Source organism: Lathyrus oleraceus, chromosome 3 (assembly GCF_024323335.1).
Source record: "Lathyrus oleraceus cultivar Zhongwan6 chromosome 3, CAAS_Psat_ZW6_1.0, whole genome shotgun sequence".
NCBI lineage: Eukaryota > Viridiplantae > Streptophyta > Magnoliopsida > Fabales > Fabaceae > Lathyrus > Lathyrus oleraceus.
The window spans coordinates 245,829,540-245,901,628 of NC_066581.1; the positions used below are offsets into that span (position 1 = coordinate 245,829,540).

Below are 72,089 nucleotides of genomic sequence, written 5' to 3' on the forward strand. Positions count from 1 at the left end.
CCTTTTCTTTCTTTTGTTGATTGAGCCTGCAAAGCCATATCACTCTTCGACTTTCCTGCAGCTCTTTCATCCATTCTTTGTTCATGAGATTCAAGCATCCCTTGAAGCTCTTCCTTTGTCAATTTTGACAAATCTTTCGACTCTTCTATGGCCACTACCACGTGGTCGAACTTTGGAGCCAAAGACCTCAAGATCTTTCCAACAACAGATCTTGATGCCAACACTTCTCCATATACCTTGATTTGATTCACCAGTTTCGTAACACTGGTGAAGAAATCAGTTATGCTTTCATTGTCTTCCATCTGAAGCAATTCATACGTTCTTTTGTAAGTTTGTAACCTCACCTCTTTCACCTTCTCTGCGCCTTCAAACGATTTCTTCAGAATTTCCCATGCTTCTTTTGTTGACTCTGCATCGCTAACCTTTTCAAAGTTATCAGCATCAACACATTGATGGATTATAAAGAGAGATTTATAATCTTTCTTCTTCAATTCTTTATGTGCAGTCTTTTCTTGATCCGTCGCGGCTTCTCCAAGCGTTGCTACTCCTTCCTTCATAAGATCCCAAAGATCTTGATAACAGAACACAACCTTTATCTGCTTGCACCAATTCTCATAATTGTTGTTCTTGAGAATCGCAAGATTTGCTGGAAAATGCCTGTTTGGGTGATTCGTTGCCATGGTGATTTTCTTCCCACGAATCGATTAATCGGAGCTCTTGATACTAGATGTTGGAAATCCCCCAAAACCTATGGAGAATTTAAATCAATCTTGATGAAAAAGATTGTAACTACCCACACAATAACAACGAAAAGAGAAGAACAATGGAGAAAGAAAGAAAGTAAAGAACGATGAAGGAGAAGAGTAACAAAATTCTGCAGAGTTTCTCTCTGCCCACAAACTGTGGAAAACATGTTATTCACTTTACAACTGCAAAATACTGTGAATACAATGTATTGTGAATACTCTATTCACCTCTGTTACAAAATAAGGGTTACTCCCTCTATTTATAGATTTAGGTTAACTTGGACCTCAAGTCAAAACCCAAAACTATAAAAGCCCAAAATTGTAAAAGCCCAAAATAGCTAACACTACTCAACACACTAGGTGGTTGGACACTTCCTTGCTCTGTCGAGCAACCTGCTTTGACACAAGGAATTACAATTCAACAATGATAAGAACTTGAATTTCACCTCATGAAAGAGTAAATACATGTGCATTTATATCCTCAAAAGTAAAAGAGAACATGCGCACTAACTATGCATCAATCAAAAACACCCTTTTAAAGTTAATTTGATTATTGTCTTAAAAAGAGATTATGTTTTTTCTGTTTGCACCAAAAAAAATTAGGCTACGATATGTTTAGTTAGTTGTAGTCTTTAAGAATAATAATGAATTTATTTTTTGGAATTTCTTATTCCACTTTATGAGGTATAAAAATACTCTATAAAAAATTTAAAATACTCTTCAAATTTTGGAGATGCATATTCAGACGCATTTTGTCTTAATCAAAAGGTTAACTAATTTGAATATGTCTTTTCGAAATATTTTAAACAAAAAGGCCCACTTTATCCCTCTCTAAAAGGTCCACTTTACACGTTTATTATTCTCGAGATGCATTTCTGTTTAGGGTTTATGGAGATGCATCTTTGTACCCTATCAGAACAATGCTTGTTATATTTGGTTTGTGGTTATTTAGATGAAAATGATGATTTATAAATGTTAAAATCCTATTATGTGATGAACATCAAACCATTTAATTGATACATAAAATATGACATATATAAATTAGATGGTCAAAATATGACATATATAAATGAATTCGAAATACACAATAAAGTAGAATGAAGTCAAAATAAAATACAATTGATAATAAATCTAAAGTACAAATACTATATACTATTGCGTATGCCGGACTACAACTCCACGAGCTCCCCAACCTCTTCTACCCTCTGTCCCCTGACGCTGTCTCCGGTACATTAGTGTCTCTCGTGCCTTCGTCATAATGGCATCTAAGATCTACCTTACCTCACACCCATGTCACTGCCTGCATGCGCAATCTCCACAATGCAACGACATCTAGGTAAGACACCATAAGCATAATCTAACTGTGACTGCTCCTCCTCTAGTATCTCCTACTGAGTTGGCCTTAGTGGATCTCCTGGAGCATCCTTCACCATATACGGATGTGATACCCTAAAGAACTACCTGATGTATCCGTCGACATAGTTCTAGTAACTCTCAGTTATGGTACTTCGTGCCTACTCTGGTACTAGATGACTAAGATAATCATCAAACATGACATTCATATTTCTATGTGTCATAGCAGGAGGAACAAAGACAACATGGTGTTTGAGAATACTATAAGTGTAGCCAAATTGCCACATGATGCGCTCAGGCAGATGAGGAAATATCATACGTGAACTACAGGTCAATCATCCCGAGTATAATAGTATGTCGTCAAATGGATGCGTTTTACGGTGATCGACATAGCTGTTAAATTGTATATCTTTGGCAACCAAGTGGTCAAGATACACTCTGAACGAATTTATCGCCTAGTTCCCTTTGAGAGGGGCAAATGCATAAGCACACAACATATCCTCAGTATAAGTTGGTACACATGACCAGTCAGAGATGCGCGGGAAATGTTGGAGGATCCAAGCCTAAAATGTGTTGGAGCACACAAATCATCAGTAATGGCGTTGCAAAGATGTAATAAAAATGACACACAAACATTAAAATACTAATTACATTATCGTCAATAGTGTGATGTGCATGTGACCTTCTTCGCCTTCCACCTACAACCCTTTGATAACTTGGAGTACAAGTAAACCAAACAAGCGGCCCCCTAGTTGTACTCAAGGATCGCTCGAGTCCTCGAAGTACTGTAGATAGACGACATCAACATAAGTGACACTCTTGTCCATAATAATTGCAATTCCAACTAAATATAATGGGTAATGCTTTCATATCATACGTTATATGGATACCTACCTGCTCGTCATCGCCTCTGGCATGTTCTGCTCTAAGGAGCTTATATGTATATACCTTTTTAAGGAATTCAAACCTAGCATGTGTTCTTATGATTTTTTTTCAAATTCCCACATGGAATTTGTAACAACCCATATAATATATATCTATAATAATATCATACAAGTGTTAATAATTGGTACTGATACAACATAAGTTCCTAATGGCATCAATATATATACATGTCCAAACTAAACACATCAATGGAACATGTTATACAATAATGCCTAAACAATAAAAATCTAAGAACTATGTGCAATATCTTCATTGCACACAACTCCACAGTGGAAGATCCGAATAACTATGTCCCTTGAAACATCTACAAACAGCTTCTACAGAATTCAACCTGTAAGGAATACCTGAAAAATAATAACAATAATGGGATGAGATAATAATCTCAGTGAGTTCTCCTATCCTATGGGCCCACTCGGCTCTACAGGGTTTTCTAATCAATATTCAACTCATATCCAACTCAAGTCAGCAAGGGAACGAAGACTTGAGCGATGGGGAAACTATCTCGCAATTGTATGACAACATGCATCTGAGTTCTCATAACTCAACCACGATCATTATCTAGGTCACAATGCATCAATTCCCGAACGGACTTACGTCTAAGCCAGGCCCGGTTCATGCATGCTCGTATGATTCGACTTTCGCGGTGGATATCGGGTCCTCTATGAGGCTTAATCCCCAGTTCAAGCGACTGTCACTCGTATGGGACTCTAACCCACCTAGGGTATCTTTCACCGTATGGAACTCTAACCCACCTAGGTGTCCACCTTTCCCCCATGTCCGCCATGGTTGGGGATCAAACCCAATTGAGGCTCGAATCATTGGTCCCACATCCCAATGCTTACACGTCTAGGCATACCAATAGAGATGTGTACCATCACAAAAACACACATTCTGATAACATGATCGGTTCTACAATTGTTGGTTCCACAAACCATAACAAAATTCATCAATCGTAGGTGACTTCATTCACCATAATACACAACAATAACATGGCATGTTCCATACAATGCGTCCCGTTCTCAATCATGGCAACAATTCGTACACGACCTCCATATAAGCGTCGTACGAATGATTACCGTCATTCAATGTTATCTAAGTCATGAACCTCACTCAAGACCTAATACCAATCCTAGGTTAAATTACTATATTCATCATGTAATTCTCACTATAAACATGTATTCAACTTAAGCATGGCATCATAATTGATTAATAGTTGGAAGAATGCATTTAAAAGCACTTAAGAAATGGATTTTGAAGTTTTTAACTTGAGTCAATCGATTGGTTAGGGAAGCCCAATTGATGGTTCCTCTCACATTTCTGTTTTTCAAAATTTGCTGAGTGTCAATCGATTGATCCTGAGTGTCAATCGATTGGTCCAGTTAAAAATTTCCATTGTTCATATACAACAAGTCTGTGCAATCGATTGACATGCAGTGTCAATCGATTGGTCCTGTGAAAAATCCATTTTTCTACTAAACCAAAGGCTGTCAATCGATTGGTTGACAGAGGCCAATCGATTGATCCACTCACATTTTCTCATTTCACCTCACAGACACCATTTTCCTCTGTTCTACCATTTCTAACACACCATCCATTTCTTCTTCCAACAAAACTCATCATATTACATCTTCATATGTACATGTATAACAAGGATTTCAACATCATAAACGCAACCATAACAAATCATGCAATCACCACAATCATGAAGAGCATATCAAGCACATGTTCATAAAAACAACAACATCAAAAGAAATATTCATCACATAGCATGGATTATTCATGATTTATCTATGATTCTACAACCCTAATCTTCTAGAACCTAGGGTTTCTAACTAGAACTCACCTTGGAGATGAAGATGGTGAAATAAATGTGAAGTTGGTGATAAAGATGAGATGATGGTGGTGAATGTTTCCATGGCTTTCTCTTCTTCTTCCTTCCTTCATTTTCTTCTTTTCTTCCTCTTTCTCTTTCCTCTTTCTCTTTTCCTCTCTCTTTCTTTTTCCTTTTTGATAACTCTCTCTTTCATTCTTACCTCTTCCTACTACTTCTTATCCTTTTCTTCTTTTCTTTTCCACCACACAAAATACTATATAATATATATAAATAATATATAATATTAAGTAGTAATATAAAATATCTCAATTGATATTTTATCTTCCAGTACTAATTGACCAATTATCAATGTTACCAAAAATGTCCTCTCTTGTACTTATTAATATTGGTCTGTCTCTTTTATTAATAATTAATCTCTTCAGAGTTCACTGGTTACTCTATTGGTCCCAATTGACAACATTTAGAGCACATAGGAGTTCCAATTGTTACAACTAACAAAAGATAGAGTACACTGGAACTTAATTGATCCCAACTCACAACTAATTGAGCATTTAAGGGAATATGGGGTATTACATTCCCCCCCCCCCCCCTTAAATTGAAATTCGCCCCCCAATTTCCTTCACTCAACGAACAAACAATTCTTGCCTTAACGTCTTAGACTAGCACTTAACTTCTCTTCGATTCCAAGCCTCTGACATACTCATTCTTCTAACCTCTCCCCCTTGGAAAACTTCTCTCGTGTGGGAACTCTCAATACTTCATGGTCTTAACCATATCCTTAATGTAATATTGGATTAACGTTTAACTTTACTCCCACTTAATTTATTTGATATACCGCTCAACATCAGTTGGTCACTTTCCTCCCGGAAACCACGACTCCCCTTCCTTGCACCAAGTTACACAAAACATAATTACGACATCTTATCTTGACCTGGTTAATCAATACTCATTAATTCTTCAGAAGAAAGTTTATTGATTCCTTGACCACGCACAATATTGACTACTTTTTTTATTTATTAATTATTATTCAACAAGTGTGACAAACTTTGTAATTCATCTATTGATAATCTCATAAACTTCACTTGATCTGATACTGTATGCTGCAAGTCTCTACTCCTATTAATTCACTTCTATCGTGCTACTCGAATGAGATAGAACCATTAGCACAAGATTGTCTTACTCTTATCCTTACCTCCATTCTTACGATTAACTATCTCCCTGATCCCCATAGACTTGACTAAGATCTTTCTTCCATCACCTTCCATTGTGATACTCTGATTCCAATAGTGGAGCACCTGGGATTCCTAGGCACTACTGTTTAGCAAACAATCTACAAAGAAACACACTTACCCTCCAGAATGCCTACTGTCCAAAATGGTACTAGAACCTTGCTGACTCCCATTAGTAGAATAACTTCCTTGATGACTCACAAAAGTTTAGAATAAGACCAACACTCTTCAGAAGATAGGTATCCAGTATTTACATTACTACAACCATAAAAACGTAGAACATCCAAATTCATCAGGTGTTCGATGCAGTTAAACCAAATTAGTTTGACAATATCCGGTTCTGGTTACTATATTCCATATCAAATCCTCTTGTAGGGCTTTGATTCATTCAAGATTTCTATCGACATATGATCTCGACCAAAAACAACATAACACCATCAAGGAACTTTAAATCATCAACAAGACACCACTTTTAAGGGACTTAAGCAATCTAGAGCGTAACTATGAGTGTCCATACACCTTATAGAGTCACACACAATATTTCACACACATCTAGAGATAACATTTCACCTCGTATCCAAAATCATTCATCTCAATTGTCATGTCCCATCTTCCATAATCTTGGCTCATGCTCTTACTAATATACAGTCTGAGTTACATGTTTAACTTCAGGAATATCTTATCCTCGTTCCTTCTTGGAAGTATAATTCATGAATCCTTCCAATAGGGTAGAGTATCATGGTACACATCCATTACCACTCTCAGGGAGTCTACATCTAAGGCTATGAATCTGAATGAATTAATCAATTTCATACCCTGACCAATCACTTCACACCTTATCAATATATACCATATACCTAACTAATCTCTTCCAGATCACCACTTAGTAGGTCTCTTCCAGATCTGTTCCGTATAGTTATTCATAATCATAATAGTGGTACTTCCCAGACTTACTTAAGCTGAGCATGGTTCACTAGGTTGGTTTTCCCACAGGTCTGACTTCCATGATATCTCCACAGATGACCAACTACGCACTATACCTTCAAAAATCCCAATTTCAAAACTACCAATCTGACTTGTGGTGACTTGTAACTCCATCCTCAATTTGTACACCCACAACGGTACACTTATGACATTTAAGACACCCTTATCTCCAACACGGTGTGAATGTTTATACTCCGTGACCAACCAACCAAACACTTGTCAAGAAGATAAATAACAACCAGATTTTCAATAAGCCACTATTACTCTTGCAATTCAATAAAATACACTTAAGATAAATCTTATCATTGCCACACACTTATGACTAGGATTTTTCTTCTAAACCAATACCTACTACACCTTTCATCATACTGGGGTTACTTGTCTAGATGACTTGCTACAGACAATCCTCATTGTCTCCCAATAAGCTCTTGCAACATAACATATTCAACATCCTACACTTAGTTCATATGCTCCAGCTTAGCTTATCTTTTGTTGTCTATCATCAACTCAACTTCTTAGAATACAAGACTCACTACTCAATGAAATGTGTGTTACTTTGCATCCATCTCAAGACAAGGAATCCCTTACACATACTTGTGACCATAATGTTGTTATCACATACTTCTCTTGATACCAAGGTATACTTCCTCCACTCCACTACATACTCTAGAAGTCCTCGATGTGAACAATCATCCACTACAAACCCATAACTTCGTCTTAATGAATCTTAATGGTCCCATTCTACCTTTATCTAAAATGTACCCCATTACAACGATTGTATTGTAACATCCACACTACTTCCACACTCAGTGTTCACTTGTCTTCCTATGGTAATTCCCTCAGTTCCAATTACAGAACCATTCTACTAGAATTCCTTAAATCCAACTTACTTCCTTTTCTCCTCAACCAAATCTCCTACAACCAAAACTCACCAGAGCTTCCATTACTATATAATGTATGTTCTCTCTCTTTCCACACGAACTCTTATAATTGATCCTTAGGTAACTTAACATTCCATAATGGTCTCTTACTAACACTAAACCTCTGACTAGCTATCTTGAATTCGATCTCCCTTCTAAGACTGGATATACTTGATCTATCTTCTAGCCTCCATTTGGCCCATACCTATTTCTCTTGAAATAGGTAGTCATGTCCTCGAGTCTCTTCTTAGAATTCACCACTACCTTAGGCTCCCAACAAAACTGAACGTCCTTATCCCTCAAGTCCTTAACCACTTGCAAGGTACCCTTCCAAATATATATTCCATGAAGTACTCTCGTTCTTCCAAAATATTTTAGTGGCCTTAGAAACTGAAACACTGATACACTACCTCACTTCCAGACCTTATGACATATGTGTAACATAATCCTTTCTCCTTCACCATATGGAATTACTCACAATATTTATTCCATATCAATGAGTGTATCTCATTCCACTAGCAAATTCACTTATTCCTCAAAATTCTGACAAGCTCATCTGCTAGAATTCCTTAACTTCTCAACTCTGTTAACGCCGCAGAATCGCTTGAATGATACACTACTCTTCAATTCCATAATACCCAAATCATAACTCCTCTGAAACTTCATCTGGGCTACCTGGTTATCCTTACTTTCTAACTATTGGCTTGAGCCTACTCTCAAAGCACAAGTTCCACCCACACTTCGGAGTCCTCGTGGTCGCTCAACCATGATCCTACCTACCATGTACATATCATTAGGTTGATCAGGCCCAATACTACATATAGTGATATTAATAATCATGTTGGCTAAACACACATATGAGGCAGGAATAGATTTACTTATGATGTTTCAAGACTAGGTCGAGAATCGACCTGCTCTGATACCAAATGTAACAACCCGTATAATATATATCTAGAATAATATCATACAAGTGTTAATAATTGGTACTGATCCAACATAAGTTCATAATGGCATCAATATATATACATGTCCAAACTAAAAACATCAATGGAACATGTTATACAATAATGCCTGAACAATAAAAATTTAAGAACTATGTGCAATATCTTCATTGCACACAACTCCACAGCGGAAGATCCGAATAACTGTGTCCCTTGAAACATCCATAAACAGCTTCTACAGAATTCGACCTATAAGGAATACCTGAAAAATAACAACAATAATGGGATGAGATAATAATCTCAGCGAGTTCTCATATCCTATGGGTTCACTCGGCTCTACAGGGTTTTCTAATCAATATTCAACTCATATCCAACTCAAGTCAGCAAGGGAATGAAGACTTGAGCGATGGGGAAACTATCTCGCAATTGTATGGCAACATGCATCTGAGTTCTCATAACTCAACCACGATCATTATTCAGATCACGACGCATCAATTCCCGAACGGACTTACGTCTAAGCCAGGCCCGGTTCATGCATGCTCGTATGATTCGACTTTCGTGGTGGATATCGGGTCCTCTATAAGGCTTAATCCCCAGTTCAAGCGACCGTCACCCGTATGGGACTCTAACCCACCTTGGGTATCTTTCACCGTATGGGACTCTAAGCCACCTAGATGTCTATCTTTCCCCCATGTCCGCCATGGTTGGGGCTCAGACCCAATTGAGGCTCGAATCATTGGTCCCACATCTCAATGCTTACACGTCTAAGATACCAATAGAGATGTGTACCATCACAAAAACACACATTATGAATACATGACCGGTTCTACAATCATTGGTTCCACGAACCATAACAAAATTCATCAATCGTGGGTGACTTCATTCACCACAATACACAACAATAACATGGCATGTTCCACACAATGCGTCTCGTTCTCAATCATGGTAACAATTTGTACACGACCTCCATATAAGCGTTGTACGAATGATTACCGTCATTCAATGTTATCTAAGTCATGAACCTCACTCAAGACCTAATACCAATCCTAGGTTAAATTACTATATTCATCATGTAATTCTAACTATTAACATGTATTCAACTTAAGCATGGCATCATAATTGATTAATGGTTGGAAGAATGCATTTAAAAGCACTTAAGAAATTGATTTTGAAGTTTTAAACTTGAGTTAATCGATTGGTTGGGGAAGCCCAATCGATTGGTTCCTTTCACATTTCTGTTTTTCAAAAAAATTTGAGTGTCAATCGATTGATCCTGACTGTCAATCGATTGGTCCTGTTAAAAATTTCCAATGTTCATATATAGCAAGTTTGTGCAATCGATTGACATACAGTGTCAATCGATTGGTCCTGTGAAAATTCCATTTTTCTGCTAAACCAAAGGCTGTCAATCGATTGGTTGACAGAGGCCAATCGATTGATCCACTCACATTTTCTCATTTCACCTCACAGACACCATTTTCCTCTGTTCTACCATTTCTAACACACCATCCATTTCTTCTTCCAACAAAACTCATCATATTACATGTTCATATGTACATGTATAACAAGGATTTCAACATCATAAACACAACCATAACAAATCATGCAATCACCATAATCATGAAGAGCATATCAAGCACATGTTCATAAAAACAACAACATCAAGAGAAATATTCATCACATAGCATGGATTATTCATGATTTATCTATGATTCTACAACCCTAATCTTCTAGAACCTAGGGTTTCTAACTAGAACTCACCTTGGAGATGAAGATGGTGAAATAAATGTGGAAGTTGGTGATGAAGATGAGATGATGGTGGTGAATGTTTCCATGGCTTTCTCTTCTTCTTCCTTCCTTCATTTTCTTCTCTTCTTCCTCTTTCTCTTTCCTCTTTCTCTTTTCCCCTCTCTTTCTTTTTCCTTTATGATAACTCTCTCTTTCATTCTTACCTCTTCCTACTACTTCTTATCCTTTTCTTCTTTTCTTTTCCACCATACAAAATACTATATAATATATATAAATAATATATAATATTAAGTAGTAATATAAAATATCTCAATTGATATTTTGTCTTCCAGTACCAATTGACCAATTATCAATGTTACCAAAAATGTCATCTCTTGTACTTATTAATATTGGTCTGTATCTTTTATTAATAATTAATCTCTTCAGAGTTCACTGGTTACTCTATTGGTCCCAATTGACAACATTTAGAGCACATAGGAGTTCCAATTGTTACAACTAACAAAAGATAGAGTACACAGGAACTCAATTGATCCCAACTGACAACTAATTGAGCATTTAAGGAAATGAGTATAAGTAAACCAAACAAGCGGCCCCCTAGTTGTACTCAAGGATCGCTCGAGTCCTCGAAGTACTGTAGATAGACGACATCAACATAAGTGACACTCTTGTCCATAATAATCGCAATTCCAACTAAATATAATGGGTAATGCTTTCATATCATACGTTATATGGATACCTACCTGCTCGTCATCGCCTCTGGCCTGTTCTGCTCTAAGGAGCTTATATGTATATACCTTTTTAAGGAATTCAAACCTAGCATGTGTCCTTATGATTTTTTTTCAAAGTCCCTCATGGAATCCTCTAGGTCAACTCCCAGATAGTCTACCATCAACTCGAGTGCCTCGTATTTGCTAATCCTCCCATGATCTAGAAGTTTCCTTCTAATCAGAAGATGCAACAAACACGACACATTGTCGAATGTGATAGACATCTCACTAAACGGTAGATGAAATAACGAGGTCTTGGTATGCATATCTCCACGAATGCATTAAACATCTCGTGGTTGACTGTAACATAATCGACCTTGAAGAAGTCCTTCATCCCAGATAAGGACAAAACAGCCTGAAACTACTCGTCATTAGGTTGAGGAGAGCTAGTAATCTTTCGTCCATGGTTAATAAACTTTAGGGGATCAAGGTCATGCAGAAAAATAAATCTATGTCATAAACTTGTAATATAATAATAAACGTAATTTAAAAAGAATGAATCCAACTAATTTTACCTCTCCGTCCAAGATATGTTTGACAATATGGTCCGAGTACAGAGGCAACAATGACAACTTTATAGGGCATCATCTAAATGTATGAGGTGGCACTGGCTCGTCAGCCTCAACAACTTTAGATGGTTCTGGCTCAGCAGTCTCATTTGAGGTGGCACAAGCTCAGCATGAGGTATCTCCAGTGCTTGGGGTGGCACTGGTGCCTCAGGTACCTCCGGTGACTCGGGTACCTCTGGCGTCTGAATAGGTGAAACTTATCGCCTATGGGAAGATGAAGGCAGTGATGCGTTAGTAGCTGACACATGTCTTCTACAAGAAGAAGAAGGCGGAGAAGCATAAGCCCCAAAAGTCAATGTCTCCGCATGAATCGGGCTAGAGTGAAAATGAGCCTCATAAACCTGACTTTTCTCCCTATGGGTTGATGCATGGTGTGCAATCCTTATGTGCCTCAGTCGGTCGTCTCTATCAGCCATAATGACTGTAAGATAACCAATAGAAATGAGGAGGATAAGGGTTCTGATGTGTTTTAGAATTAATACCGTCCGAAGATGCATCTCCGGAATATTTACGAAGATACATTTCTAGAGTTTTTTAACATTAAATCAAAATTCTATTTACTAAGGGTGCATTTAGAGTGATAGAATTAAATTTTTGGCCTAACTCATCCCTACAAAACCGATTTGTAAGGTGAGGGGTGTCACTCTATATAAACTCTTTATGGGTTCTATCTTTAACCAATGTGAAATTTGGATTTTTTCCAATACGGAGATACATCTCCGAAATTTAAAAATATTTTTGTATTTTCACATGATACATTAGTAATACATATGGTGCATTAAAAAATTCTCTTATTTTTTCTATTTGCTTTTTCTCAAGTGTCTTATCAAGGTTTCATGTAAACACTACGCACTATATATTTTACTAATTTGTATAATTTCATATAACTTGTGTGATGATAATGTGTTATCGCCATTCTATATTTATTTGTGTCTGCATGTGAAAATGCATGTTATAATGCTTGTTAGAATAATATTATGTATGTTGTTTATCTATTAATGTCAAAACAACTCATATGTATAATGCACTTTTTAACCCTATGATAATAGAGTTCCTCTCTTTTTGACTTTTTATTTCTGCATCTAGGCTTGACTAGAGTCTCTTTATATGTATTATGTTACCTAGATAAGTTAAGTATTTTGGTGAAATATATGCCTTCATGTGGAATACATTTTTTCATTTAACTTTGTCTTGTGTGAAGGAAAAGGAGTGTCCACTATCTCTCGGGGCTTAGATGCATGAATAATCTATAGATTACGATACTATGTAGCACTGACACCTTTTAAGATAGGTGTGTTTGTGTCGGTGTTGATGTTTGAAATTTAAACTGATATCTGTAATTATGTTTAATTTATTTATTTTTATATTATTATCGATATCAACGTATCGTATTTTTGATGTATGTGCTACATAGTTATGACACTCTAAGTTTTACGCTAATAAGTTCAAATGTTAACCTTCTAATTGTACTCTAGGTTTTCAATCTATTCAACTTAACCATATTCACCCTTGTTTTAGATGCTACCAAATACTCGCTCAGTTCTTTAGTTTCACACTAATTATAAAATGTATTTTTTATTGCATCTTTCTCATATCACGTAAAACATATCATGGAATCATCACTTATAGACCAAGTTGAAGAGTATGTCATGTGATACGCAATCCTATATATTTTCGGATAGAACCATTTATTTTTCAGATATTTTCTAACTACAAAATATCCTTTTAGTAGTTAATTATTTGTGATAATCATAATTTAATGGATTGATATGATGATCAACTTGTATTCAAAAAGGGCGGGACAATATATAGAAGAGGATGCGGATCTAAACTTTGACTTGACTAATAGAAAATTGCAGTAAAAAGGGGCAAGTTTGGAAGACTGGACCATTTTACCATCTCTAAAGACTTGAACTCATTAATAATTAAATTAGTGGTGAAGTGTTCTGCTATTAAGTATCATATTGTCAGAAAAAAAATCATCCTCCATCTTATTACGCAATCTTATCTTGATTATCTTCATTGCTAAGAATGATCTTTCTGTAGTAGATGTAGAAACTGGAAGAGTTAAGATAAGACGAATAAGTTGATCAATCAAATAATATGTATATGTCTTCCTTGTCATTTTTAGAGCTTCACACAATTCAAACATAGTTGACAAGTTATTTAAATTTGGATGACCAACAACATCAAGATGAAAGTGTTGAAGTTGATATCTCAAATTAATTTTTTTATACTCACTAAAATGTGTAGGATAGAATTTATTTACAAGAGCACATATGTTATTCATATCAAATGCTTTGTAAATATCCTTAGGAATCAAACTATTGCTTAGCTTAAAAGCTTCATTGTTTGCTCACAAAATTTATGATTCAATTCTTACACGTATTGATCAATCAAATAATATGTATATGTATATGTCTTCCCTGTCTTTTTTAGAGCTTCACACAATTCAAACATAGTTGACAAGTTATTTAAATCTGGATGACCAACAACATCAAGATGAAAGTGTTGAAGTTGATATCTCAAATTAATTTTCTCATACTCACTAAAATTTGTAGGATAGAATTTATTTACAAGAGAACATATGTTATTCATATCAAATGCTTTGTAAATATCCTTAGGAATCAAACTATTGCTTAGCTTAAAAGCTTAATTGTTTGCTCACAAAATTTATGATTCAATTCTTACATGTATTGATCAATTGTAACACAAAAGAGATTTATTCTTAAATGTTGACCCACAGTGATGTGATTCATTTAATGACGCGCATGACCTCATGCTTTATATAAATTGCATTACAATCAGGAGAATCAATATCATATTTTTGACAAAATAATATTACATCGCTCATTTTTACCATTTTACCATCTCTAAATTTGAATTATCAATCTCGTGCAAAATTAATGTGAACTCAAATGATTTCATAAACTTATAAGCAACATTAGCATCCCCACATGTAGCACAACTTCTCTCATTTTTTCTAATATCTGCAAGAACCACACAAGTTGGATTATGCAAATTTATCATACTATAAACAGAATAAAAATGTGAGCTCAAACGTGTATCTACGTCTCATTTCAAAGTACCAATCTAATTTTTTTCCTTTACCGCTATCAAGCTCGCCAATCTCTAGAAAATGTGAAATCTCCTCAAAAATGACATTTTGAAACTCATCATGACGCTTACTAGATGAACATACAACATTGGCGATATGAGTCAAGTGTGAAAAGAAATCATGAACAAGAAAAACTTCTCTTGAAGCAGCAACCAAAGCAGGTTGTAATTTATGTGCAAAACAATGTATGTAATAAGCATAAGGATAATCCTTGATAAATAATGCTTGCAATCCATTCCACTCCCCTTTCATATTATTAGCACCATCATACCCCTGCCCACGAATATCTGAAACATTTAGACCATGTCGGGAAAAAACATCACAAGTAGAATATTTAAGAGTGATAACCATAGTGTCGTTAACATGCGCAAGCTTAAAAAATCATTCTTGAATACACTCTTTTTTATCCAAAAACCTCAAGATAATATCTATTTTCTCCCTTAAATATTCATCACAGGATTCATCAACAATTATGCAAAATTTAGAATCCCCAATCACTTCTCGAATATAATTTTTCACTTTCCTATACATGAAATGCAAAATTTCCTTTTGAATTGAATGATAGGTATACTTTGAATAATATAGAGAATTCTCTAGTACTATTTTGCAAGTTCATCATTGTATGATGCTAAGAGTTTTACCATTTCAAGAAAGTTACATATATTTTTTTATGCAAGTGATTCATCATGGCCTCTAAAAGAAAAAGCTTGAAATGCAAGCTAACAAATGGAATCAATAGAGCTCTTGAGACGAAGTCTATTTTGGATTACTTGATCGGCACACTGCTTGTTAAGAACATTTCAGATGTGGATTGATTGATTGAACAAGTATTGAGAAGATTTCAAAGCATTATTGTGAGGTGAAGAAGGGCTTCCTCCAATATGATTAAGAAAAACATATTTCTTTCTGGCACTGACCTTTCTCCATGTCTTAAATCATTTTATAGTAAACACATTAGCTTCGGGATGTCCACTGGGTTTTTTACTGAATAAGTAACAAAGTAAACAATAAGCAACATCATTAGTTGGAGAATATTCTAGCCATGAAGGAAACATTTTAAACCAAGATGCTTGAAATCGTCTTGGATATTTATATCCATTAACAGGATACTTTTCAACTTGGCATTGATATGGACCAATTAAGATAAACTTTTCGAACTTCATCTCTTTGATTTATTGGATATTCCCAAAATTGGAGATGTTTGTCGGGATCACATTCTAAACAATTGAAATTAAATTCTTCCAAGATGACTTTTTGAATCATGCGGGGTTGCTCATTTGGTTGAACTTGAATTATTTGATCACCAAAAACTTGCTCCTCAAGTGTCGATGTTGAAGTTATACAATTTTCATCTTTATCGGAAACTTTTCTTTTAAAAAATAATTCAATTGTGTTATGTTCAACCATTATATAGCTCCTAAAAATACACAAATAATCAATTACAATTTTCAAACAATCGTGTTAGAGAGTCTGGGGGAGTCGGGAGCACCAATGGGACTAGGGGTGTGCCAAAAAACTGGTTCACAAGAACCACTTTTAAAAATATGGTGCACCTATTTTAAAAGCCCATATTATTTGATTTAAAAACTAGCTCATATCCATTTTATTAAAACCATAAAAAACCAATATCCACTTTTTAAAACCAATATACGACTGGTTAAGAACATTTCAGATGTGGATTGATTGATTGAACAAGTATTGAGAAGATTTCAAAGCATTATTGTGAGGTGAAGAAGGGCTTCCTCCAATATGATTAAGAAAAACATATTTCTTTCTGGCACTGACCTTTCTCCATGTCTTAAATCATTTTATAGTAAACACATTAGCTTCGGGATGTCCACTGGGTTTTTTACTGAATAAGTAACAAAGTAAACAATAAGCAACATCATTAGTTGGAGAATATTCTAGCCATGAAGGAAACATTTTAAACCAAGATGCTTGAAATCGTCTTGGATATTTATATCCATTAACAGGATACTTTTCAACTTGGCATTGATATGGACCAATTAAGATAAACTTTTCGAACTTCATCTCTTTGATTTATTGGATATTCCCAAAATTGGAGATGTTTGTCGGGATCACATTCTAAACAATTGAAATTAAATTCTTCCAAGATGACTTTTTGAATCATGCGGGGTTGCTCATTTGGTTGAACTTGAATTATTTGATCACCAAAAACTTGCTCCTCAAGTGTCGATGTTGAAGTTATACAATTTTCATCTTTATCGGAAACTTTTCTTTTAAAAAATAATTCAATTGTGTTATTGATCGGTCACCATTTCCATTGAATTCCCGCCGTTAATCCGACGTATTTTCATCACTCTGGTAAGATTTATGTTTGTTTTTAGTTGCATTTGAGTCAAGTATCAAGTTTTGTTGGTTTGGTATTACATTACATTCGATTACGAGTTTAAGTCAAAAAGACCTCGTTTATGCTTCGTTTGGGTAGTGTCATTGTTCCAGGTTCAAAAGCAAGAATGGTGAAGTTCGGGACACTCTGAAGGACGAAAATATGACAGAACAGCAGGTCAACACGGCCACCCGTGTGCCACCACACGGCCGTGTTGTTGGTCAAGCAGAGAAAAAGACGAAGCAGAAAACAGGGATCAACACGGGCACCCGTGTGTACACACACGGCCGTGTTGATTAAAACAGTGCATCTACACGGGCACCCGTGTGTAGGGACACGGCCCGTGTTGTTGCTACTGTAACAAATGCTGAAATAAATTAATGCAGGAGAAAAAACACGGGCGCCCGTGTGTACACACACGGCCGTGTTGATTGCACGCAGCCTGGAAAACCTAATTTTGCATTGTGAACCGATTCTTCTCATTAAGGGAAGTATGGACCTTTTGCTTGGAGAGGAGGCATCTGAAACTATAAGAAGGCTTGGAAGAGAAAGAAAAAAGGACCTTTTGACAGACGAACGAAAGCATTACAGTGGAGAAGAGAGCGAATACAACGGATTCGAAGACGGCGAGATTCAACGGTAGCCACCATTGAAGATCAAATTCTCCTAATTCTTTGTAATGTCAAATCTTTACTTTATGAGTTCTTTAAGTACTATGAGAGGCTAAACCCCCTGATGCTAGGGGGGTGGTCCTGATGTTATCGTATGTATGAATCTGAACCGATAATTTCCTGATTTCTATGTTAAGTATTTCAATTTAATTGTGTGATGTTATTATGCTTTTGTATCGGACAAATACAAATTAATCTATGACTTCCAATAACAGGACTGTGATTGGTAGGGTTTTCACACAATTAGGTTTATGAATGCATCATCTAGGACTAGTAACTTTCGTAAATCACCGTAAACCTTGATATTTTGTATGATTAAAACCAACGATTAATTAAATGGACATTTAAGTAATAATTGGTAGTTTAATAGTTTCTTCCTTAAGGACTTAAGTAAGAGCATTCTGAGGTTAGGTGATTGAAGGCTTCATAGGCAGTAAGGAAATTGGAACGGAATTCATAACCGGGTAACTCAACCACTCACCCTAGCATCCTTTATCTTAATCTATTCTTGTTATCAATTTTGTGTTTACTATTCTAAATTCCAAAACAAACCAACCATTATCTTTTTGTTTGAATAGAATCGAATTGAAATAAGTAATTCCTACGCAATCCTCGAGATTGATACTGGGAAATAAACTCCCTATTACTACATCGGTGAAAAGAGTACACTTGCTATTTTTCCGATCAAGTTTTTGGCGCCGTTGCCGGGGATTGCCAAACTACATATTTTAATTTTCATTCTATCGAAATTTTGTTGCTCGCCAACCAAAATTTTATCTGTGACAATTTTGTTATTCAATTTTAATCTTTGTCTAACTTGTTTATGCGAGGTAAGTCCTCAGCTGATTTTCATTTTGACGCAGAACCAGAGAGAACATTGCGGGCAAAGCTCAGAGAAGCTAGAAGAAAGAAACTGGCAAACTCTGACAGCGAAGAACCGGACACACCGAGAACACCAGCTTCTGTTCACTCCGAAAAATCTGAGTCAAACACAGATTCCCATCCAGACACTGTTAATATGGCTGCAGACCCACCTCCACCAGAAAGACTTTTAGGTGACTATGGCAGACAGAATAATCCAGCAGTGCGGTTGACCATTGTGAATCAACCTGTTAATGTTGCTCACTTCCAGTTGCACCCGTCTACTATCCGCCAGTTAGAAAGCAAACCTTTTGCAGGAAAGATCAATGAGGATGCAAACAAGCATCTGCAGAGGTTTCTGACTATGACTACATCATTGAAAATTGATGGGCATTCTGAGGAAGCAAAGAGATTGGTCATGTTTCCATTCACGTTATCTGAGGACGCTGAGGAATGGTTTTATTCCCTACCTGCAGGAAGCATTACTACATGGCAACAAATGGAAACAGCATTCTTGAATGAGTATTTTCCTGCTTCTGTGTATATCCGTAAGAGGTATGACATTGTGAATTTTAAACAGAAAGAAGGAGAGACACTTGGAGATGCCTACAAAAGATTCAAAAGATGTTTAGTTGCATGTCCTACACATAATCTGGATGAAACTGAACAAATGCAGAATTTTGTGAATGGGCTGAAGATGAGAACTAAGCAACTCATTGATACAGCTGCTGGTGGCTCGTCTAATTTTTCTACAGCAACCGGTATCAAAAAAATCATCGAAGCTATTGCAGCAAATGAGCATTTGGAATTGTATGACCGTACTGTAAATCAGCCGGAGGGAAAAATTGACTTGAAATTAGCAAATCAGGTAGTGAAAATGGAAGACCAGATTGCTGCTGAGGTTGAAAGGAGATTGAAAGCTATGAATTTAGGTACCCAGACTGTTGCTCAAGTTCATCCGGTTCCGACCATGATTTGTGAAATTTGTAGTGGACCACACTTTGCCATGCATTGTGTTGCAACCGCAGAACAAGTGCAAGCTATAAATTACCTGAGGCAGAATAATCCCTATTCAAATACATATAATCCGGGGTGGAAAAATCATCCTAATTTCTCTTGGAAAGATCAGCAACAGGTACCTCAGAAGGCAGATTGGGAGATTGCAATTGAAAAGATGGCAGCTCAAAATATGCAATTTGAAGAAGAGACTAGAAACAATCAGAAAAACACCACAGCCTCCCTAAGGAATCTCGAAGTTCAGCTGGGGCAGATAGCACAACAACTGTCAAGTTCTAGAACACCAGGTTCCCTACCAAGTGAAACAGTGCAAAATCCGAGAGGTCAGGAGAATGTTAACATTGTCACGACGACAGAGAAAGAGGTTGCTAAGAAGAAAAAAATTATATCACCGAGCGAGCCGACTAAAGAAGAAACTACAAAAGGAACTAAACCGGTGATTAAGTTGCCCTACCCTCAGAGAGTGACAAAGAAGGAACCTAGTGAGTCAGACTTCGAGAAATTCATAAAAATGTTTAAAACGATTGAGGGTCATATGACTTTGTTTGAAGCACTTGAAAGGATGCCCATGTACAAGAAATTCGTGGAAGAGGTAATGGCTGAAAAGAAACCAACCACTGAAGAACAGGTATCTGGTAAGGAACAATATAATGCAAACTCCCTGGAGCATAACATTCCTAACAAACAAAAGGATCCAGGAACCGTCACAGTACCGTGCACAATCAAAGAAAGAACCTTCAAAAAGGTACTAATAGATTCGGGAGCCAGTGTGAACCTGATGCCATTATCGGTCTATCACAGGTTGGGTATTAAAAATATTAGTGATATAAAGACCAATCTGAAGTTTGCGGATCACTCAAGGAAAGATGCATATGGTATAGCTGCAGATGTGCTGGTAACAATAGCGGACTTGACTTTCCCAGTTGATTTTGTAATCCTAGACATACCTGAAGACAATGAGGCAACCATTATTCTGGGTCGACCTTTCATGAAGACGAGTCGATGCAAGCTCGACATGGATAAGTGCACGCTAACCTTGAAAGTTCACAACAAGGAAATAACATTGAATGCTATTGAAAATCAGGAGATGGAAGAAAATACAAAATCTCAGTATCAAGTAGGCTTAATCAAGACATTGAATACTATCAAAGGCTCACCACTGCCAGTAGCCACCCGAAATGGAAAGATTCCTAACACTGAAAGGATAGTTAAAAAGGAATCGTGGTACAAAGGAGTCCACACTGATAAAAGAGACAATTTCCGTGTTGTAGACAAGAGGTGCAACAAGGTTTTGAACCTGAAATACCCCCCATGATCAGGGAAATGAACCGTCGAGCCATGCGACGTTAAACGAAGCGCTTCGTGGGAGGCAACCCACGCGTTTGATTTCTAATTTATTTCGTTTTTATTTTTTTGGTGTGTGCGAAAATTTTGTGTAGGGGAGGAGGAGAATTAAAAGGGCAAAGTCACAAACACCTCCAAGTGGAAGGAAATTACACAAGTGCATTAAACCAACAGTAGTCGCTGTGAGTCCCCTTAGTATCTGGATTTAAACATTGAGGTCAATGTTTAGTTCAGGTGTGGGGGGGTTTTCCTTTCATGTTTTATTTCCATCGCTTTTGTTTTTGTTTGTTTTCGTTGTTTACTTGTGTGTACAGAGTGATGAGAAATGGTTGGACGAATCCGGGATCAATGGTAGTGGATGAATGACACCCCTCATACTTATTCTGATATGGCACCCCGGAAGTTGATGCAACCATGAGAAGGTAAAGTCGGACACAATTTGGTGACACTAGACCAAGAGAGCGGTATGGAAAGACCAAGTCAGGAAAGAACCACATAATACGAAGAGACTTCAGAGCTTGCAAGCTAACCAACATGGTGAGATCACAAAAGGCCAAACACGAAATATCAACATGAGAGTTCAGCCAGGTATAACTTTATCACTCTGATTTTGCGTATGTTCTGTTGACACGTCACAGCATGACAACACACACTGAGGCAAGTTGTTTGTTTAGCCAGGGCCTTTCTAGCCATCCCTATATGTATGTTTCCCTTCGTAAAACCCCGTTGAGCCTTAGCCATTTGTTCATTGTAAACCCCATGCTAACGTCAAGCATTATTCCTCATAAATCCATGTTAACTTTTAATTATCCATTCCCTTTTGTGTCATAACTCGGTATGATTGTGTGAATTGCAAGATGTGCAATGAAAATAAGTTTGGGGTGAAAATTTTGAAAGGGAAGGCAAGTGCATAAGATGAGATCATACAAAAAGAAAAACAGTATGTATGTCCTTTATAAGAAAAAAAAAATAAGAAAAGAAAAAAAATGCACTTGCCGAGACCTTAGAGATATGAAAGGCTCGGAAAGAGAAAAAAAAAGAAAATAAGAAAAGAAAAAATGCACTTGCCGAGACCTTAGAGAGATATGAAATGCTCGGAAAGTTGAGTAGAAAAAGAGTCAAAAGAGTTTTTACCCCAAAAATATATGTGATGCACAGGAAAAGAAGAAAAAGTACACAATATGATTACCGAGTTCAAAACCCTTTGTACCCATTTTTTTGTTTATCCCACCGTACCCAAGCCCCGTTACAACCTAAAAAGACCTCAAAAAGTGTGTGAAATCTGCTGTGGTAATGACATTAGAATGTGTTCAAAGTTAAGAGTCTGATACTGTATACTGTGCTGTGAGTGTACACACCTAACCCCGAGAGATATTGTGAGTGAGTGAAAAGCTTGCAGGTGAAGAGGTTTCTGATGTGGAAATATGGTAAACTGCCTGAATTGGAGAGACCTGAAACTCGATTGGAAAGGAAGAACACAAATGGTGAAAGACTAGGTTGCATTGTGGAAAACGAATTCGGAGGTGACCTTTGTTTGGACTCAATACATCACTTGAGGACAAGCAATGAGACAAGTTTGGGGTTGTGATCGGTCACCATTTCCATTGAATTCCCGCCGTTAATCCGACGTATTTTCATCACTCTGGTAAGATTTATGTTTGTTTTTAGTTGCATTTGAGTCAAGTATCAAGTTTTGTTGGTTTGGTATTACATTACATTCGATTACGAGTTTAAGTCAAAAAGACCTCGTTTATGCTTCGTTTGGGTAGTGTCATTGTTCCAGGTTCAAAAGCAAGAATGGTGAAGTTCGGGACACTCTGAAGGACGAAAATATGACAGAACAGCAGGTCAACACGGCCACCCGTGTGCCACCACACGGCCGTGTTGTTGGTCAAGCAGAGAAAAAGACGAAGCAGAAAACAGGGATCAACACGGGCACCCGTGTGTACACACACGGCCGTGTTGATTAAAACAGTGCATCTACACGGGCACCCGTGTGTAGGGACACGGCCCGTGTTGTTGCTACTGTAACAAATGCTGAAATAAATTAATGCAGGAGAAAAAACACGGGCGCCCGTGTGTACACACACGGCCGTGTTGATTGCACGCAGCCTGGAAAACCTAATTTTGCATTGTGAACCGATTCTTCTCATTAAGGGAAGTATGGACCTTTTGCTTGGAGAGGAGGCATCTGAAACTATAAGAAGGCTTGGAAGAGAAAGAAAAAAGGACCTTTTGACAGACGAACGAAAGCATTACAGTGGAGAAGAGAGCGAATACAACGGATTCGAAGACGGCGAGATTCAACGGTAGCCACCATTGAAGATCAAATTCTCCTAATTCTTTGTAATGTCAAATCTTTACTTTATGAGTTCTTTAAGTACTATGAGAGGCTAAACCCCCTGATGCTAGGGGTGGTCCTGATGTTATCGTATGTATGAATCTGAACCGATAATTTCCTGATTTCTATGTTAAGTATTTCAATTTAATTGTGTGATGTTATTATGCTTTTGTATCGGACAAATACAAATTAATCTATGACTTCCAATAACAGGACTGTGATTGGTAGGGTTTTCACACAATTAGGTTTATGAATGCATCATCTAGGACTAGTAACTTTCGTAAATCACCGTAAACCTTGATATTTTGTATGATTAAAACCAACGATTAATTAAATGGACATTTAAGTAATAATTGGTAGTTTAATAGTTTCTTCCTTAAGGACTTAAGTAAGAGCATTCTGAGGTTAGGTGATTGAAGGCTTCATAGGCAGTAAGGAAATTGGAACGGAATTCATAACCGGGTAACTCAACCACTCACCCTAGCATCCTTTATCTTAATCTATTCTTGTTATCAATTTTGTGTTTACTATTCTAAATTCCAAAACAAACCAACCATTATCTTTTTGTTTGAATAGAATCGAATTGAAATAAGTAATTCCTACGCAATCCTCGAGATCGATACTGGGAAATAAACTCCCTATTACTACATCGGTGAAAAGAGTACACTTGCTATTTTTCCGATCAGTTATGTTCAACCATTATATAGCTCCTAAAAATACACAAATAATCAATTACAATTTTCAAACAATCGTGTTAGAGAGTCTGGGGGAGTCGGGAGCACCAATGGGACTAGGGGTGTGCCAAAAAACTGGTTCACAAGAACCACTTTTAAAAATATGGTGCACCTATTTTAAAAGCCCATATTATTTGATTTAAAAACTAGCTCATATCCATTTTATTAAAACCATAAAAAACCAATATCCACTTTTTAAAACCAATATACGACTGGTTAAGAACATTTCAGATGTGGATTGATTGATTGAACAAGTATTGAGAAGATTTCAAAGCATTATTGTGAGGTGAACAAGGGCTTCCTCCAATATGATTAAGAAAAACATATTTCTTTCTGGCACTGACCTTTCTCCATGTCTTAAATCATTTTATAGTAAACACATTAGCTTCGGGATGTCCACTGGGTTTTTTACTGAATAAGTAACAAAGTAAACAATAAGCAACATCATTAGTTGGAGAATATTCTAGCCATGAAGGAAACATTTTAAACCAAGATGCTTGAAATCGTCTTGGATATTTATATCCATTAACAGGATACTTTTCAACTTGGCATTGATATGGACCAATTAAGATAAACTTTTCGAACTTCATCTCTTTGATTTATTGGATATTCCCAAAATTGGAGATGTTTGTCGGGATCACATTCTAAACAATTGAAATTAAATTCTTCCAAGATGACTTTTTGAATCATGCGGGGTTGCTCATTTGGTTGAACTTGAATTATTTGATCACCAAAAACTTGCTCCTCAAGTGTCGATGTTGAAGTTATACAATTTTCATCTTTATCGGAAACTTTTCTTTTAAAAAATAATTCAATTGTGTTATGTTCAACCATTATATAGCTCCTAAAAATACACAAATAATCAATTACAATTTTCAAACAATCGTGTTAGAGAGTCTGGGGGAGTCGGGAGCACCAATGGGACTAGGGGTGTGCCAAAAAACTGGTTCACAAGAACCACTTTTAAAAATATGGTGCACCTATTTTAAAAGCCCATATTATTTGATTTAAAAACTAGCTCATATCCATTTTATTAAAACCATAAAAAACCAATATCCACTTTTTAAAACCAATATACGACTGGTTAAGAACATTTCAGATGTGGATTGATTGATTGAACAAGTATTGAGAAGATTTCAAAGCATTATTGTGAGGTGAACAAGGGCTTCCTCCAATATGATTAAGAAAAACATATTTCTTTCTGGCACTGACCTTTCTCCATGTCTTAAATCATTTTATAGTAAACACATTAGCTTCGGGATGTCCACTGGGTTTTTTACTGAATAAGTAACAAAGTAAACAATAAGCAACATCATTAGTTGGAGAATATTCTAGCCATGAAGGAAACATTTTAAACCAAGATGCTTGAAATCGTCTTGGATATTTATATCCATTAACAGGATACTTTTCAACTTGGCATTGATATGGACCAATTAAGATAAACTTTTCGAACTTCATCTCTTTGATTTATTGGATATTCCCAAAATTGGAGATGTTTGTCGGGATCACATTCTAAACAATTGAAATTAAATTCTTCCAAGATGACTTTTTGAATCATGCGGGGTTGCTCATTTGGTTGAACTTGAATTATTTGATCACCAAAAACTTGCTCCTCAAGTGTCGATGTTGAAGTTATACAATTTTCATCTTTATCGGAAACTTTTCTTTTAAAAAATAATTCAATTGTGTTATGTTCAACCATTATATAGCTCCTAAAAATACACAAATAATCAATTACAATTTTCAAACAATCGTGTTAGAGAGTCTGGGGGAGTCGGGAGCACCAATGGGACTAGGGGTGTGCCAAAAAACTGGTTCACAAGAACCACTTTTAAAAATATGGTGCACCTATTTTAAAAGCCCATATTATTTGATTTAAAAACTAGCTCATATCCATTTTATTAAAACCATAAAAAACCAATATCCACTTTTTAAAACCAATATATGACTGGTTAGTCCACTTTTCAAACATAATGTGTTTTGCTTTGCTTTCTCTTTGTTTTTTGTTCATAAGTTACAATTAAGATTATGTATATCTAATAAAAAAAAGTCATAAATATTATTTTTTATGATAAGATAAAAAATAGACATTAATTACCTTTTTTTGAACAGAGCTTTGTGTTTAAACTCATGGTCTAAGAATAATGAAATTATATGATTACTGAGTTGTTATTTTAGCATCTTTTTTTAACTTAATTCATTCATTAGACTCATATGTTTCTTCTGAAAAATCTCTTCCGTAAAATGAAAGAGAATATGGGTGGAGTCATGAAAATGGTAACTATAAAATACTATACAGAGAGAAAGATAGAGAGAGAGAGAGCAATTTATTGAGAAGGTGTGAAACAAAAAAGAATAATGTATATATGAGAGATGATTCTCTCTCTCTCTCTCTCTCTCTCTCTCTCTCTCTCTCTCTCTCTCTCTCTCTCTCTCTCTCTCTCTCTCTCTCTCTCTCTCTCTCTCTCTCTCTCTCTATATATATATATATATATATATATATATATATATATATATATATATATATATATATATATATATATATATATATATTAACATTTCTTCTTCGTAGACGAATAGTGATTGATTTCAAAAGTGGTTGGATATAGTTAAAAAGTTGTTGGATTGAAAACTAAGTTTGAGGGAAATTTGGTCCAAACAAAAAGTGATTTTTTTAGTGCAAACCGGTTTTGTCAAAGTGATTTTAAAAACCAAACTAGTCTATATATTTAGTTCAATTTCGTTGGGAGACATTACATCTCAACCTAAAACCTTAAGGTATTAGATAAATGAGTCATCTCTCTTATAAATCCAACATTTCACTCATTCATAGACGATGTGGTACTTTAACCATTCACACTTGTCCCCAACATTCTCCCCCACAAGTGTAAGTCCCCAACATCCTATGACAGAATCCAACACTGGATTTAGCTCCCGCTCCCCCATAAAGCCGAACCACGACTCTGATACCACTGTTGGGGAGTCCGGGAGAGTCAGGAGCATCAACGGGATTAATGCTCCGGGACAACAAGAGAGGGAGACACCACATCTCAACCAAAAACCTTAAGGTGTTAGATAAATGAGTCATCTCTCTTATAAATCCAACATTACATCCATCCATAAGCGATGTGAGACTTCTTCTACATGTATATTTTCAACCACCCCAACAATCTCCGCCTTGATTGAAAATAATACATAAATTTTCATTGTCTTCACCGACAATCATACTCAATCATAAAGAGTATCAACATGTATATTTTCAATCATTCCCATTAAATCAATCACGCCTAAATCTAATAAAATCAAGCTAAATCTAGAATATAAGGTGGAAAAAAACAGCCCAACACCAAGTAATCTTTGACCGTGCAAAAAAATGCATTGGATTCTATTGAAAATGTTCCAACAATCCAACTAAATCTGAAATAAACATAGAAATTCTTAGAATCATTACATCATCATCATAAATAAGAATAAAGCATTTAACAAACAGTGAACAAAATCGTCAAAGCCCCCGTCAAAATCGTTTTCGAAGCTCAACTGTTATCGAACTCGAAGTCGTGAGTAAATATGTCAGCATCGTCGAAGTTGTGAACAAACAATGTCGTCACATACCCCATCGTTGCCCTATAGAAGTAATATGTGGTGTAGTAATATCAGTAATAAATTGTGAATGAAGTCATCGAAGTCGTCGTTAAAACCGTTGTCGAAACTGTTATCGAACTTAAAGTCGTGAACAAAAATGTAGTCACCGTTGAACTTATGAACAAACGACACCTCCGTCGTGCGCTGCAGTCTCCAGAAATAATGTATAAGTGTGGTGGTGACTTGGTTAGTGAATGTGGTAGAAGAAAAAAATGAAAAGATTTCTTTTTATTTTACTTTTATAAGTGAAATTGAAATGTTGGAAAAGTATAAGAGGTAACGCATGAAATTTGCTTTGATTTTTTTTAGTATTATTAAATTCAAAATGACGTCGTTTTGATATATAAAAAAAATGAGGGTTGCAGCTGCTCTGCCCACACCCTTGTAGATCTGCCACTAATTTTATCAAGGATAATAATACTTAATAAAAAGTTATAATACTTGATAAAATGATGTATTTTATCAAGGATCGTAACCTTTGAAACAACATCATTTAGTCTATAAATGAATTATTTCATATTAAAAAAACATATCAATTCGAACTCTAATCTTCCTTGTTTAAATTTCATTTTTTTTTTACATTTGAGTTTTCATTTATCTTGTGCAAATTTGAAGTAAGCTAAATTATCTTGAATATTCCTGGGTGTAGACTCTGAAAAAAATTGAGAGTGCTTGAAATACTATTAGGAAAGTACTTATATGCATGATTCCAATTTTGATCCATTTAACTTGAAACAATTTCTAACAACCTAATAGCATCTCAAATAATCGCAATCAAAGATTTTGTTTCAAGCACCAAAGTGATTAACCGAGACTTCGTGAAGTTTGGTCGTTTTGATAGGACAAATTTCATTCATTGAAGATTCTTTATGTATTAGATCCTGAATTGACACCAATTCCATAATCGAAAAAAGATGATTCTGAAAAACTCAGGAAATTACGCAAAAAACGAAAGGAGGATAAATTGTTGTGTCGTGGACACATTCTAAACACAGTATTCAATCGTTTCTACGATCTCTACACGGACAACCAATCGACAAGAGAAATCTAGAATGCACTTGAATTCAAACGCACATGTGAGCATGCGAGAGAATTTTGCTAGAAAGTGTGGATTGAAGCCACAACGACATTTGATCATTTTGTAACTAAATAGAGAACTTGGCATTTACGGTACATGTGTGACGAGCTTCATCGTTAAGAAATTGAGGTGGATTGAGCGTGCAAACAACGAGATCAATGAGATTGTGAGCATTGATGCATGGTTCGACTTATTGACGTCAGTGCACGATCTTAAGCAAAAATTACAGGCGGCATGATTCCTCAATCACAATCAACACTATCAATGCCAGAGTTGTGGATATTTTAGCTGAAGACAGAGATGACGCCAGTAAAGGAATTACCGCAGTCATGGATCACTAACTAATAGGAGTGTTCAAAACCGAATCAACCCAATAGAAAACCACAAACTAAACCAAACTAAAATCACAAAAAACCGCAATTGATTTGGATGTGTTTGAACCATTTTTTAATAAAACCGTGCAGTTTGGTTTGATTTGCAGATTGTATTTTGGAAACCAAATTAAACCAAATCAAATTACATTATATTACAACCCAAATTTCACTTATCCCACATGCAACTCAAAATTCAAACTTATTATGCGTTAACCTTACAAATATTCTCTTACTCACACTTAGGGTTTGAGTTCAACCTTCTCAAATTTGTCCTTGTAGTATCGCACATTCTTCTCATCTTCTTTATCATATGTCTCACATCTTCTACTCTAATCTCTCAAGTCTTACGTTCTTTACTTTCCATCTTCTCATTTTTATGTTATTGATTTCTCTTCCAATTATGTTTTTATCGCATATTTCTTCTCTAATCTCGCATCTCTTATTTTCTTTCTTTTTCATCTAATCACTCATCTTCTTCGCTTTTTCTTTTTTATTATAATATTTTAATATTATTTTATACAACTATTTTATGTTTTTTATCCCACTTTTATCTAGTCTTATTTTTGTATATTGAATGAGAAGTTTTTTGTTTAAATATGATGAATTTTGTTGTTATTTGATAAATATGAATGACTAAACACAAAGTCATGTTATTATCTATAGATATTTGTATGATTCAATAAAAATCTTGTGAAAATTTATGTTTTTTATTCCACTTTTATCTAATCTTATTTTTGTATATTGAATGAGAAGTTTTTATTTAAATAAGATGAATTTTGTTGTTATTTGATAATGTTTGAATGACTAAACACAATGTTATGATATTCTCGATAAAAGTTATGTTATTCTGAATAGGATGTGTATAATTCAATTTGAAAGTTATGGTATTCCGTATTTTTTTTTGGAGTAACTGAATTTTGATTTGTTAAAAATTGGTTACAATCCCTAGCAACAGTTTGCATTTATAGTTGCAAACATAACTGATCCTAGCTTAACTGAATAATATTAGATACATTTCTATTCAATTTGAAAGGCTCTTCTAAACATTTGATCAAATGCAACTCAATTAAATGCAATTAAGTTTAATGGATTTTGAGTTGATATAAGTTAAAAATTTCTAAGAAAAATATGGAATTTATTTAATGCAAGGTATAACTTGATATAGTCAAAAATAGAATAAAAAACTAAAAATATTTATTAATTTAAACATGAAAATTATTTAATTAAATATTAGATACAAAATAAGCATTCCTAAACAAACAATTTGTTAGCAGCTCTTCAGAAAGAGAATGGGAGTAAAACTACAGGAAAGAGACTTAAATCGGTTGAGCGATTCGGCCATATAGTGAACTGCTTATTAAAAGAAAATGCTTTTTAATAATTATGAATGAGTTGCCCATGTCGGCCATTTAGTGAACCCTGACAACCAGTATAGTCAAGGACTGTAGAATTAGTCTTCAAATCTAGAAACTTAAGTCTTTAGAATTCATTATTTTATGTTGATGATGATGAAGTTGGTAAAAATTTATGTCATTACAAACAAAATCGTAATAATTTTTTTAAAGCACAACCATGAAACATGACCAAAAACAGCCAGCCCCTTTTAACATGTTATACTATTCAACAAATCATTGCTCCCATTGAACACGATCTCACAGCATAAGATCACTTCTGTTTCTCATTTACCTTTTTCTTTTTTATACAATTATAACGCATTTTTATATGGGAAAACTTTTGGGCAGTGACAGAGTTTGGGGGTAAAATCAAACCTACCCATCCCAAACTTTAATAAGCCTAAATCCTCCCATCTTTCCAAAAGGATATAGCAAATGTTCACTGCAGAAGCTAGCAAACAGTTCGCCCATAACATATCGAGGCAATATAGAGATTCTTGGCCCATTTTTCCTGCAAAATCATCACGTAGGATATTAATACTTGATGAAAAAAACCCAAAAGAGATAGTAGCAATAGCACACACCACAGAAAAATCAGACATGAGGCAACAACCAGGATTTTAAAATTAGAGATTTTAACTGATCATTCTCAACAATGAGCAATCATATGCTCAACTACAACTCTCCGCTAAGATTAACAATTAATATTGGAAGACAGGAAAAAAATACAATCAAGTTAGATGTTACTAAGTTGTGAGAAAGAAAAACGAATAGGGGAAAAATAGCAGTGGCACAGAAGAGAGTAAGGACTTCTTCCCCTTAGCTGTGAAGAGAGTCAAGGGGAAGAACTGGAATCGTTTTTATACTCCTTTCCCAGCCCTTATTCCTTGCATCAACAAGTAATCCCAAATAAAAGAAAAGTCACTTGGCTGATTCAACAAGGGAAAAAGGACACACCTCATACAAACAGCTTAGGTACACAATTAATATCAGTAACCACCAGATACTCTCAGGCATGCTAAAAAGGGGTTCCAAACACCAGGCATGCTAAAACTGCACAAATCTCAACTTATAATAGGGCACAATGAATGCAATTATACCTTTACATGGGTGCTAGGAAAAGCAGATGTTCTCAGAGTCTCTTGAGTTTCATCAAGTAATTTGCGTTTCGGTATGCTCAGTATGAAGGCTGCCTGATCATTAGTAGCAGCCATAGAAGTGATCCGGTAATTATTCTCCCATCGTCGATGAATTCCTTCACTTGGATACAAAAAGTCAAGCTCCACAACCTTGAATCACCAAATGAGATATTGAGTATGTTATTGTTAAAAAAATCCAAACATGACCAAAAATCATTGTTAAAAAGGTTGTATACCTGATCAGAATACCCAGCATTCCTGGACATTACAACACCCCATCGGCTGCCAGCAGTAGTCATGGAGGTAACATGGAATCCTTCTTTCCACTTCTTGTTTATCCATTTAAAAGGAAAGGAATCACTCACTTTGTAGGACTGTTGTGTATAAGGAGTTCCTGCACAGCAAAGACTCTACCATAAGATAATAAATAATGAGTCGTATATTTCGAAGAATAGTCAATGTTTTTCTCATCCCGGAGAAGTTAACCGAGGTAAAGACAACAGGCACCCCCCTTGATTAAACAATTTGAAAGTTGTCAGTTTCTAAAACTAATTGAGTTGTTTACAAGGAAGTGTTGTCTCATTGGTTTATTTATGCCAAGACTGTCGGATGTCTCCAAAATGAACTAGGTACAAATTGAATCACATAAATGGGAAAGCAGATTGAACATGGAGAGAATCATTTTTTCTTTATAATAATTTTATAATTTCATAAAAAGGTATACAATGTCTAAGTGGGCCAAGGAGGCTGAAAAACAAAAAGGTGGCTTCTTAGAACCTGAGAAAACTTAGGTCAGGCTTCTTTATAGGACCAAATGAGTCCCAGATTGCACCTATGAACCTTGTCATCCATGTTAATACAAGGTAGCGGTTAAATTGGTATAAAAATGGCAAAACACTTGCAGTGTATTATTACAACTTTGCAGTGCTTCTCTTCACACACAACTTAAATGGCATAGCAACCATAAAAGAACAAAGAAAAAACAGTAGAGATGAACCACCCAGAAAAAATTTATAAAAAAAAACAAACATCGAAAAATATCTATGACTAGGGCAAAAATGGCAAAGGTGATTGTAATATTGACAATGGTAGGCAAGGTACAACAATACCTCAATAATAAATAGTACATAAAAATGATTGAGGCAATAAGAGGAAAAAAAGAGTGGAAAGGTGATGGTTAGTGACAATGATAGGCAAGATACTACAATTCCTTAATAATAAATAGTACATAAAAATGGTTGAGACAATATGAAGAGAGCAAAAAGGAGTGGGGTATACATCATAAATCTATAAATGTTGCAAAAGAGTGTAATGATCAAACCTTTGGACATGACAACCAAGGAACTGCCATTAACTGCACCAGCTATTGAGCTGATATAGTAATTTTTTTCCCATTGCTCCATAATCCAATCCTGAGGGATCATCAAAATAGCAGCAGCCAAACATCAATTATTTCGTTCATAAAGTTTGTTTGTAGAAAATGAAATATGGGGATCGGGGAAAGAAAAGGCCAACCTTGTGCAGGAAGACAGGTGATAGCTCGTAAACCTGGGAAGAAAAACCTGTTCCTGCATCCATGATTAGAGCCCACAAATTTGCTGAAGAGGCCACACAGCTTATATATAACCCATCCTCAATACCCTTGTCTACGTGCTGCCCAAGCCTATTGTCAGCTACGTTGTAATGATATCTGCAACACAAGAAAGTGTTACTTAAACCAAGCAAAATAGAGAGACTACTAAATGAATAAGCAACACATACAAATATACAATGAGCAATCAATTCTCTGTATACTCCTTTAAAGACAGGTCCCTTACCATGCACCAGCAATTACACAGTATGTTTAAATTATTATAGAGCATTGTCATGAGATAAGTACAATGTTCAATCAAAATCTATAAATTTCAAGATCAGGTACATCAATTAAACTAGTTAATAAGTTTGAAAATTAGTAGATATTAGATATTCCCGAATAAAATGGTTAGTTATTGGTGGTCATATCAGTATAATCATTAGTAGAGATTAAGAGATGTTTGAAGGATATGAATCATGGATGGTTTATCTTTAATAGAATTACGGATATGAACCATGATTGAGATTTGTTACATCAGAATAACAGTGGCCAGGTTGTAAAAGAGAAATTCATGGAGAAGTATTCATCATAGTAGAATTACGGATATGAACCATGATTGAGATTTGTTACATCAGAATAACAGTGGCCAGGTTGTAAAAGAGAATTTCATGGAGAAGTATTCATCATATACTATTCTATGTAATCAATATAATAGTTCATTTTGTCTGATTGTTTTCTATCAATTCCACATTGCCCTTTCCTGGGTTACTAACAAATTGATCCACCCTGCCAGACAGTTGTTGGAAAGAAATGGAGTATGCAGCAGTGTTTTCGAAGGAGATAGCAGACAACCATGTATCACAGCCTCATTTGTAAAAGGTTGTAAAAGGGAAATTCATGGGGAAGTATTTATCATATACTATTCTATGTAATCAATATAATAGTTCATTTTGTCTGATTGTTTCTATCAATTCCGCATTGCCCTTTCCTGGGTTACTAACAAATTGATCCACCCTGCCAGACAGTTGTGGGAAAGAAATGGAGTATACAGCAGTGTTCTCGAAGGAGGTAGCAAACAACCATGTATCACAGCCTCGTTTGGGGAAGTCTAACATTTCTATACTTAAGCATATGCTACATTTGTAGGAGTCTAACATTTCTATACTAGAGCATATGCTACATTTATAGGAGTCTAACATTTCTATACTAGAGCATATGCTACATTGGTTAATGCAGATGCACGGGATTGTTCTTGTGAATGATAACCCTTTGAAGGGAATGTGATGCATCTTCTAGTAAAGCAAATGGAGAACGCTGGGCATCGGGTTTAGTATGACACTGATACATCCCAGTTTTTGAGCCACAATATGTAAGTAAACATGATGGTTGAATAACCAATGACCAATAACCAAAACCATGGAGACGAAACCCATAGCTACAAAGCAAAACTAGGAACAAAAACAAACATTGAGAAAGAAAATATCACATTACAACAATAATATATAACAGTAACATTAAGAAGATGACATATTGAAGTAGATAGACTAATTACCTTTGCTTCATGGGACGGCGTGCATTATACACTGATATCCACTGAGTAGCAGGACTCCCCAATCGCACTTTTTTCTTAGGCTGCTCATCTTCCTCCAGATTTATAAGGAGCATCCTTCCTCGCTTTTGACCAACCTATATATATAAGGTTGCATTCAGATATATAATAATCAATGCAGCACTTCCCTCAAATAAATACGAACGGCAGTTAAAATAACCTTTAAAGCTCCATCAATTCTAATAGGTCTCAATGGAGTGCATGGTTCGATCAAGCTGTCAAAAAGTGATATGAGCTTGGAATAATTTGGCTCCTCATCAAATTTCATGTTCGTAACTGCTTCCAGGAACAGCTTAAATGGAGCAGGACAAAAGCAGCACATCAACTCCGCAGATGTGGACATTTTTTTCTTACAAACAAGAAAACTTTTATTGTCACCCTGTAGATTGGGGAAATGGAACAATAATACAATATAAGATGAAACCCCCAAGAAGCAAGCAAGAATCTATACATGATGAGATACTACAAAACACACCTGATAACCCTGCCACGGCAATCTCCCTTTTATGAGAAATATTAACGTGTATGCCAGTGACTCAAGATCATCCCTTCGACTGCCAGTCCTACCTAAATGTGCATGTACACTAGCATACCTTATTGTTCCCCTGCACAAAAAGGGACATACTAACAACGTATTAATATTTAATTTTGGAAACACAAGAAAATCATGTTAAATTCAAAACATTTACAAACCTGAATATATCAGGTCTCTGGTCATATTCAACGTGTTGACCAGATGATGCATCCTTCCACTTTGAAGCTGAAGACAACACATGGTATGGACATGAATGCACGGTCAAATATGGCATAACTCCAAATAACTAAAGCCTAAGGATAGATAGAGAAATAAAACTCCGTGGAAATGCAAAAGTAACTGGCTTGAAACGACAACATACCTAAACCAAGATCAATAAGATACAACTTCTTATCATCAGCCGTTCCAGGTTGACCAAGCAAAAAGTTTTCTGGTTTTACATCGCCATGCACAAACCTGATTTAATGATACAAGTTTCATTTATAAAAAGTAATCACCCATAACCTAGTCATCACAAATGAGAACATTACTATTGACTCTAAAGAGCTATAAAAAGGATTTACCCTTTCATATGGAGCTTCTCAAGAATTGATATTGCCTCAACTGCAATACAAGCAGCCATACTTGGCGACATCCTGTCAAGATGCTAAAATGTTAGAGGATACAAAATGGAACGAACTTAGAGAATATGCAATTACACCAAGTGAACCTATATAATGAAACAAATGGTCTAAATCTTACGATTGACCAAGAGAATTCCATACATCCCAAAGGCTGGGCCCAAGTATGTCCATCACCTGAAATAACATGTTTTTCTTTAGAACAAAGAGCCAGTCAACATGTGCTGATATAGGGAAGTTGACACATATCTCACCAAAATGTAGAAATCTCCTTGTCGACCCTTGTAATGAACCCAAGGAACACCATAACAACCATTCAGAGTACTTACCAATGCCAAAAATACAAAAGTGAGAATTGGATATAATAAAATTAAAGCACTTGAGAACGCTTAAAAATTGCATTAATGGTAAGCCTTTTCATATATGAATGACATGTTGTGTGTACCTGTAAACTTGCCACTCATAAGGAGGCCCATAATTACAGCCTTTACTGTTTCTATGCTCAAACTTGAGTGCAACCTTTAAACATAGTTAAATAAGAAAAAGGTAATGTATCATCCCAATGTTATTAATATTTCATCGGATCTGAAAAACAGATAGAATGGGAGAGGGAGGGGAGAGAGTTGGATGTCTTAGTAATACCTCGATGGCCTCAGGACCTGTTCGATCAGATCCACCATTAACCCTTCTGCCAACATACACTTGGCCAAAACCACCCTTACCCAACTTCCTTTCTGTCTTATATACAGGAGAGTTACCAACTTGTACCTGCATAAATAAGAGTGTTCATATAAAATAAGATACTACCAAATCTATGTCAACTAATATATAGAAACAGCAAAGCAGGGAAGAAATGTAATAAATGATACAACTAATAATCACATTATTGAAACAAATTTGCAGCAATATCTTTGAAATGCAACAAGGCAATGCAAGAGAAGCAATGTGCAATAAAGAACATACCCTCTCAGGGACAGGGGTTGTGGTTGCCTCTTCTTCAGCTACTGCCACTTTATCACCACTTCCTCCCTCCATTACAATGTTATTATTAGCCACTACCTCTAAATGATTGTAAACAGGTTCCTGAGCCCTTAATGCAACAGGTACGGGAAGGACCTCACAAGGTTCAGGATCCAAATCAATCAATCTTGCTCCGCGGCCTCTACCAGCTGCAGGTCGCCTTGTGGGTACAGCTGGTGAAGACCCTTTACCTACACCTGTAGCATTACCACCTCTTCCTCTTCCACCTCCAACTCTCCTCCTAGTTCTGTTCTGTTCAGGCTGTGCCCAATTCTCCTCTTGATCAACAGGTAGGGGACCAGGCTGAAGATCTCCAAGTCGCTTTGACCTTCTAGCTCCACTTCTCAACTCTGGCATCCTCTCCCCATTCAAATCATAGCCCACTTCATAGACCCCAAAAACAAACTCTGCAACAAAAATAACAAAGCGAATAAACAAATCAGATCAACGCATTCATCTAGAAAACCTTTTCGGCAACAACAACAGAACCTCCAAAACGAACCAAAGATATTTAGTTGCATCTACGCATCACACTAAGACTAAAAAGTTCGAAAAATATATCTATGGAACAATCCTCTCAGTTGAACATCAGTTAACAACATAAAGAAAGCAGCATACTGAAAAGACATTACATAGCAAGAAAAGATTCTACCTTCATCAAAATACATACTCTCCACAACAAAAACAATGTACCTAAAAACCATACAGAGAAATCTAATAATCTATCATTTTCTGCAATTAAAATTTAACACACGCTTCATATATTATCATGGTCTTTCAATACTTTAAACAGTTTATTTAACAAAAACTAACGAGTTTTAATTCTAAGCCTTCCATCTCCAAAATAAAGTACACAAATTCCAACCTGCAACCCCACCGATTGCTAACAACAACAACACCAAAAACTCAACTGACTTTTTCAATTCAAAACTCAACGAATATTACCAATCTTAAACCCGATCATCCAAAAAAAAAACACAAAAAAAAATTCAAAATACACCAAAACAAAACAAAAAACTGAATAACCGTCATCGAAGTAGCTCATCGTTGACAAAAATCCAAACCGATCGCAAAAAAAAACGTAAAAAAGAAAGAAGAAGAAGAAACGAATAATCCAAACACACGCACACATACACACCACCAACAACAACAACAAAAAAGGCAAAAACAAAAAACTTACAGATCGAGGCGTGTAGCTGCAAAAGGAGAAGGATCGGGAAACGATTGACGAACGAAACAAACGAGAAGGCGATGGAAGATAGGATCGTGGAAGAATCAGTAAGAAAAAAAAGAAGAAATGCGTAATGGTGAAAAAATTTGAAGAGTTTGTTGCAGTGAAAGGAAAGTAAAGAAACTAGATGGAAGAAAGCATGGCGATGAATGAAATTAGGGTTTGTAAGAAGAAGAAGAAAAGAGCGGTTGGGAGGAAGAAGAAGAAGATATTAGATATGGGTAACCCGCAATCGGTTTTTGTTATAATGCTCTCTCTCTTTCTTTTTATTTTTAATTTTCTTTCCAAGGAGAGGATGCGGTAATGGTGAGTTTATTGCTGTTGTTGTTGGTTGTGTACGTGTGTGAGTGTTGTTGTGTGTGTGAGACTATGCACCATGCAAATGTGGCTTCGTAATATCCAAAGGCATGTATAATATTTTATTATGAAAAATGCTTTTTTTTATATCATGATTTTAAAACTTTTTAAATTGTTTTTCTATCAGTTATATCAATGGCTATAAATAGTAAATTATATTTTTTATATTGTATTGCAAATAATTATGGAGTATTTTTTATTAATAAAATATATTTATTCACTTAAATTGAAAATATATATATATATTTATAACAATACAAATCCAATATTTTAAAAGTTAAAAATAATAAATTTACAAATAGGCTCATAAAATTTAAGTTAATACCATTAAATGCGAAGATGTCAACAAATTGACAAGAGATTGGAAGAGATTGGATAATGTCGCACCAAAATGAAAGAACAACAAAATGTCATATTTAGGTGATAAAAGCACCAAAGATGCAAAGAAAAATCTTTTTTTTTTTACCTGAATGTCATATTATTTAGATAAAAGGGTGGTAAAGTAATTCTAACAAATGATTTCGCAATTGAAAAAATAATTAACACCACTCCTTTTTAATACATGAAGAAAAAAATAACAGTTAGAGAGAATGTGGAACTTCTCTCAAAATTTAAGGTTGACTTACAAATAACTACTACGATCATAATTATGGATTTGATATTGAACAATTGTAAAGGTTTTTTAACCATGTCTTCAATGACAATGTGTTCTCATCGAATGTCTTAGTCAATTCTTGATGCATTTGTTGCATTAAATTTGATCAAAAAGAATGATGATAACATTGTTAGGGGTATTTTAGAACATCAAAGCAAAATCTTTAACACAAGCTTTAAAAATAAATTTTGATGTGTCAATTACATACGTCGTGTTTAAAATGTGATGTGATTATTGTTATAATTCTAAAATCGAATTATATTGTTGAGGTCAATTGTTCCATAACTTTCCTACATGAAAGATTGATGTTGGAGAAAAATGATACTTATCTCATCTTAGATGACTTGCATGACAAATTAAACAATGTTTGGAAGGTGTCAGGCAAATAGTCTTTTACAAATATTGGTAAGGGGTTATTTATTTTCACTTTTTTATCTATTGAACATTTACGTATAGTTTTTATTACGAGAGTGTGTATCTTTACGTCAAAAATACTTTGTTTTTTTCTTGGATGTCGGATTTCAACACAAGCATAATACAAAACACTAATGTTCAATGTTGAATTAGGTCTCACAATTTTCCTTTTAAATATTGGAGGTCTGCGACTCTATTTACTATTTTATAGGGGTAAACATTCTTCTACCCTTAGATAAAGCCATCACTAGCAAAAAGCTCAAGTATTTTGCTATAATGATGGTGTATTAACCTTTTGAACTCTTAAATGACTCTCTTTCGGTAGAAATTAGATGTTATGTTTTTAATGTTGATATAGAATATGATACACTCGTAATGTTTTACAAATCTTGTCAGACAACTTATAATTCTTTGAAAGATTATATAAGACAAAAGTGTGTAGATGAATAGTCGACTCGGGAATATATTAGGGGAAAAACTCATTACTAAACATATCCTTAAGAAAGTCATTTTATAGTCACCAAGTGATACTTAACTAGAATCACATAGGTTGTGGGTTGAAGTCATTCATGGTCAAGAGGTCGTCGTCTTTTGGATGTGACATCTCTATAGTAAAATCAACCAAGAGTTTGGGATTTTATGGGCCCTATTGGTTCTAAATCGGTATAAATTTTAAAGAGTTCCATTAACCATGTAACAATTTGCTTAGGTATGAGCCAAAGCCCAACTAACTTTATTTCAACCCAATATTGGACCTCTTATGAACCATATTGACTAAATGTTTATGGACCTTCGTATCTAAGCATCAAAAGATACTGAGGTCACTTTTCTCATTTCGCTTATCTATATAATGTATCCACAATAAGGTCTTAGTACTGTGGAACCTATGATGGATATGTTATATAAGTGCACTTGATTGGAGCAAATATAATGAATTGATCCTCAAACTATAATTGGCAGGATCCCCTAACATGTGTCATTTCTTATATTTGTCTTAAGTATAATGTTATAGGTTCTTGAAAACCATATGACCTCACTATAAATAATGACAAATGGGTCAGATAAAGGTGCACATTATTGTAACATTAAATATCTCTCACTTCCTATTGTCACTGACTTGTCTGTCAGAGTGTTTGCATGTATCCCCAGGGTCGGAGCACAAAAATACAAAACTTCATATTAGAGAATACCATTGCATCTTAGTTCACCGCCACATTTGTAAACCTTGTCGGTTTTCTCAAAATCACTATTTTCCCCAAATCTTCGCCTTCGACGATTTTTTTTGAATGAGAAGATATTTACTCACAATAACTATTTATGACTAGTCATAATGTCTAAATCTTTGAGCTGATAATATTAAGAAAAAGGTTAGTTACTCGTATTTTTTGTATAATATATATGTTATTTGTACCATTTTGCTCATAAAATACAATGGTTATTGTGTTTTTTCCATTTCCTTTACACAAGTCAAATTGGTTAATATTTTATGGATGTTAAGAAAAAATTTAACTTAACACAAGTTGTTAGCATAATGATTACTAAGGGTTATGAAGGAACTTATTCAAGTCATCAAAGGCTTGTTCCCATTGGGAAGTCCATTTAAAGTGTTCTTGATTTTAGAGGACTTATAGATTTGCAATGAGTGATTTGTTGATTTGGAAAGGAATCATGATATAAATATTATTTGTTTCGCTAGTTGTCTCACTTCTTTGATGGATTTCAGACATTGTGTCAAGAGTATTACCCTGCATTTCTTAGTATTAAATTTTATATACCTTTATGCGATCATGAATCCTAATAAATTGCTTACTTAAACCCATAAAATGCACTTTATATGTTCAACTTTAGAATGTGTCCAAGTATGATTCGCAAGTCCTTAAAGTAAGACTCAGTACTTATGGTCATGATCATCGTGTCATCCATGTACTTATGCACACCTTGCTATTATTCTTTATCTGCTTCCCATATATTTTGTTCATGAGTCTATAGTAAATGACTCATGCATTGTTTAACCCAAGGACAACATGGCAGTCAAAGTTCAGCATATCTATCATGAAAGTTGTTTTTATGCATTTGATGCATTCATCATGATTTGGTTGTAGCCTCAAGAGAGAAAGTAGAGGATCTGACAACTTGATGTACCATCATATATATATATATATATATATATATATATATATATATATATATATATATATATATATATATATATATATATATATATATGGCAATAATATGGGCCTTTGGAGCATGCATTGTTCAGATCTCTACGCATCTTCCACTTATCATTTTTTATAGTGTTATAATGTTGGCCAACCACGACAAATATGTGATTTCTCAAATGAAATTCGCATTTGCTAACTTTTGAGTTTCCTATTGGGATGTAACTTGATTCTCGCTTGCCAACATTATTTTATTATGAACCATTGTTTATACAATATGGTTGATGGCTAGATGGTGGAATATCACCTTTATATTAATACATGACATGTCAGTTATGCTTCATGCAAATAGGTTTGAGTTGTTCCTCAATGTTTGGGGCAGAGTGACTTCCTCTTCAAACAATAGTCATGAGTCAATCTTTGTGATCTTGTCATTGACTATTATCTTAACCATTTTCACCTTCTTTTTAGGTTCATGTCCGTCGTTGTTTTCTTCCTTGAGGTCTAGTTCTATTAACTTTTCACTAATCTCCGTAGTTTTTTTTATCAGATAGCTTTTTCATATTGATTGAAGTCACTTTAGTTTTATTTAGGTTATTGACGTGGAAATGTCCAATCACCTATAGGTTTTTATGCATGGTGGAGATTTTCCCATAATTAAGAGAGAACTTCATCGTAAGGTGTGTCATTTATATGATGGCTTCAAACATATTCAGTCTTGGTTGTTTAATGATAAATTGTATGATGAATTTACCTTCACCATTAGCATAGTTGGCTTGTAATTGCTTTGATCTGGCGTATGTTGGAAATGTCCTCTTGTCCATGTGAATCACTTGACTTATGCATCATATATCGATTATCCCACTTATATGTCATTTTTAGGGTTTGAGTATTATTGTAGGTAACTTCAACTGCTTGTACACTTATCTGAATATGATACCAGTCGAGCTTCCTAATTGACCATACTTCTTTTGATATTGCAGCTTGTCATGATTATTAATGGCTCGTGATCATTATAAATACATGATATGTTTTTATAATGTTTTTTTATAATTTTAGTATATTTTGGTTATGTTGAAGTAATAAATTATATAAAATTCACATTGTGGATTATATTAAAATGGACTTATTGTTTATGCTTAATTCTCTCTAGCTAGATAATTTTATAGTTTTTTTTTCTATTATCAGTTATTAGCTTGACAAGTTGTTCAATCACTACAAGTAATATCATGAAGTTATGGAGATGTGAAGTTATAAATTATAAATAATAAAGTTTTAGGGTAGGTGGGAGATCTTGTCTCACCCGTGAGATGGATGATCCATTTGCGTAGCGCCTACATAAAGTTATTTTTACCAAATCCTCATTACCTGGTCAACAAAGAGCCTATAGTTTGGCACGAGGTGGACAATCAAGTTCTAATTGGCCTATGTATAAAGTCAATTTTGCTCTGAATAACAAAATCATACTTTGAAGACAAATAACATGAAATAATTATGTTTTGAATGCTAATAGTGGTTATTCTCATCCTTGGAAGCAAGCGTGACAATTTATACTCAATCTTTGTAAATTGATAACTTATGCAACTCATTGTTTATGATAGTTATTGCTATGAGCATTGATATGAAACTCTTTTTTGTTATTTGAAGTATGCAATTACGAGTACTAATTTATGAAATTTTTAATTATGATTATTTGGTTATTCTCGTGTGCAATGTTTTTCTTTATTTGATCATCATTGAATTTATTTTAAGGATTAATTCGCTACTAGATATGTGTATTATAATTTGACCTATAATTTATGCTTTTAATCAGTTTACTTTTAGACATTTTAATTTCAATTGCAAACGACTCCATATGAAAAAAAACCTTTATTTCATAAGTATTTATATGATTGATGAGTAATCCAAATTAATCATAATTTTCATTGATACAACTTGATTTATTACTTGATGACACTCTTGGTATATTTGTTAAACAATTCATCAAGTTTTTGACATTGTTGTTGATGGTTGTGGATTGATTTGATCTTGTCTCTCTTTTGTTTATGTTGCGGTAATGCTTGGGTGTTTTCTTGATTTGTTAAGCAATAAGGAAACTCAATTGGACTATTATACAATCCTAAAATTGAGAAGACTACCAAAGTCAATTAAAAAATACTAAGATTAGCAAGACAGTAAGCCGAAGAAGAAAGAAGATCAATCGTGTCAGAAACTCATTTAGATAAATAATAAATACATAGCGAGATTGAGAAGATTCTATATTTGTCGAGACGATCATTAGATGGCAATGGAATGGAAAATCAACAAAGATTTATCATTAATGAGTTTTAACCAAAACACATAGTAGTGTTCTATGACACGGGGGATTTAACTCTCATTTCCCTAAGAGAATATCAATATTTAGGAAAGAAATATGAATACCCAAATGAAAATTTAAATCAATTATATGAAATTGTAAAACAACTGGTCTACTTAGAGTTTCAAAAAACGAAGAGAAATTCAAAAAATGGGATTTCATCAAATTCAAAACAAAGTTGGTTTTATGCTAACTCAAATGTTCAATCAAATATAAACATGAAGCAAACAAAATTCATACAATAAACATAAATTTAAATTAAAAAAATAATAGACAAACAAGATCATTGGTAAACATAGTGGTTTAGTTCTTTCTAATGGTCCTAGAATTAAAAAAAACTCTTGATCAACTTTGAAATAAATTTGGTTTTATGCCAACTCAAATATTCAAAAAAATATAAACATGAAATAAACAAAATTCATAAAATAAACTTAAATTTAAATTGAAAAGTAGTGGACGAACAAAAGCATTGGCAAATACGATGATTTAGTTCTTTCTAATTATCATATAATTCAAAAACTCACGTGGATTTTCAACGATGAATACTAGAACGTCTTCAACTTCTAGCTTGCTATATTTGGCGAATTAACACTATTTGACCCTATATACATACATATTTTTTATATCCCTATTAGCGCGGATGTCGTCATAATATTCACATTTTCCATCTTTTTCGATTTTGGTAATGATATTTGTAATATGTGGAGTAAAACAATCTTATGCAATGTTTTTTTTAACATGCTACCGTATGAAAAGTAATAGAAAAAGCTTAATGATAATAAAAAAAATTAGGTGAACTTTAATATTTATAGCTAATACATGTCAATACATTGCTTTTTTGTTAATTGATTGTGTGACATTTAGTACCTCTTAGTATTTTCTGAAGGAAAATAGCGATCCAAGATGCAACGGAAATTAAAATTCTCCTTTAGTGATCCTTACGAATGTGAATGATCAGTGATAGAAATTGTTACCTTTTGTGACGATTGAAACCTTTGATGCAGATCTAAGGAGTGATCATGAGCGTTGAATGGTGACAACGCCTCTACTCAGTCCACACGAACGAATTCCTTCAATTTCAGTGCCAGCTGCTATGAGTGAAGGATTTGAGTGAAAGTGTGTGTGTGTGTGTGTGTGTGTGTATGTGTGTGTGTGTGTGTTTGTGTGTGGAGGGGGGGGGGGAGGGAGAGAGAGGGGGGGGGGGAGAGAAAGAGAGAAACGAAATTTCATCTAATTAAATGCTTTTGCACAAGGGTTCTATTTATAGAACCACTTGCATGGGCTGCAAGCTAAAAAAACCCACTTAAACAGACCAACTACTCTAGGGACTTTATTAAACAAATATAATAAAGAAAAAGCCTTTTATTATTAATAAATAATGCGATACAAGTACCAAAAGTATTGGCCTCTAGAGCTTATACCAACCATCTCACACTAGCACTAGAGCCAATCAGGCATACCCCTAATACCCATAGATCTAGTATGGCCATCATGCTTCTGCTGTGCAAGAGGCTTTGTTAGTGAGTCAACAATATTGTCAAGTATAGGTACTCTGCATATTTTCACATCTCCTCTATCTATTATTTGTTGAATGAGGTGATAACGCCTAAGTATGTGTTTGGATTGTTGGTGAGATATAGGCTCCTTAGCTTGTGAGATAACACCATTGTTATCACAATAGAGATCAATGGGATCCACAATGCTAGGAACTATGCCAAGTTCACTAATGAACTTTTAATCCAAACAATTTTCTTTGTTGCACTTGAGGCAGCAATATACTCAACCTCGATTGTAGAATCAGCAACCGTATCTTGCTTTGAACTTTTCCAACTCACAACGCCACCGTTTAAGTAGAACACATAACCAAATTGCGATCTAAAGTAATCTTTATCTGTCTGGAAGCTAGCATCGGTGTATCCAATTACAGCAAGCTCTTCTTCACCTCCATATATCAAGAATGAGTCATTAGTCCTTCTCAAATACTTAAGGATATTCTTGACAACTACCCAATGAGCATCACCAGGATCAGATTGGTACCTACTCGTTGCACTTAAAGCATACGAGACATTTGGTCAAGTACATAACATGGCGTACATGATAAATCCTATTGCAGATGCATATGGAATCTTATTCATGCGATCCATTTCTTCCTTAGTTAAAGGGGATTATGTTTTTGACAGACATATGTCATGTTGCATAGGTATGAATCCTTTCTTGGAATCATGCATATTAAAGCGTCTTAACATTTTGTCTATGTATGCACTCTGACTTAGGCCAAGCAATTTTTGTGATCTATCTCTATAGATCTTGATTCCTTATATATAGGTTGCTTCACCCAGGTCCTTCATAGAAAAGCATTTCCCCAACCAAGACTTTACTTGTTGCAGGGTAGGGACATCGTTTTTAATGAGTAATATGTCATCTACATATAATACCAGGAAGAGGATCATGATCCCACTAACCTTCTTGTAGACACAAGGCTTATCTTCATTCTTAATGAATCCATCTTGTTTTACCGTCTCATAAAAACGAAGATTCCAGCTCTGAAAGCTTGCTTCAATCCATAAATTGATCTTTGTAACTTACATAGCTTTTGGGCTTCTTCTGGTATGTCAAATCCTTCAGGTTGTGTCATGTACACATCCTCAAGAATATTCCCATTAAGGAAAGCAGTTTTGACATCCATCTGCCATATTTCATAATCATGATATGCAACGATAAAAAGTAAAATCTGAACAGATTTAAGCATTGCAATTGGTGGAAAGGTTTCATCATAGTCAACTCCTTGAATTTGTTTATATCCTTTTGCAACCAGTCTTGCCTTATAGGTATGTACCTTACTATCCATGTCAGTCTTCTTTTTAAGGACCCACTTGCATCCTATAGGGTTAACTCCTACAGGAGGCTTTACCAAGGTTCAAACCTGGTTTGTGTACATGGAATCCATTTCAAATTTCATGGCTTCTAGCCACTTCTCTGACTCGAACCAGTTATGGCCTCTTGGTAGGTCACAGACTCATCTTGATCCATGAGTAATACATCACATTGATCAGTTATGAGATATCCATACCTCTCAGGTATGTGACATATCCTGCTTGACCTACGGTGGTCTTGTTTTACTTGAGCAAGTTGATTTTCCACAACTACTTGTGTTTCCTGCTCTAATTCCTCCATAGGTGTATCAATGCTATGTGATTCTTGAATTTCTTCAAGATCTACTTTCCTCCCACTTATTCCTTTGGAAATAAAATCCTTTTCTAGGAAAACTCCAGTTCGAGCGACAAACACTTTGTCCTCAGAAGGATTGTAGAAGTAATACCCTCTTATTTCTTTAGGATACCCCACAAATAAGCATTTGTCAGATTTGGGCTCAAGCTTAGTTGAAATTTGTCGTTTCACATAAACTTCGCAACCCCAAATCTCCATGTAAGACATATGTGGTCTCTTACCACTCCATATCTCATATGGTGCTTCTCAACCTTTTTGGATGGAACACGGTTAAGTGTGTAAGTTGTTGTCAATAGTGCATGTCCCCAAAAGGAGTTTGGAAGATCGATGTGACTATTCATGGATCAGACCATGTCTAACAAGGTTTGATTTCTTCTCTCAGATATACCATTCCATTGGGGTGTTCCAGGAGGAGTAAGTTGGGATAGAATCCCACAATCTTTCAGATGGTCATCAAACTCTAGGCTTAAATATTCACCACCTCGATCTGATCGAAGAGTTTTAATATTCTTACCTAGTTTGTTTTGTACTTCATTCTTGAATTCCTTGAACTTTTCAAAGGACTCTGATTTTTGTTTCATTAAATACACATAACCATATATACTTAAGTCATCGGTAAATGTGATGAAGTACTGAAAATCTCCTCTGGCTGGTATGTTCAGTGGTCCACATACATCAGTATGTATGAGGGCCAAAAGATCATTAGCTCTTTCACCTTTTCCTGTGAATGGAGACTTTGTAATCTTTCCAATTAAACAAGATTTGCATGTCTCATATGATTCATAATCAAAAGAGTCAAAGAGTCCATCTTTATTGAGTTTAGAAATTCGTTTCTCATTTATGTGGTCTAGTCGGCAATACCAAAGGTAAGTTGGATTTAACTCATTAGGTTTCATTGTTTTAGTATTAATGCTATAAATAGGCATTTTAAGATCAAGCACATATAGTCCATTATTCATTTGTGCAGTAGCATAGAATATATCATTCAAATAAATGGAACAACAATTGTTCTTTATTATAAATGAAAAACCAAACTTGTCCAAACAAGAAACGGAAATAATATTTCTGCTAATTACAGGTACATAATAAAAGTTCTCTAACTGAATTATTAAACCACTAGGTAAAGTTAATACATAAGTTCCTACGGCTAAAGCAACAACCTTCGCTCCATTGCCAATTTGAAGGTCAACTTCACCTTTTTCCAAATCTCTACTCCTTTTTAGCCCCTACACACTAGTACAAATGTGAGAATCACATCCAGTATCTAATATCCATGATGCAGAAGTAGATAGATTAATTTCAATAAAAAAATACCTGAAGTTGGAGTCTCTACTCCATTCTTCTTATCTTCCAGGTACTTAGGGCAGTTTCTCTTCCAGTGTTTGGTCTTACCGCAATGGAAGCAAGTGCCATCCTTTGCTATGCCTCCACTAGGCTTCAAAGCAGGAGCAGTGGGTTTGAGTTTGGCAACTTCCTTGCCTTTCCCTTTACCACCCTGCTTGGTGGGCCTTTTGTTCCGTCTCTTTCCATTTCCGATCATCAGAATGGACTTCCATTTTGACTTCAAATTCTGCTCAGCAGTTCTTAACATGCCTAGCAGTTCAGGAAGAGTTTTGTCCATATCATTCATGCTGAAATTAAGGACAAATTGTCTGAAGTTATCTGGCAACGATTGCAAGATCAAATCAGTCGCAAGTTCCTTTCCGAGGGGAAAACCCAACCTCTTAAGGTTCTCCACATACCCAATCATCTTGAACACATGGGGACCTACAGGGGCTCCCTCAGTTAACTTGTCTTGAAAAAGGGCTTTTGAAACTTCAAATCTTTCATGCCTTGCCTGCTTTTGATAGAGCATCTTCAGGTGTCCGATCATATCGAACGTTGTCATGTTCTCATGTTGCTTTTGCAACTCCGAGTTCATGGTAGCTAACATGAGGTAAGCAGTTTCGTTGGAATCATCGACATGCTTCTTATAAGCATCTCTTTCAGCCTTAGGTGCAGAACTAGGAGGTTCCTCTTCAGGAACAAATTTCTCCAAGACATACAACTTTCTATCATGCTTGAGGATAATCCTCAGATTTCGGTGCCAATCCAGAAAATTTGTCCCAGAAAAATTTTCCTCATCAAGGATTGACCGTAAAATATTGTTAAAGGTGTTTGTTGTCATGATAATCTACATGAAAAATATGAAAATATAAGTATCATTAAAATAACATATTTAATTAGGCCTTTAATTAAATATGCTTCCACTATTTTACCCAAAACAAATGACCCTCACCATTTGATTTGAAAAATCCCGTTGGAAGATTTTCTAGTGGGTCGAGATCCACATTTCACTTTGTTTTAAGTCCATATAGGCGGATGACACAAAACTAGGTTATTTAGGTAGGAACTCCTTCCAATTGTATCCAATACAACTCTCGAATGTTTTAGTTGGGTGAATAACTTCTTATTCTAATCCATCATATGGATCATTTTCAACTCTTGCTTCTAAACGTATATAATCTTATTATAATTTGTTTAGTTAAGTTTGACCCATTGTTTTAGCAATTGGATATTACAATTATTCCATCGCACCTTACTAATATAGAACATGCACCTCGCGTAGGCGAAACCTACATTATTTGATACTAGTCTTGATGAGTGCTAAAACTTGGAAAGTATAAACTTAATATTTAATTTAAGGGAATATGCAATTATTTTGATCTCACCGGCTTATTTATAAATCGTCTTTCATATGCATTAACATACATGCAAAATGAAAAAGTTATGACCTGTAACACAATTGTTCTCCCAAGCCAATGAGAGAATCTAAGCAAACCTAATAACGATATAAGTTTCTCCAAGCAAGATCTTGAAGGTTGTCCTTCTTTGATATTGTATTCTTCTATTTCTTCATAACATTACATTACATAAAAGAAACTCGTTTAACATACGAGGGAGTGAGATGAGAAAAGAAGTTACATTAAGAGATTAAAAGAGAGGTACGGACGGCGAGTCATATTTTAAAATCCCAAAAACAAAATAAAGGAAAACTAAGGCCATAATTGATTACCACAAGAAAATAATAATAAACACATTATTATTATTATTTTAGATTCTTTTAATTAAATAAACCAAATTAAATTTCGGCGACTGATCACGCTATGCAGAGTTAGCCAGGGGTTCCGCTGCCCGGTCAGCGGACGAGGGTCAAAGGGGCAGCGCTCCCATGCGGGGTTGTTATGGGCAACGCCCCGACACAAAATTTTAATGAACAATTCATTTGAAACCGACGTCGATTTTCGCATCAACACTTGATACTTTAAAGCATAACTCTTGTGCAGTCACAACCCTAATCGCATAACTCTTTGACAACATAATCATTATACCGTCATGAACCCTAATGCAGCAATTTCATACCGTCAAACACACCTCAATTTTTAATTCAATATGATTGATCAACACATCGTTACTTCACCATACTAATGTTGGATTCCGAAGCGAATAAACATTGATCGCTCAAAGGAAAACAACCATTAAGTGTTTGAATGAACGAAACATAAACAGTATATCATATATACCATATTTTTGCATCAGAATTACTATATATATATATATATATATATATATATATATATATATATATATATATATATATATTGATCGATCTCATTTGTGTAACCTATGGATAATCGATGTATCGTTGCTTAACCACACTAATGTCGGATTCCAAAGCATAGTCAACATCAATCGTCCAAATCGTGCACACGTGATGCCAAATGTAATTGCTCGTTTGTTATTTAATTCATTATGTCTTTTAATCGTATTAATACAAAAAATACAGAAAAATAACACAGCTATCGTATGCATGGTTTTGTAAGTGGCTCTGATACCACTGAAGGAAAATAACGATTCAAAACGCAATGGAAATTAAAATTCTCCTTTAGTGATCCTTTCGAATGGGCATGATCAGTGATAAAAATCATTACCTCTTGTGGCGATTGAAACCTTTGATGCAGATCTAAGGAGTGACCACAAGCGTTGAATGGTGACAACGCCTCTACTTAGTCCACACGAACGAATTCCTTCAATCTTAGTGCTAGCTGCTACAAATTAAGGCTTTGAGTGTGTGTGTGTGTGTGTGTATGTGTGTGTGTGTGTGTGTGTGAGAGAGAGAGAGAGAGAGAGAGAGAGAGAGAGAGAGAAAACGAAATTTCATCTAATGAAATGCTTCTGCACAAGGGTTCTATTTATAGAACCACTTGCATGGGCTGCAAGCTAAAAAGCTCACTTAAGTGTATGTGGCCCATATCTTATGATATACCAAAAATCACTTAAGTGTGTGGTACATTATCATATTTCGTATTCTACTTAAGTGCATCGTACCTTACGATGTTCTACAATTCACTTAAGTGCACCATACCTTACAGTGTTCCTTATTTACTCTATCTCTCATCAATCTGTCATTTTGTGTGTGACCCTATAGGTTTTTGCGACATTGGCAATTATATTAAATCATGTATTTAACATAATAAATAGTGAGAGGTATCTAGCAACACGTCACTGCTACCTAAGACACGAAAATGTCATGTGATCTGAAAAATCCTTTTGTGATAATACTTATGTGTACAATTACCCTTTTACCCTTATGTCTATATTGAACATAAGGCATATATTGTGTCATGCTTGTCCATTTCAATATTGAGCCCTTAGACATTTGTCCTGTTATGCAGGATGGGCAAATTCCATTTAGGTCACTCATGTCCCTCGACATGCTTCATGGAGTACTCATTAAATGTATTTATGGTCATCCAGTTATAGATGACATTTGATCAGTAATAAAGCACTCGACTCTACATCTAAGGTCCATAGTGGTTTCAGGTCAAAGGTTGGTATACACCACTATCACCATGAGAATAACTTATGATATTTTGCATAACATTCTATGTAGTATTCTCATCGTGGGTCAATCCAGTATAAATATTACTACTAATATTCATACCCATGTTTAAGACTTGATAACTCCTTATCCATGATCCATGAGATGTGATCATTAGTCTATATACATAATAATCTTAATGTTATTATGTTGTCCCACTTCATAATAAAGCTCGACTGTGGATACTTCAAGAATATTGTCCTTATGTTTAATGGGATCTCATGATTAAGTCACACTTGATACATTAAACGGATCAACTATTCTAGGGACTTTATTAAATAAATAATAAAGAAAAAGTCTTTTATTATTAATAAGTAATTCGACACAAGTACCAAAAGTATTGGCCTCTAGGGCTTACATCAACGATGAATACTACAACATCTTCAACTTCTAGCTTGCTATATTTGGCGAACTAATACTATTTGACCCTATATACATACATATTTTTTATATCCCTATTAGTGTGAATTTATCGTCGCAATATTCACATTTTCCATCTTTTTCGATTTTGGTAATGATATTTGTAATATGTGGAGTAAAACAATCTTATGCAATGTTTTTTTTTTTGAACATGCTACCGTATAAAAAGTAATAAAAAAAGCTTAATGATGATAAAAAAATGTAGGTGAACTTTAATATTTATAGATAATACATGTCAATACATTGCTTCTTTTTTTAATTGATTGTGTGACATTTAGTACCCCTTAGTATTTTCAACTTGACCAACATCTATACTCCAATAAGAAGACATTATTCATGTGCTTTGTGATTGTCCCGTTGTAATGCCCATCTGGCTGGCAGCGGTTCACACGAGTCAAAGAATAAAATTCTTCTTCAGAGATCTTAAGTTATGATAAAGCTTAACATAATGAAGAATCTTGGTTGGAATTGTAATGAGAATTGGGATGCTTTTTAGGCAACCTCCTGCCATAACATTTGGAACTAGCACAACAAGGAAATGCACGACAAAGATTTTGCTAGACCATTTTGTTCCACATCTTACATTTTTTCCTTATTGCATGATTATAGGAATGCTTAAAATATTTCTAAGATAGCCATGATCCATCATTAAGAGCTTAGTTTTATTCGATGGGAGCCCCCTTAGAAAGGTTGGGTCAAGATTAATTCAGATGGTACCAGGGATGGTGCATGTAATGTTGGTTGTGGGGGCTTAATTAGAGGAAATGAATGGGAGTGGTTAGGAGGATTTGCAAAGAAAGTAAGCACATATAGTGTTTATTCAGCGAAGTTGTGGGGGTTCTCGAAGGTTTGAAGCTTGCGTCTAGACTAGGTTTCACTTCCATTAAAGTTAATGTGGATTCTCTCCAAGTGGCCGAAAATATCAATTCAAGTGGCTCTAGCAAAATTATGGAAGGAACTTGATTTCAAAAATCAGATTTCATATGGAGAAATTTGTGGATGTTAGAGTGAGGCATAATTATCGTGAAGCCAACTAATGTGCAAATGCTCCTGCGAAGAGTAGTTTAAGTAATCAGGATGGAATTTGTTATTTTGATGTTTGCCCACCTTTTTCAAATCACTTGCTTGAAAGTGATTTGTTGGGTTTGTCTGTTCCCCGGTTAACCCTGGGTTAGTTTGTTTTCCTTTTGGGCCTCGACCCTCCTTACAACAACAAAAAAACATCTATACTCAAATAACTTGCTCTTAGATTTTTAAAATAATCTAATGATAATGTGATGATTAGATGATATGTATATATAATGCAAGCGTGTAGTAGTATTAGGAATGAGAATAGGTCAGATCGGCCTACACAGACCTATAGCCTGACCTATTTAAGGATATGTCAGACCTATTTAATTAAAATGATAGGCTTAGACCTTTTTAAAAGTCTATTTAATTGAATAGACAAGACTTATGCTATTAAAAGAACATATGAAGCCTTATAGGTCAGTCTATATATGCATATATTAAAATTAGGCTAAATATGTTGACTTATATATGCATATATATTTAAAAAAAAAAATAGGCTAAATATGTTGGCTTATATATGCACATATATAGATGGGTCTATAAGACTTCATAGATAAAATTGACTATTTGAAAGTCTCAATATGAAACAGGTTTTGAAATAAGCCTTCAAGTCTGACCAAACTTTTAAAAAGATCGGGTCAGACAAAAAAAAATTACAATAGGCCATAGGTTAAGCTCAACCCTTATAAATATACCGCATGTCGAGTTCATGCCTTCTAAGGTCTAGCCTGACTTATCCTATTTCCATCCCTAAATAGTATACATTGGTTTTATCTTTAAAAATGTTAACCATATATAAAAACTGATTGCTTTAGTTATTAATATGTATAATTTATTTATTTTATAAATAATGATTTTTTTGCAACTTCATATTGTTTATAATATTATAGTGTTTTAATTTATACTTTACTTGGTTATAGTGATTGTTATTTGTTTAAATATTATATAGAAAATTAATATGATTAAGATCTACTAATGATATATACAAATATAGACAATAGTAATTAATATAATATTAATAATAATAAATTGAGAGAAATAATACAAACAAATAAAGTTATAAAATAACATATGAAAATCATAACAAATGAAGCACAAAGACACAACATTCAACCTAAATATTAACAAATGTAAGAAACAACTATAAGAAAACTCAATTCCAACTGCAACTACTTTGAGTGTTGATATCGTTATTATCACTATGTAGGTACATTTTTGGAGCATCATTACTATATGAATGAGTTGGAACCATATAATAAAGTTTTATAGTAGTGATTGTTGCGAATTCGAACTCATATGTCGCCAAACAGACATTCTTAATGAGTAATTTAGTATCTTTTATGTTAAACAGACATTCAAACTCATAGTATCTTTTTGAAGTTGATTGTAGTGACTACACGAGATAACCTTACATGTTACTACTTGATTAAAAAGACATAGATTTCAACTCACTTGAGATAATACATCAGATGTTATAAATTGATGAATAACCAATGCATGTATACCCCATGCTTGAACGGAGCTTCTTTTTAGATATTGTAAATATTTGTCCATTACATGTTATATATATAACTAAATGATAATTTTGTAATAGAATCAAATAAAAGTTAATGTCTTAAAAAATATAGCTAAGCGTGAATACATCCTACATAGTAAAAAGCAGTGGATTTGAAGAAAAAAGTTATACATGTAATTTTTCTCTTACATGTGGGCTTGAAAATTTCTCATATTTTCCTTTCTACTAATATTAATAATCTCATTGAAGAATATTGACCTGAGTAAGATCAAAGAGATTTAAAATTTTAAAATAAATAATAATAATAAAATTAAGAAGTTCCACTTAGTACAATGGCAACAAAAGACATGGATATATCAATTAAAAACAACAAGAACTATATATTTTTATTGATGTTGTAATATTAAGTAATGAAATTTCTTTTTCAATACTTGAGGTAACCATGTTGTTGCTAGTTTTATTATTATTGTCAAATGTATACATTTGTGTGTATTTTGGTGCTTGACTCGACTAAAGCAACATGTTTCCTATTGCATGACAAGTTTGACCTTTAAGTCGCAAAGTAGGTGGACATTTTCCTTTATTTGTGTTTGTGTTAAAATTCATATTGTTAGATGTGAATGGAAATATATCATTATATCTCCTTGCGCTTGTTTTTTTTTACAGTAAATAAACGCATGCATTATATGAAGAACATAAAGTACAAGCATAGTAAAAGATATCGTGTTAGCGCATTTCCCATCCACATTATAAAAATAATACTAATAGTTAAACCAACCAAGCTATTGACATCAACAAACTTTGAGAATTTAGAAACCAATAGAGAGTTACCAATCCAATTTTTTAAATCCAGACAACCAATCATATTTCTTTCATGAGTGATAAGTGAGTTTAGAAAACACAATCTTTAAATTTATCCAATTACAAATCATTTATTTAGCTTTGGGACGCACTGTTCGATTATATAAGTTCTCAAGTTTGATTAAACTCACAATTTATAGAGGAATCATATGTTGATTGTAAAAGGAGAGTTTGATTTGCAACTACCATTGTTAGATTCTCACTCATAAACACATCTCCTTCATCCAAGCTTCTTTGAGGCATTTCATTAAACACCATGAGTATAAACTTAAAACAACCCTAAACATGAGAACAAACTAAACAAAACAACACAAACAAAAAACAACACAAACAAAAACAACACAAACACAATAACACTAACCATTACAAGTACACAGACACAGAATCTCCGAAATTTCATATCTTTCGGTGGTGGAGGCTCTGGTGGAGGTTGTTTTTTTCATGTTCGTGCCCCTTTGGCTCATTGGTTGGTGAAGATAATTTCGGAGTTGTAAGCATTTGGTGGTTGTTGATGGAAAAGAGAGAAAACTTGATGGAGGTTGGAGGTAGAATAAGGCATGGAACCAACAGAGATGAGTGATTCAAATGAGTGAGAATGAAGGAAGAAAAAGTTACAGTGGGGGAGAAACCTCCATTGAAGAGAAGACAACCACCATAATGGTGGAAAGGACTCTAGTAAAGGAGGAGGAACCCCTATAAAAGGGGGTGACGCTCACCAAACCAGGGATACCCTAATTTTAGAGAGAGGGGAGAGCTTCTCTCTAAAACTCTTCATTTATACATGTCTTCTCTCTTTCTTATGCTTGTTTAATAATTCATGCTTTTGGATGAGTTTGGTTAAATAAAATACTTTGTAGGAATTTTGGAGGTTATTCTAGCATAGGTAGGTCAATTTTTTCACCACTACAACATAGTTGAAATTTTTGTACAATTGTTTGTCTTTATTTGTTTTCCCGTTATTGACACCATATGAATGCTCCACAAAATTGACATTCCCAAACATGATCTCCTATATTAAAATGTTATGTTTGAATAATTAAAAAAGTGTACGTAGTAATAATGTACATATATTTAGTATGATTATTATTTTATAATTCGAATGGTAAAAAGAACTAATGTTGATATCACCTTGTAGGTGGTTGTCAACCAAATCCATGTTTTCATTTAGAAAATTACCATCAGATTTATATCGGTGACTATGATCAAAATCAAAGTTTGGTGAATTATTCTCACATAAGTTAGTGTGAATGTTTTCTCTTCACAATCCTTTGGTCTCATTTGAATTAGTGTTCATAAATGAATGGGTTTGTGTTTGTGGTATGTGAGATTTGCTTGCACTACTAAAAACACACTTGATTGTGGCCGTTAATGTGAGGCAATTTCTGAAAACACCACAAATTTATTTTAAAATGACACTTTTTATTAAAGACACGAGTTAATGTTTAGTTAATTCCAATTTTTTTTCATTAGTCATCTCTTTCTTTCTTTTTTTCACGTTTTAAAAAAAATATTATTTCATCCTATTTTCGTTTACATATGGTTGTCTCTTCTTTGAAAACCCCATAAATTTAAAATCTTATAATTTATGGATAAAAATCACTAATACAAATAAGGTATTTCATGACAAAGCTTTCACATCAACCAACAAAAAATTGAGGTATAATCCTTGAGCTGGCAATGTTTTTTTGAAAAAGATCATTTATTCACTCGGTTGGTGTATATAATAGAGGGGGGAAACTAGTTAAGGGACACGCTTTGAATCTCAACACCTACAATTTATGCTTCTATTTATTTTATAATGACATCATTCTTTTTTATTTATTTTTTTGGCAAAATAGCCTTTTTGGTCCTTTAACTTTACCTCGGGGTCCATTTTGGTCCCTTAATTTTAAAAAGTTCCAAATTGATCCTTTAATTGTTCAAATAGTGCCACAGTAGTCCTTTCCGTCCATTTGGCTGAAACGAGTGTTTTTTTTAATGCGTGGCAACTGACGTGGATTTCAATTTTCATCTTCTTCGTTTCATCCTCTTCCTCCCTCTCTTGCTAGGTTTCTTCCCAATTCGATTTAGGATTCTTCAATTTGGGGAGGTCTACACTGGAATTGATTGTGGAAAATGAAATTATCATCATCAATGAATTATGGCACTATTCAAATGAATCTAATTTAAAAAGCTCTAGTAGTTTGGATTCTAATTTGCGATGGAGACATGGTTGTTCTTCGTATTGCCTCAATTGTTACGAACTTTGGGAAATAATTTTGAGGATGTTGTCATTATAAGGTAAGAATGAATTTGAATATTTTCTTCTTTGCCGGTTGTTCTGATATAGACCATTTGTCAAATACACAGGATGCAACACAAGTTGGTTGCAGATACTTTGATTGGTTCTATGAGATTATGGTAGATGAGAGAGACCAATTTATGAAGAATCAAAAGAGTAGGTTGAAGAAGCTAAAAAAACGAACTTGATGTAGCAAAAATGGAGTTAGAGTATCTCAGGGCTACAAATGAGGGGCTAAAGCTACAGTTGAGGGAATTACAAATTCATTTAAGAAGATGGTGAAATGGGAATTTTTTTGGAAGAGCATGTTTTGTATTATTTTAGGTGTGGTGGTATTTAGAATATTGCAACAAGTGTATGACATTGAATTAATTTGAATATGTTTGTATCAGTTTGAATGGCATAATATTTTGAATCTATTTGTATCTATTTGTAAGAACATATCTCTTAATGTTAGCAATTGACATCAGTTAATTTATGTATCAATTAACGTGTTTCAGTTTATTATATAGCAATCAATATGTATTGGTTTATGAATTGTGTATCAGTTAATGTGTATCAGTCTATTATGTATCAGTTGGTTTATACCAGAACAAATAAAAGAAGCCATTAATATTTTGCATTAGAAGGCACAGTTGTGTATACTAATAATTGTATATCAGCTAGTTTATACCAAAATAGATAAAACAAGGCACTTAAATATTCTGCATTATAAATAAGGAGTAAACCACTAATATTATGCATTATTAATGTGGTGTAAACCACTAACATTCAACATTACTAATGTGGTATAAAATACATTGCATAGGTTCAAAAGGAACTACATAGGTTCAACACACATTACATTTCCAAAACACGTGTTCAAACTTAAACTAACAATTCTAAATTGAGTTCAACATACAAAATGACAAATAACAACTCTAAGTTAAATTAAATTTTCCAGTTTAGTGTGGATCTCTTAGTTGGTGTTATCATTCTTGTTGTTGGTCCAACTGCAATCTTGGATGCACTCAATCTAGTTGTAGGTCCTGGTGGTACAAATGGTGTTGTTGGCCTTCTGAATGGTAGCTTCTTTGCCCTTCCATGAGTTGAGTGATGGGATATTTCAGTAGATGTTTGAGATGCCCTCTTAACTGGTTGCTTATTTTCCCTTCCATGAGTTGACTGTTGGGATGTTTGAGTAGCTACTTAAGTGACTTGTTGGGATGCTTGTTGGGATGCATTAAAAGGTGCTTGTTGGAATGCTTGAGTAGGTGCTTGTTGGGATGCTTAGGTAGGTTCTTGTTGAATAGTTGATGTCACCTTACAAGTAATTTGGTTATGACCTAGTTTCTTACATCTACTACACTTGACAATGAAACCATATCTTCTCATTTTGCGATCAGATCCACCAATCTCACCTTGCTTTAGATTCCTCCTATTTTTTGGCCTTATATACATTTTCCTATACTTAAGTGGTTGCACATCGGGATACTTTGTTCTAACCCACATATTTGAGCCATTAACATGTTATATCGCATGTTTGTAGACTTCTATATATTTTGATTTCCTATAATACTCAGAGATGTAGTCATCAACCTTATGGTTTCTATTATTCATAGCTAAAAGTGCATGAACACAAGGTAGGCATGTTAGTCCCCATCTTCTGCATGAACATAGGCGTTCCTTTAAATCTACTGGAAACTTATCTGTTGGATTTTCAAGGTGTCTCACTTCAAATATATGCTCACCAGACATCCTAGAATAGCAAGATTTTGGTTAAGTTATGAAACTTGTATAAAACTTGTATTAAACATGTGTATATTATATGACAAGCCACAAGTTTGTGTATGTGCTTGTTTTTTCTTTTTACTTCTAATATTGGACAACACTTCAACATCTGCCATGTTTTGAAACCTCATCCTATTGGTAGCCCATCTTTCCATCATGTCGGTCCTTATTTCTTCCACCATGGTTATCAATGGCTTGGCCCTAGACTCCAAAATGACACTATTAAAAGCTTTAGACATGTTATTGAGAACAACATCACACTTGTTATGTGTCTTAAAGTATGACCTACTCCAAAATCTCCATGGGCTTCTCATAATGTGTTTTTATGCATCTATATTGACATCCTCCATTCCTTTCATTTCTCTTTCCCAAGTTTGTGAGTATGTTGGTTTTGTAGCCTTCCATATGATTTCCTTCAACATGTTACCAGGAAACCTCTTCCTAAAGTTTTTATAGATATATCTGACACAAAATCTATGTTCAACTTTAGGCAGTAACTCATCCGTTGCAGGAAATAGTCCCTATGTCATTAGAATTATGAACACATAATTAAAACATCTGAATTGTAAACACATAATTAGAACATAAGAATTGTAAACACATAAAACATACCTTTTGTTGTTCATAAATAAAAGTGTATGTGAGGCACTCATTTCTTCCACCAAGGTCATCAATAAGCAGCTCCAAAAATCATGTCCATCTATCCTTATTTTCACTCTCCACTACTGCAAATGCTATTGGTGGCATTTGATCATAGGGATTTCTACCTATGGCTTCCAGGATTTGACCTCCACAAAGATCTATCAAAAAACAACCATCAAGTCCTATGAAATGGTTGCATAACTTGAAGTACTCCTTACAAGTTGCATAACATATGTATAGCCTTCTGAAATGAGGTCTCTTATCATCAATACCTGATTGAGTAGGTTGAACATTTAGTTTTACTGTTGACCCTGGGTTTGATCTTAATAACTCATGGAAATAGTCATAAATCCTTGTATAATCCCCTAGGAAAGAACCATTAACCATGTCTCTGGCTGAAAATCTAGCTATTATGGCGTTAGTCTTGTTGACCCCTACATTCCACTTCTTTTGTGCCTTTTCCTTTATATTCTTAAGCTTCCTTCTATGGTTATTTTTCAATTAATTTTGAATCCTTTTACTCAATTATTTAGTGTTGATCATCTTCACATTATACTCTCTACTGCAACTATAAATGTCAACTACCTTTCTTAGTTGTTAAGAGTCCTCATTAGGCAACTTAGCACAATAAGCTTCCCGTTTATATCCATCTTTACACGTAAGCCTCACCTTTATCTTGTCATTTTTAGTGAACTTCAAATTTCGGCAACATTGGACTGCATATGAGGTTATTGCTTCCTTAAAATCACCTTTGGAACTAAAATACATTCCCACCTCCCATTTGTAATTGGACATGTCTTTTTGTAACTTGAACATTGGGTACTTCTTTCCCCTAACTCCACTGCTATCATCACTCTTACACCCATTTTCTAGATCCCCACTTTCATTATCACTCCTTTTAAATTCTTATTTATTTTCTTCCTACTTTATTTACCTTTTTTGGTGTTCCTCTCTTGATCATCTCATTCACAAAGTCAATTAGATTATCCATTTCATCTTCCTCAACCAATTCATCGTTATACTCATCAGATTCATCATCAAATGCTACCTCCATTGCACTATCATAATCGAAGCTCTCATCCTCACTATCATAAGAACTAACATCATCATTCACCTCACCACCAATTTCCCTTATATAAATTTCCCTTACATCATTTTCCCTTACATCGATTTCCCTACATTAGTTTCCCTTACAACATTTCCCTTACATCAGTTTCCCTTACATCATATTTCGTTACATCAGTTTTCTTTAACCCCTCATTAACTACTTCTTCATACACTGCAACAAGCACTTCACTCTCATCTATAATGTCCTTTTTCTCTACTACTATCTTATCAAGGGTACTATCATAATACTCAGGCTGAGAAAATGTGATTTGAATATAAATGTCAACACTAAGATGAACACATGGTTGGTCCTTTGAATTTGGGTGCCTTGGGCGAATTAAAAGAGTTGTGCCCATATAATTTTTTTAAACAATAAATACATAAGGATAAAAGAAATAATTGGATAAAAAATATATTTTTATTTCACATTGTGCAAAAACAATACAAGTATGGATATTTGAATAAATGTTTATACTACATCAAAACAGAAACCACTATAAAGAGACTTCTTCTTCTTCTTCTTCTTCTTCTTCTTCTTCTTGATCTGGTCTTTTTTCCTATAAAAGAATTGACCAAACCTTTAAATTATTTAAATATCACCCTCTTAGCATTTTTTGTTGCAAAATCATTAATAATTCGTTCATAATCAAGATTCTTCGAAAAATTATTTTCAATTGAAATCAATGTAAGACTATTTAATCTATCTTGTGACATAATAGATCTCAAATAAGATTTTAATAATTTTAATTTATAAAAACTTCTTTCAGTAGATGCAACACTGATAGGAATAATCAATATTGTTCTATAAGTTATGCATGCATTAGGAAAATAATTAAAAGTCTTTAAAGAACTCAATATCATATAGCTTGATTTTGATTCAACTGTTAAAACTTCTCTAATAACTTTCAATTCTTCAAACAAAATTTCACCATCAAGATCAAGAGAATTGTCATGTTTTAAACAAGTTTCAAGATGTTTATAAAATGTTTTCAAGTCCGTATCAGATAACGATATAAGTATTTCAATATTAAACAAGAATCCAATTTTCTTTTCATATGTGCTATACTACTCAAATCTTCTATCAAGTAAGCCAATTTTTTTATCTACAATATATAATAAATAGTGATTTTGAAAAGACTATTCAACAGACTCAAGATTCAATTGTGTTCAGCTAGTTGAAGTAGTGCTTCTCTTACATCTGAAGTTTGAGATTTAATTGCATATACATTATTCACACGACTTTCTCAACGTATTTGTGACAATGGTTTAATAGTTAAATCTTTTAAACTGTCTCTAAGAATTTTCCAACTTTTTATTGAATGAGAAAATACAATATACATATGTTGTAACACTCCAAAAAAATCTTTAGCTTTAGTACAAGAATTTGCAATATCACAAAGTCTCAAGCTAAGGATATAACAACCAGTTATGTATAATGCTCTAGGGTTAACACGATTTTCCAATATATTTTGTAATTCCTCAAATAATTCTTGACCCATTGTGTCATAGACTTTAAAAATTTCTACAAAAAACTCTTCAATTTTTATTGGACTCGTAGAAACATCCACACAACATATAATAAGAGTTATTTATCCTTGATGACTTTTTTCAGGAGTACAATCAAGAATCACAGAAAAATATTTTGTTTCTTTGATTTTTTTTACTATTGCATTTTTGACTTCATTACCTAACATGTTAATCAATTAATTTTGAATCTTATGACTAAGATAATGACAATGAATGTCATTATTCTTAGTACGTTCAAAATGTTTTTACATGACAGGATCTCATTTAACAATCATTTTAACAAGAGAAAGAAAGTTTCCATCTTTTCCATATTAATCCTCTTGTTTTTTTCTACAAAATGCTAAATTATGTTCAACTAGATATCTAGTAACACAAACTATCCTAAGTAAGACATCCTTCCAATTCCATTTTTCCTTTCTTATAAGCTCTTAAAGATGTTTATCAATTATTATATTTTTATTAAATCTAATTTGTAAGTCAATCCAATTACTCATGAAAGACATGTGTGCACCACTTGGTTCGTGTTCTTTAAGTCCTTTATAAACATGTTTCCAATCATTAAAACCTTCATTTGTTAAGCGATTTATTTTATAACTTATACCAAATAACTTACAGCAAAAACAAACAACTCTATTCAATTCTTTTAAATAAACCAGCCAATTCATATCTTGCTATTCTCTATTGGAATAATAACGGATATAATATGATGATGAGAAATTCCTGCCAGAAGTATCTTTAGGACCATTCACAATTAACACATCTCTTTCATGATCATTTCTTAGTAATTTATCTCTTAAGTTATTGCTAAGGTAATTATGTGTTATTGGATCATAAGTGTCCAATAGAATAGACTCGTTAGGTTGTTCACCAACAAAATCAGGGATATGTTCATTTTCATTATTATAACTTTTATCATCAAAATTTTGAGCTTCATCATCATCTTAATTTTCATTATTTTCAACCAAAATATTTGTTCTTCAATAATCCTATTTAGTTACCCATTCTCTAAACTCTATGTTTCAAGGTTCAAATTACCTAGATTTGCATCATTTGAAATATAAATTGTAGGATGTTTTCCAAAAAAATTATGAATATCACCCTTTTGAGATTTATTATCAATTTCAATTAGTTTCTTTCTTTTTTATTTTAGATGATGAGACAATTATTTTCCAGGCAACATTTCAAGCAATCAAAGAGATGAAACAATAGCATATGATGTCGATTTTTAACCTTCAACTTAAATTTTGATCAATTTGTTCCAAAAGTCTTTAAGCACTAAATCAAACTTGATCCTAAAAAGTGAAAATCAACATGAAAATTAGCATCTTATGAAAGAAGTTATTTTATTTTTGACTATATATATATATATATATATATATATATATATATATATATATATATATATATATATATATTTCTAATTTTCTTGTTTAATTAATAGTCGACACTTATGTTTTTCTTGAGAGATAGAGAGATTATAAACTAGGGTAAAGTTCTGTCACTTTTGAATCTTAATAAAGAGTTAGATATTTGACTTTTCAATGATTCATATTCTCTATATCATTATTTTAATTTTAGTGCCCCAATTAGACTCTTTAGTTGCTAAAATTATGGACATTAATTGATTTTATTTTAGGGGAATTAATTTATTTTATTCTACTCAATATTTTATTTAGGGGAAATTACATTAATTTATTAATTTTGACTTTTAGTGCCCCTATAATTTTGTTAGCAAGTATTTTTCAAAAAAAAAAAATTCTAGTGAGTATTTTCATAATAGAACATTATCTTTTAATCCCGCTTTATTAGCCAGTAACTTGGGCTACATGGCTTATGCTTATGAGTATTACTTGCCTAAAGACTTGGAGAACCAAGCCCGGTTCGCAAACTCGGGTGCCTCCCACCATCTAACCTTTAATCCCTCTTTCTTGCATTCTAAGAAAACACAAAATGGCTTGAGTCATGTTAGTGTAGCAAACAGTCAATCCTTACCAATTCAACATATATGATTTGCTAATGTTGATGTGCCTTCTTGTTCTTCATTTTGTATGACTCTTAATCATATCCTTCTCGTACCTTACATCACACATAATTTATTGTCAGTATCCAAGTTTTCCAATGATAACAAAGTCATATTTGAATTCTCTACTGACAAGTGTTTTTATAAAATCACAGGTTTCTAGAGCCATATTACTTGAAGGCTTTCTAGATTCATATGGACTTTATTATTTTCCTCACCTGATAGAGCCTTCAAGATCTCCATATCCCCTTGCTGCAAGCTTAACTCATTTGTTTCCTAGTGTTAATTCATTTTCTTACTTTGTTACTTCTGATTTAAGTAAACATGTTACTAGCCTTCTATGGCATTATAGGCTAGGTCACTCAAATTTTTAATCCATTCAAATGGCTCCTAAACATTTTAATATATCAATTGTCAATAAAACTTGTTCCTTAATTTGCAAGTCATGTTGCATACTAGTGGGAGATTGTTGGTGTAAGCCCTAGAGGCAAATTCTTTTGGTACTTGTATCGAATTATTTATTAATAATAAAAGACATTTTCTTTATTATGGTTGATTAATAAAGTCCCTAGAATAGATAGTCCGTTTAATGTATTAAGTGTGACTTAATCATGAGAACACATTAAACATAAGGATACTGTTCTTAAAGTATCCGTAGTCGAGCTTTAATGTGAAGTGGGATAACATTAAAGCATTAAGACTATTATGTTTGTAGACTGATGATCACATCTCATGGATCATGGATAAAGAGTTATCAAGTCTTAAACATAGGTATGAATATTAGGAGTAATATTTATACCGGATTGACCCGCTATGAGAATACTATATAGAAAGTTATGCAAAGTGTCATAAGTTATTCTCATGGTGATAATAGTGTATACCACTCTTCGACCTGAAACCACTATGGATCCTAGATGTAGAGTCGAGTGCTTTATTGTTGATCCAACGTTGTCCGTAACTGGATAACCATAAAGACAGTTGATGGGTACTCCACAAAGCATGCTGAGGGACATGAGTGTCCTAGATGGAATTTGCCAATCCTGCGTAACAGGATAAATGTCTATGGGCCCAATATTGAACTGGACAAGGGTGACACGGTCTATACCTTGTGTTCAATATAGACATAAGAGCAAAGGGGTAATTATACACATAATTATTATCACGGGAGGTTTTGTCAGATCACATGACATTTTCGTGACTTGGGTAGCAGTGATGTGTTGCTAGATACCGCTCACTGTTTATTATGTTAAATGTGTGATTTAATATAATTGCCAATGCCGCGAAAACCTATAGGGTCACACACAAAGGACGGATTGATGAGAGATAGAATAATTAAGGAACATCGTAAGGTACGGTGTACTTAAGTAGAATACGAAATATGGTAAGGTACCAAATACTTAAGTGATTTTGGCATTTTATGAGATATGGGCCAAAATGCACTTAAGTGGGCTTTTTGGCTTGAAGCCCACACAAGTGGTTCTATAAATAGAACCCCTTGGGTAGAAGCATTGTCACTCACTGAGACAGAAAACACAACTGAAGAGTTGGAATTTCGTATCTCTCTCTCACTCAAAGCCTTCATTCATAACAGCTAGCACTGCGATTGAAGGAATCCGTTCGTGTGGACTGAGTAGAGACGTTGTCATCGTTCAACGTTCGTGATCGCCCCGTGGATCTGTATCAAAGGTTTTGATCATTATCAGAAATCTGCACCAAAGGTTTGAATCGCCACAAGAGGTAACGATTCTATCACTGATCATGCCCATTCGTAAGGATCACTAAATGGAGAAAATTTTAAATTCCGCTGCGCCTTGGATGGCAATTCTCCAACAATAAGTTCTTATGAAATAGGTGATTATAAAACAAGCGGATTCACTGTGTCAGGTTCAACTTATCATCGATTGCTACAACTACGACTTCTATCCTATTTGAACACAGTATCATTCAACAAGCGCGATCGACACTGTAAGGTATATATTCTTATTGTCCGATTAAGCATACAGTTATAGATATCGCAAATTTAACGGTTAAGCAGAGTTGAATTACGATCAAAAGTCAAGAACATATATCATTCAAATTTATCCAACAATATTACATGGAAATCGTATTAAGCAAACAACAATCATATAATATTATTGAAAGGAATAGAATTCTAATTGCAATTATAACAATCTCAAAGTAGTGAACCTGAATACAGCAAATCCGTCCGGAAAGATTAGTTCTCCATTACGGTTCTTTCAAGCGTAAGAAAAATAATTCGTGAATAGTAAAAAAACGTGAATAATGTTTTCGGCTACTAGGTATTAGGGGAAAACCAAGGCAATCCGTTTACAACCCAACTGGGTCAAATACATAACCCAGGCCCAAAACTAAAATAAAACTAATGTTGCAGCTTCAAACGAAATTCTGGAAAATAAGCGTTCCAAATCTGACTTCCACTCCAACATAAAAGTTGTATCTCTTTCTCTTAGTTATTCGGAGATTATTAGAACGCGTCAATCGGATTCCCGGAGCTCTAGTTATGATCGTTTTAGTGCAGACTGTTAAAGCTGAAAATTAAATACGAAAATCAAATAACAATAAAAATAAACTAAAATATAAAAATATTATAAAACATAAAAGTAAGCAAAGGAAATCAAAGAAATGCTTAAGAACAAACATAGGAGAATGTGCATTAAAATGCACTGATCAGTTCCATCACCACCCACTGATAATACAATGGGTGTAGGTTACTGTGACACACCTGAACTTGGACATTCACCAATCAATTTGGCTGAACAAGCTGCACATGCTTTTGACCATACTGGTGTGTCAAGTTATTCATCATATAGGGATCATAATCCTATTCTAAGTCCCTTATTATCAGCACTAGTTGGTACCATTAGAGGAAATGCCTACCAGTTCAACTGATTTAACTCTTCTTTCATTCAACAGTCATTGTCGTACCCCAAAATTTAACCACTTTTTCTTGCTATTTTCAGAGACTTTACAAGTCAACCCCAATGACCTAAAAAGTCAAAGGGGAAACATTTTGACTTTTCTAGACCCTTGATCCCTTTTTTTGGTCAGCTAATACTAATAGGTTAATATTGTCAATTTTTTTTAGGGTTGGTACCAAGGTTAGTTGGTTACTTAATTTTTGTCTAGAATTAGTAATATGGTTAATTAGGTTTTGGTTAATATTGGTAAAGTTAATGAGATTTTATTTATCTAATATTAAAATGCTTTATTTAAGTTGTTAGGTTAATTATTTTTAAAGTTGATAATAATTAAAACTATTTGTAGTTTATTTTATTTTTTAGTCTAGTGGGGGGTTAATTAAATTAATTAAATAAGTGAGAGTTTGATTAAGTAGTTGAATTTCTTATTATTTGTTTAATAGTAAGTAGGGAGACGAGTCCATGCCCATTTTATTTGGGTCCAACGAGTGACCCAAGCCCCGGGTCCATTGGGTCAAGTAAGATCCATCCTCGTCATATAAACTGGGTCAAATGCGATTCGTATTAATCCCTAACATCCCCATCAGTGTTACTCGAAAAACCTTAATTCTCACAATCAGAAATCAAAAATGGATCAAATGCACTAGAATCAAATCTTTCCCTTTTCATTTCAACATGAATACAAATTTGTGATTTACAAATGATTTCGGACCATATACATTGCAATCTCAACCCTAATTCTATTTCTAAGCAAAATCAAAATTAGAATCAAATTTGATTCAATTAGATCTCAATCTAATATAAAATTACCTAAAATAAATCAATCAAATTAAAAGCATAAAACCTAAAATTCATCTATAAATACAAAAAATTTCATATGAATATGGGATGAAAAGAAATCCCTAACAAAAAAATAATATTGCTTCTACAAATTCCTTTCCATCACTAAAGCTCCGAATAAGCAAAAATTAGGGTTTCACATCGAAACCCAAATTCTACCATAGATCTACCAAAGATCCATAGATCTACCATCACCCAAAGATCTCACACCAGAAGAAAAAAAAGTCAGAGAAAGAAGAAAAGGACAATAAAAAAGAAAAGAAAAGAATTAAGGTTTACCTTTTTATCGGAAGAAGTCTTCGTTCCGTAGGTTGGTTTTCATCCCTTCATACCTTATCTTTGATTTTTGTTTGCTTTAGATTGTTATGATTGTTTAATTTTGATTTTTTGGGGTAACTGAAAGGGATTAGGGTTAGGGGAATTCAGGGTTGATTTTGAAGGATTTGTTGTTTGATTGGGGTTTAGGAAAGGCCAATCTATGGATCAGCCACAGTTTAAGGTTTGATTTGGTTGAAGTTTGATGTTTCTGGAAAAGCTTAAGGTTAAGGTTCTTCATCCCTAGGGTTGGGGTTCATAATATGAACCCCGGGGTTCATCTAGTTAGCATAAAGGGTAGGGTTCTTCACATTCTAGGGTAAAGGTTCATCTGCGGGGTTAGGGTTCGTGGATTTCAGTAGGTTTCTTAGGGTATGATGATTTTTAGGTTGGAAGCTTGAATGTTCAAATCTTTTGGTTGAAGTTCAATCGGAAAATTGAAGGGTGTGGTTGTTTTGATGATGGTTTCTGGAAGAAAAAAAAGGGTGGCTGAAGGTTAAGGATTCAGGGAATGTTTTAGAGAGGAGGAAGAGAGATCGAGAGAGTAGAGAGAGAAAGAAAAAATAAAAATGAAATGGATCAAATGAAGTTTAATTATATGCTTCCTCTGTGTTCCCTCAGATGCATGCCAAGTGGCATTCCGAAGAGGTCCATATCATTTGACTATCCCAGTCAACTAATGATCTCACACACCCATGTGTACCATGTGTTGGTGTAAGCCCTAGAGGCCAATACTTTTGGTACTTGTATCGAATTATTTATTAATAATAAAAGACATTTTCTTTATTATGGTTGATTAATAAAGTCCCTAGAATAGATAGTCCCTTTAATGTATTAAGTGTGACTTAATCATGAGAACACATTAAACATAAGGGCACTGTTCTTAAAGTATTCGTAGTCGAGCTTTAATGTGAAGTGGGATAACATTAAAGCATTAAGACTATTATGTTTGTAGACTGATGATCACATCTCATGGATCATGGATAAAGAGTTATCAAGTCTTAAACATAGGTATGAATATTAGGAGTAATATTTATACCGGATTGACCCGCTATGAGAATACTATATAGAAAGTTATGCAAAGTGTCATAAGTTATTCTCATGGTGATAATAGTGTATACCACTCTTCGACCTGAAACCACTATGGATCCTAGATGTAGAGTCGAGTGCTTTATTGCTGATCCAACGTTGTCCGTAACTGGATAACCATAAAGACAGTTGATGGGTACTCCACGAAGCATGCTGAGGGACATGAGTGTCCTAGATGGAATTTTCCAATCCTGCGTAACAGGATAAATGTCTATGGGCCCAATATTGAACTGGACAAGGGTGACACGGTCTATACCTTGTGTTCAATATAGACATAAGGGCAAATGGGTAATTATACACATAATTATTATCACAGGAGGTTTTGTCAGATCACATGACATTTTCGTGACTTGGGTAGCAGTGATGTGTTGCTAGATACCGCTCACTGTTTATGATGTTAAATGCGTGATTTAATATAATTACCAACGCCGCGAAAACCTATAGGGTCACACACAAAGGACGGATTGATGAGAGATAGAATAATTAAGGAACATCGTAAGGTACGGTGTACTTAAGTAGAATACGAAATATGGTAAGGTACCAAATACTTAAGTGATTTTGGCATTTTATGAGATATGGGCCAAAATGCACTTAAGTGGGCTTTTTGGCTTGAAGCCCACACAAGTGGTTTTATAAATAGAACCCCTTGGGTAGAAGCATTGTCACTCCACAGTAACTCACTGAGACAGACAACACAACTGAAGAGTTGGAATTTTGTATCTCTCTCACACTCAAAGCCTTCATTCATAACAGCTAGCACTGCGGTTGAAGGAATCCGTTCGTGTGGACTGAGTAGAGACGTTGTCATCGTCCAACGTTCGTGATCGCCCTGTGGATCTGTATCAAAGGTTTTGATCATTATCAGAGATCTGCACCAAAGGTTTGAATCGCCACAAGAGGTAACGATTCT

General features: G+C 34.4%; 1 protein-coding gene and 1 pseudogene across 1 annotated transcript; both read right to left on the reverse strand.

Annotated features, from left to right (window-relative positions):
• Nucleotides 1-13,879: 13,879 nt before the first annotated feature.
• Nucleotides 13,880-16,562, reverse strand: LOC127130684 (uncharacterized; annotated as a pseudogene).
• A 14,469-nt stretch (nt 16,563-31,031) lies between these two features.
• On the reverse strand, nt 31,032-39,040 carry LOC127126648 (casein kinase 1-like protein HD16). Its single transcript, XM_051055610.1, has 17 exons — nt 38,638-39,040; nt 37,401-37,864; nt 37,080-37,205; nt 36,883-36,956; nt 36,692-36,761; nt 36,559-36,614; nt 36,381-36,452; nt 36,179-36,273; nt 35,976-36,042; nt 35,758-35,887; nt 35,443-35,661; nt 35,226-35,359; nt 33,616-33,790; nt 33,422-33,512; nt 32,337-32,494; nt 32,062-32,250; nt 31,032-31,472 (listed from the first exon to the last, which is right to left on the reverse strand). Exons 2-17 carry the CDS (start codon nt 37,812-37,814, stop codon nt 31,413-31,415), a joined length of 2,130 nt encoding a protein of 709 aa, XP_050911567.1. The 5' UTR covers nt 37,815-37,864; nt 38,638-39,040; the 3' UTR covers nt 31,032-31,412.
• Between the last annotated feature and the right edge of the window lie 33,049 nt (nt 39,041-72,089).

Bases quoted from the DNA above. Each gene is read 5' to 3' on its own strand.
- LOC127126648 (XM_051055610.1), bottom strand. From the start codon at position 37,814: ATGCCAGAGTTGAGAAGTGGAGCTAGAAGGTCAAAGCGACTTGGAGAT. The intron at 32,495-33,421 runs GTTTGATCATTA...TTTGCTGTGCAG, and splicing joins CTTGGTTGTCATGTCCAAAG to GAACTCCTTATACACAACAG. The intron at 32,251-32,336 runs GTATACAACCTT...TGGTGATTCAAG, and splicing joins ATGCTGGGTATTCTGATCAG to GTTGTGGAGCTTGACTTTTT.